At 41.9% G+C, this 64,714-nt stretch overlaps 3 protein-coding genes across 5 annotated transcripts in view; 1 reads left to right on the top strand and 2 right to left on the bottom strand.

The window, feature by feature from the left end:
* Nucleotides 1-9,602: 9,602 nt before the first annotated feature.
* LOC134226998 (uncharacterized) lies at nt 9,603-51,466 on the bottom strand. Of its 3 annotated transcripts, none has more exons than XM_062708172.1 (4): nt 51,193-51,466; nt 50,060-50,306; nt 49,838-50,001; nt 9,603-9,739 (listed from the first exon to the last, which is right to left on the bottom strand). In XM_062708172.1, exons 1-3 carry the CDS (start codon nt 51,329-51,331, stop codon nt 49,842-49,844), a joined length of 546 nt encoding a protein of 181 aa, XP_062564156.1. In that variant the 5' UTR covers nt 51,332-51,466; the 3' UTR covers nt 9,603-9,739; nt 49,838-49,841. The 3 variants fall into 3 exon arrangements, with proteins under 3 accessions (XP_062564156.1, XP_062564147.1, XP_062564166.1); XM_062708163.1 differs by lacking the exon at nt 9,603-9,739 and adding an exon at nt 49,450-49,588 and having other exon boundaries at nt 49,824-50,001; XM_062708182.1 differs by lacking the exon at nt 9,603-9,739 and adding an exon at nt 49,546-49,564.
* On the bottom strand, nt 13,675-15,800 carry LOC134206251 (importin-7-like; the record flags this gene model as incomplete). The annotated part of the gene is given in 2 exon segments (XM_062681948.1): nt 13,675-14,189; nt 14,192-15,800. Coding segments are annotated over 2 exon segments (2,109 nt in total), but the record flags the coding sequence as incomplete, so codon positions are not given.
* Nucleotides 51,467-63,022: 11,556 nt separating the features above from the next.
* LOC134226964 (transcription factor Ouib-like) overlaps nt 63,023-64,714 on the top strand; it is a 2,080-nt gene continuing 388 nt past the window's right edge. Inside the window, exons 1-3 of the mRNA XM_062708118.1 lie at nt 63,023-63,188; nt 63,245-64,216; nt 64,323-64,714. The exon at nt 64,323-64,714 is cut by the window's right edge and continues 388 nt beyond it. Coding sequence (XP_062564102.1) covers nt 63,171-63,188; nt 63,245-64,216; nt 64,323-64,714 — 1,382 coding nt within the window. The 5' untranslated portion in view covers nt 63,023-63,170. The remainder of the gene's footprint in view (nt 63,189-63,244; nt 64,217-64,322) is intronic.

The raw sequence follows: 64,714 nt of genomic DNA, 5'->3' as shown, positions 1-64,714 counted from the left end.
CTTTAATTGTTACTTATCCTACCTTCGTGGCGCTGACCGGATACGAGCAACCTTAGAGAAGATCGGATAACCGGTGGGAACTATGGTCGTAAGCTGACAGGGAAGGGGTGTCTACTCCGGAGGTGCAAATCTGATCGAGCATCTGTTCTCCATGTTAGAGCGGTCAACAGCGTCTGTTCCCCATGTTATGGGGGGCTGATCATCGTCCGAGTGCCAGCGAGGGTCTCTAAACAAACTGTGCACATCATGCTGCATCATGTCAGCATCGAGAAGGCAGCCCTTCAACGCGATGTAGGTAGGCAACCTGGTAAGGTAGCCTACCGAAGATTCTACAGCCAAGAAAGGAAAAGTAGAGCTAACGGATTGATTCAACGGCAAAGAATAAAGGACAACGATTGGAAAGTGGATATTGGAACGTGAGCTTTGAATAACCCGCACGTGTTGGGCTCCTGGCTCGTGAGCAGCAGAAGGTCAGTGGTAGCAATCCAGGAAATACGGTGGCCCACAACTGGAGAACGTGAATTTCAGGCGTTGAAGCGTTTTGCATGTTGAGAATAAAGGGCAAATTCTTCAACCATAGCCTGATCAGTCTATGCCCCAACGAACGATAAACCCTGATGACGTGAAGGATGAGTTCTATGAAAGCCTTGATGAGGCCAATGGAGAGTACCCAACACACGATGTAAAGATTGTCATCGATGGAATGCGCAGATCGAAGAGAAAGTTTCTTCGCTCTGTCATTGCACTATGGTCCAGCAGGATACAGATTTACGCGGAAAGATGCATTTTACGCCACAACTATATTTTTGAGTAGGACTTACGTCTCTTTACTATACGGGTGTCATTTTAAAATATTCAAATCGACCGCAGCGCTGTATTGAAAGATTTTAAACGTTAATATGTTCGTCTCAGTGGACGAATTTCTGCGGTAAGCCCTCAATCGACAGATTTCAAGTATGCCTTTCATGTCCATGCTTGATGAGACCCATAATAGGCATGAAACTGTTTTCAATGAAAACATTGAGATCAAGGGAACCTATAAATATGGTACCGCATAATTTTGCATCATTCCATTAGGGAAGATCCATTAATTACGTAACGCAAAATTGGCCATTTTCAACCCCCCCCTATGTCACACTTTTGTATGAATCATTGAAAATTTTTGTATAGATTGTCACACTTTGGGCAACCCTCCCCCTTGAGCGTTACGTAATTTATGGATGCTCCCTTACCACGTTCTGATTGGTGCAGAATCAACGAATGAGCAGCGCTGGGTCTGCGAGAAGCCATAAAATAGCGCAACGCGATTTTTTCCTTTCATTCTGACCGGGAAAAGGAAGCAACCACATCATCGATTGAACAGCACTCACACCTTTAGCAGGAATGAAGTCTGCACGACCGCTTTTCGCCTGACACCATCGAGCCACCATCATCAGCCGAAACCTAGCCAGTACAGCAGCAGTCCACCCACAGACCGACAAAGCAGCAATGCTGAGCAGATACCGGCAGCAGCAGCAGAGTCGAGCCGAGACCGGCCGGCATCGGTGATGAGCCGAGACAGGCTGAAGAAAAGGCACATGATGCAGCATGTATGTCCAAAAACAAACGGTTCTTCAGAGAGCCAATAATAGAGATCAACAAGCTTTCAAAACCTTCGGGATAGAAATTGCAGGGTTGTTACGGAGATCCTGAAATTTTCCGCGCCAAATCCGCGCAGACTAAAATCAAATCCACGCCATTTCGACATGGAAATCTAAGCAAATACACGTTAAATACCAAGTTGTTTACCAAATTTAGTGAACGTCCTTTTCGAGTCGTTTTTATAATATTGATTTTAAGTATAGTTTTAACTTCAACGTTACATACGTTTGTAAAAATTGAAAGGATTAAGGAAATAGCAGTTGATATAACAACTCATCTAGATGGTCCTTTTGAATTTCTGAAGAAGTCGCTCCAAAATTGTCTGCGGTTGTTGTTCCGAGAACATCTGTGGAAATTTCTCCATTCTTGCAAAAATTTCCGGAAAGCGAATTTAATTTTTCATTTTTGTGAATTCCTCAAAACAACATGCTGGAAATTCTCGGAAACTGTATGTGGACAATCCAATTAATTCCTATGAAATCGCGAAATTCTAACAGAAATTGGTTGGTGACTTCCTGCTGAATCTTCCGGAAAATTTTGTTAAATTGATTTTTCACAGAAATTCCTGTGATCATAGCTAAATAAACATCGAGAAAATCGCAACGTGAATTCTTGAACTTCGGAATCTCTGCAAAAACTCTTCCGGACATCAAAAATTCTCCTTGAATACTTTTGAAATCGTTTTGGAAATATCTGCAGACGTATCGTTTTAAATATCTGCATTCTGTGGTGAATTATTTTGGATAATCTTTCGAAATTCTTTTGTAAATTCAAGGCGGCATTCCTGAGATTTTTTTTACAGTAATCTCTTTGTCAGCCCAAGAATTTCCGTGGAAATTCCTCAAAATATTTCAAAAGTGCAAAAGTGCTTCTGAAATATTTTGGTTTTTCAGAAACACCTTTAAAAATCACATTTCAATGTTTGAACAAATTTCGAAGCACTTTAAAGAGGTGTTCATGTCCTTCAACAGATCGTTTTGAATGCGCATGCTTCAGAATGGTTTAAAAAGTGGCGCCTCTCCTCATACATATGTTTAATCAATGCTCAAGAGTGTAACCATGGAATTCAAACAGGGTTTGTTAATATCCGAAAATTGATGTTAGTAAAACTACAAGCGTTAATTTTGTTTTCGAAAACATCTTAACGAGAATTTTCAAATAAACGTTCTTAGATAGAATTTCATTTGTTTAAATAATCCTAAACTAAACTGCAAAGTCTCAAATCGTTATGTAATCCGCCGAATCCCGAAAACGCAAAATCAGCGAAAATCGCGAAACCCGCTTAGTCGTAACAACCCTGAAATTGTACTTGGGTGCCAAATCCAATATTCTAGAGATAAAATGTTATGCGTGATTTTAATAAATAGCGCCAAAACTAACAGTGGATAATTTTCTGACTTAACCGCGAAGTGGCGAGGACTTACTTGACCATGCTTTCAAAGATTCATAAGATCCAAATATTTCACATAATCTTGTTTGGATGAAAAACCACCGATAAAGCTCAAACATTAATAAACTATCAATCGATTTTTTATCAAATGCTGGATTTTTGGCATTGGATTTTTGATTGGCAGTTACCAATTCTAAATCTTTACACCGAAATCCCATGTCCGAGTGTTTCCTTCTACTACTAACAATGTTGTCTCAGAAGAAGAACACGTACTTCCCACCTGAACTGCAATTCTAAGCTCGCTTGCCCGGCTTATTGGCCTGTATCTAGCGAAAATTCCGTTAGGAAATAGACGCCAGCAGCGAGCAAGCGTAAAGGTTCCCCAAACACGCGATACGACAATCGCGACGCGATTTTATCGCTTGGCGACTGCGATTCTGTCGCCGTTAGTATAGAATCGTAAATGAAATTGCCTGCAAACGATAAATCGCGGCGACCAGTTGTCGCCGTCGCGGCGATGGAATCGCTTAGGTCTGGGGCCTAAAAAGAAGAAGCCCTTCTCGAACGCGTTGATGATGATGACGCTTTGGCTGAAAAAAGCGGGATAAGACACTAGCTGATTGGTCCACCAATGGGAAGCAGAGAAGATTCAAATAAGTAGGTATAAAAGAAAAGTGCATCGTTTCAGAGCATTCAGTCTTTTATACCATCACTAGAAATTCGCGGTTATTTGAAAGATCGTTTTCTTACTTTTTGCACTTAGCGAAGCAAACAGCCTTTTCAAGGCTCTAGAGTTATAAAATGTTCTCCTTCAGTCGCTATCGCACGGATTAGGAGGCCTTTCAGTAGGGTTGAGAATACGTCCCTGCTGAGCCAACTTGTGTTATTTCAGCAGTCCTTCAGTGGGAAGGTATCCACTGTCGAGGCAAATATTCCGTGACCGGACAGATATTCATTTATTTCATTTATTTAGACATCAAACAGATAACACTGAATCAACAATTTGACGCCAAATGCACGGTTCGAGGCCGATCTCTCCATCCTCGGATACGCCCCACGCTCGCCAAGTCGTTTGCACCTGGCTGCCATCTGCCTGCTGCGCTCCACGCCGTCTCGTACCTGCCAGATCGAGCGAACACCATCTTTGCAGGGTTGCTGTCCGGCATTCTTGCAACATGTCCCCATCGTACCCTTCCGCTTTCCTTACTACTTCTGCCGTAGAGCTGGGCGAGTCTGTGGTTCATTCTTCGACGCCACACACCTCTTCTTGCACACGCCAAAGATGGTCCTAAGCACCCGTCTCGAATACTCCGAGTGCTTGCAAGTCCTCCTCGAGCATTGTCATGTTTCATGTCCGTAGAGGACAACCGGTCTTATTAACGTCTTGTACATGACACATTTGGCGGTGGCGAATCTTTTCACCGCAGTTTCTGGAGCCTGTAGGCTGACTTCCACAGATGATGCGCCTTCGTATTTCACGACTAACGTGGTCACGTTAAAGGATCCGAGGTAGACGAACTTCGACCACCCCGAAGGTATCCCGTCTATCGTAACACTGCTTCCCAGGCGGGCCCTGTCGCGCCCGGTTCCCCCACAAGCATGCTACTGTCTTTGACGCATTCACCACCGCCAACTTTTGTTGCTTCACGTTTCAGGCGGTGTACAGTTCGCCACCTTTGCAAATGTTCGGCGACAATGTCCATGTCATCCGCGAAGCAAATAAATTGACTGGATCTGTTGAAAATCGTACCCCGGCTGTTACACCCGGCTCTCCGCATACACCTTCTAGCGCAATGTTGAACAACAGGCACGAAAGTCCATCACCTTGTCTTAGTCCCGGCGCGCTGAACGAACTGGAGTGTTCGCCGAAATCTTCACACAGTTTTGCACACCATCCACCGTTGTTTGATCAGTCTGAAGCTTCTCAGGAAGCTGTTCTCGTATCGGACAGATACTTCCTGGATTTTTTGATGATTCTTGTTCGAGGTAGATTTGATTTCTGTGTCGGTTTGATGAGAAGATTTTGCCAGAATGGTAATAACGCGATTATTTATCCAAAATAGTTGATGTGATAAATTTGGACATATTATGTATCTTAAAGGCATGGTCAAGTCAAGTCCTACGCCCACTTAGCGGTTATGTCACACATTACCCACTGTTCGTTTTTAGAAAAGATTTTTGTTCTACAAAATTGCTCGAAATAGTAAGGCCATCATATGGTGCTACCAAAATAGGGTGGTCGATGATATAAAAAATTAGAAAATATTTTTTATTTCGGAATATTGACATGTTATGTTCTACAAAGTTGTAAGCAGCTTATTCCAATCAATTTTGCTAGAAAACTTTTCTGTAGGTTGATTTAAATTTTACCTAATTGGATATAATCTCAAAAAAATATAGTATTTTAATCTACTTTTTTGTTTTAGATTTCTCGAAAAGTCGTCTTCAGGTGACTTTTATAGCTAAAAAAAGGCAACTTTGATGTCTGTAGCTCATAAGTCAGACTTATCTGGATATGGCGTCCATATACAGATAAGCCCGACTTGCGTTAGCGTAAAATGCTCAATAGCTTTTCCGATCAAAAGTTAGAATCGTTTTTCTGTCAAAATTATTTTTTCATAAGTTGATATCTCCGGTTAGGGCAGATCAAAATATATTCACACGGCAGAGAAATTCATATTCTATTATGTCAAAAATTGGGGATATGTTTTTTTATCTCAAGTTTTATAATTTTACAAAATCATGTTTTTCAAATACATTGATATAACGCAAAACGGAAGAAGATACAGACGATATTCTTATAGAAAACACGCGTTTGACCATTGGTACGGAAAGCGTTCCGCTAATGGTCTACGACTTATGACCTTTGCTGCTGCTGGATGGATGAATCAGCAGTACTACTTCGCACGTAAGAATATCCGCAAACACGCATGGCAACATCCAGTGGAGACACTTGTTCACAGATACACGTGCTGGTCGACGGCCGATATTTCTCGTATCTTATAGATGTAAGGTCCTCAGAGGTCCGAACATTGACTCGGATCACTACCTTGTAGATGCAAAAATTCGGGCGCGACTTTCCAGCGTCACGAATTCACGAAACAACAGAATGATGCGTTCACATTGGAAGCTACTGGTGAATTTAGAATCCTCTAGTGCTTTTCCTATATGAAGAGATGTAGATGAGCAATACATTCACCGCTGTGCTCCCCATATATGTACCTATGTTTGTTGCTCAGATATCTGCCCAACCTCTCCATAATGTATTCAAAATAATTAAAATTCATCACTATGTTAAATTTATTTCACTCACTTTGGTGAAGTTTTATGCATACATTATACGAGATATGCTGAGAATGGCTGTTTGTTGCGTTCGCCCACTACCCATTTTCCAATCTCGCTCACCTTCTACCGGCAGTCAGTGGCGGTCTTGAAATTCTACAACACCGCCTCGTTTCGCCCACATTTACAATCCACATCAACGCCGTTTGTCGTCCGTATAGGACTTTGGGAGGGCGCCAATGTTACAAAAACTCAACTTGGTATCTTAGGGCGAACTTGTCATGTACAGTTTCCTGGGAGTACAAAGTTCATTACATCGGTATATGCGGACTGATAAAGACATAGGCGTACGCGTCGGGTTAAAATATTCAAATAAGAAGCCGTCACAAGCTAAATATGCAAAACTTTGTCACCAAAGTCTCCGAAAGAGTGGTTCATTAGTGATTCAACAGCTGATTTGTACCGCGTGGTGGACTTTCGTACTCGATGGTACGCGCGTGCAAGCCTACGGGGTGTTGAAAGTTTCCAACGCATGGGATTAACCAAGCCACCATCCCGAAGCTGAACAACGCAGAGGAGAGAGGGTGCAAATCAGTTATATTGGCGAAAAGTTGATCCTTTCGTTATCAAGGGAAGGATACATAGCCGCATGTAAAATCTGGTAATCGGTATTGTAGTTTGAGGGATAAACCATCTTCATTAGGACAGACTTCCGCATCGTTATATTCTGACCTGACCGGTCGTGATAGAAGTTGCCAGTTTTAGCGAACCAATGAATAATGTTAATTTAACTGGAAAATTACTTCCGTGAATACATATGCATATTTTTGGAGAGGATAATTTCTTCTTCTTCCATATGGAACATGGTTTGCTTTTTCTTAGAGGTTTTGGCATTTCCCAGTATTAATCAAAGTTTTCATGCCGCCAATTGCAAGATATGTATTTTGTAATAGTACAATGGATTCATTAGCTCATGGATGAAGAATGTCCTCCCCCCGAAATCATCTATGACCAGAAGGAGAATCAAATGGCATGATAGGGAGTTGTTAGACAATAATACGTAACTGAACGAAGCATACTGATAATTTCTGAAATGATGGCATTTCTTAAAAAAGTTCGAAGGAATTCCTAAACCAATTTCCACAGGAATTTCTAGAGCAATTTCCAAATGTAGGTTTCTCTGATGCAAATTCCGTAGGTATTGCTGAAGAATTTCCTGAAGGAATTCCGACCCAAAAATTCTTTAAATAATTCGGTAAACACATTTCGCAGAAGTTGTCAAAACGCAAGTATTCCTTAAGAATTTTTTTAAGGTTATCCTAGAAGAGCTTTTGAAAGAATATCCTGATGCGTTTCCAAAAAAGTTTCTGAATCTGTCTCCTAAGAATTTGAATCCCTGGAAATTCGAATTTGAATTCGGAAATTCAGTAAGAAATTCGATCAAATATTCCTGAAAGAAATTCCAACTAAATTACGGGAGCCGAGGGAATGGAACACCTGGAAGAAAGTCTGATTTTTTTTTAAATTGAAAATTTGCTAAAGAAATTCCAAAGGAGTTTCCTAAAGAATTTTTAGACATTTTTTTAAAGAAATTTTCGAAAGAATTCCTAAAGAAATTCCTGGATGTATTTCTAGATTTATTTGCGGAGGGCTTTTGGAGACATTTCCTTAAGGATTTAAGTAATGAATCACTGGAAGACTTTGAGAAGTTTACGATGGAGCTCCCGGAGGAATTTTTAAGGGAAAGTCCGAAAGAACTTCTGGATGACTAACCAAATTATTTCCCGTGTGTATTTTTCACGAAAAAAAAAGACTTTCCGAGCGAACTTTTGGATAAATTCTTGAAATAACACCTGGATGAACACTGGGGAAAATTACTGAAGCAACGTCAATTCCTTAGGAATTCTTGAGAATATCCGAAGAAGTATGATGATGGATCGAACGCAATTCCGATATCAGGATTTTCAAAGAAACTCCCGATAAAAAAATTACTAGAAGAATTCCAGAAAAGATTCCTTCAGAAATTCTTATCGAAAACCTATTGATCGTTCTTTGGAAATTGACCCCACCCCCATCCCCCCCCGGGTTAGTGCACTCTAATGTATGAAATGAGTGTATTACTTCGACATGAAGTTGTATAAAACATTCTTCATGCCTGCCGTATCCTAAGTATGAGCATGTCCATATCATAGTCAATTATTTCATTTTTTTTCTTGTCAAACATTTTTTTCCAGTAATTCCTCAAGAAATCTTCTTCCTGGAATTCCTTTGAAATTTCACTTGTTGAAAAGCAGGCCAATTGGAATGAACAGCAAAAAAAAAAATCTTAGGTAAAGTTGTGAAGCAAATTACTCAAATTAGGTCAAAATTCGCGTTAATAAATTAACAAACAACATTAACCTTAAAAATCGGAATACTGCGGTGGGCCGAGCACGTAACTAGTATAATTTGAAAAAGTTGAAAACCACTGGAGTAGCTTATTCTCAACAAAAGTTATGTCCTATAGAAATATTTCAAGACTCTTAGAGACAACTCCTAAAAGCCTAGTTAAAATCTGCTGCAGAACCCCTGCTTTTCAAAGTTAAAGTTGGACGGCATAATTACCTTCCACCGGGGCGGTGTTGTGTGGTGCATGAAGCCAACGCCATAGAATCAAACCGGACAAGTTTTGGCAAATTTTTAATTGATTTTATGCGCATCCAGTATGCATACCGACACATGGGATTTTGCAAGTCAATTTTCACTCATGTTCGGCACATCCGCCGGATACTTGAAGCCAGTCGATCGATCGGGAAGCGTAGTTTGCCCCCTCAATCGAAGCGAATGGGATCGGATTATTTCCATTGAAATCGAAATTTTCACAAAAGGACGCGCAATGCTGTTTTGCTATAAATTAAAAAAAACCAAAGCATTTATTGTACGTAGTTAAGTTGTTAAAGCTTTATTTATTAGATGAACATGGTTGAGGTTTGTTTAATAAAATCGATGGTACTCTTATTTGCACTTGATGTTACTCAGTTTTGTCGATTGGTACCTATTTAAAATATGAAAATCTTCTCTAAATATATACGATATATTAGATTAAAACACGACTTTTCTCGAAAATAATAGTACGCTAAATATCGATATGTTTTTCACTTAAAATAATGATTTGCCTTCCATCATGTTTTTCGCACAGAAATGGGCAAACTGCGCCCCGAGGAGAAGAAAGTCTGATACAACCTAAAAAAACGTAAACATGAAAGTAAAAATGCACAAAAGATCAGCTCAATTGAACTTACCGAAACGTCTGGTATGCAAACAGTCAGCGGGTAGATCAAGACGTACCAACCGGCGCAGAAGAAGGCCACCCAGAAGCCGACGATGATCAATACGATCAGCCAGATGATGGACCACAGGATGTTAGCCATGGTTGGATGTGGGGACCTTAAATGAGAAACGAAAGAAGATAATGCTGAACTAATTATGATGGGTTTTTATTATCTATTTAAATCGATTGTAAATTCTGTATAATACCTAAGTAGTACATTACCAACTTTTTGTTTTAAATCAACATTTTACATTCAAGCGCTTCCCTTACTTTTCTATACCACCCTAATGCACGCATGGCTTTGAGTACCAGTTGCTCAAATGCTTATACTACAAACGAACGAACTCACCACAAGATTTCGGTTGTGTTCGTGTGTAAATTGGCTTCGTGTTGTGAGTGACTAAATTATTAATCGGTTCTTCTGTTGAATGGAATTGATGCCTTTCACGTCTTCGTCTAATGCTTCCGATGTTCTGTTACCGAACCCAAATTCTTAATCCGGTGATAAATAACTTTGTTTTCATACTGATCTGTGACATATTCCTTATCTTGCGCACAGATAAGAGAAGCGAATAACTGACAAATTCTACAACATATTTTTGGGTTGTTGAATTCGAGTCAAACTGAAAGAACTAGAATATAGTCGAATCGTCTTGAACATGCACAGCCTTCGGCGAATGCAAAACAAAGCTACAAAACTTGTTTATTGCTGCACTTGGGTGGATGGAGCAACGACGGGGGATAGTCTCTGCGGTCAGTGGGCGAATCGCCCTACTCGACTCGATAGTCGATGACGTTATAAATATGTTTCACACCACCAATATCCAGCGTATGGATAGATCGCGATGACCCTCTCGTGAGGTTAGCGCGCGCTGCTGCTGTTGCCCGTCCATGCTGATGATGATGCTGGAGAATAGTTTTTGATTCGAAGTTGGACGAAAGTGATGTCAACGATGATCTAACTGGTTCTGGTATTTATGGTAATTTCGATGCGCCAAGGATGCCAGGTGTTCGGCTATTGGCGCTCATAGATTCGGGATGATAGTCCGCGGACTATTTACATTCATCGCAATTCCACCGTGTGACTTAATGTTTGTACGCATGGCTCGCGTTCGCAAGGTACTAAATAATTCTCGGGTACTTTTTCAAAACGGCGTATGTCGCAAATTGTAAACAAACCCGTTTTCAACAGCATATGGTATAAAATTCATCTAAAAATGTGTATATCTTCAAAGCTACATGAAAATGTGTTATTAAAAATGTAAATCAATTTTTTGCAAAACGGTGTAACATCATTGTTGAAAATATTGCACATACACCGCTGAGCAGAAAATGTACTTTAAAAAGTTTTTTCAAGCAACTAAATAGTTTAAAACGTGCGTCTGATTGTACTTTTTCATCACTGATTTCAAAATTAAGCATGTTGCTTGAATATTCTGATTTTCGTTAAGAAAAACATTTTACGTTGTTTTTCTGCAGCAAATGTTGTTACGTCGTGTTGTAAGTGTTGCAATTTTTTGTCGCATGTGCGTGAAACGTTTCAACTTGACGCAACATTTCGACGTATCAACAATGCAGCGTACGGAGCAGCGTAACATTTCGACGAAAGTAGCATGACCTCGGTCATGCTGACGTATCAAAACGACGTATGTGATTTATCTGCTGCAGAACGTTGTAACATATATTTTTATCAAAATAACTGGAATGTTCACACGCAGTGCTGATTTCAGAGTCAGTGACGATGAACCTTTTCATAATGTATTGTTGAGGTGTATTCAATTGCAATAAAAATGATTAGTTTCTAAATAGGAATAAAAATGAAATCTGAAAACTTCCAAGCTCATTTTCTCAGCTTGATCAAAATGTTACATACGCCGATTTGAAAAAGTTCCCGAGAATTATGTACAAAAATAAGCACGTTTGATATAAACACTCTGTCCGATAGATTGTTTCCGTTTGTAGATTTTTTTCTTTCTTACGAGCAAATGTGTCTATTAATTATAGTCTGACAGATTTACCAATACCTCGATCATTACAGAAACTAAATTTTGAAATAAGAGGTGAGCCAGCCTAGGGCCGAAAGCCTCTAAAATAAAGACAATAATAATAAATTTTCAAATGGGTTGTGAGGAAGTAGCACTTTGCTTTTCAAAAAAAAATTCAACACTTCGTTGTTTAAATTCCATTATTCCATAAAGAAGTTAATTACCACGAATTAATCCGTTCAAATAATCGTTGTAACTAAATTTTCTATATCTCAGTGGTTTTCTTAAATTTTTCACCAACCTCTCTTCTAGCTTCTGGACATCACAAAACGTTGTATCTAGGGGTGTTCAATGTTCAATTTTTCACTGGAACTATGGGAGTAAAGAAACTGATTTCGAAAAAATGCGATTTTGGTGACTTATTTAAATGTTATCACCGAAAATGAAATCTATCTATCTAGTGATGGGTGGTAGAAGAATTTGTGTACTTGGGCTCACTGGTGACTGCCGAAAATGACACCAGCAGAGAAATTCGGAGACGAATAGTGGCTGGAAATCGTACGTACTTTGGACTCCGCAAGACGCTCCGATCGAATAGAGTTCGCCGCCGTACCAAACTGACAGTCTACAAAACGCTCATTAGACCGGTAGTCCTCTACGGACACGAGACCTGGACGATGCTCGTGGAGGACCAACGCGCATTTGGAGTTTTCGAAAGGAAAGTGCTGCGTACCATCTATGGTGGGGTGCAGATGGCGGACGGTACGTGGAGGAGGCGAATGAACCACGAATTGCATCAGCTGTTGGGAGAACCATCCATCGTTCACACCGCGAAAATCGGACGACTGCGATGGGCCGGGCACGTAGCCAGAATGTCGGACAGTAACCCGGTGAAAATGGTTCTCGACAACGATCCGACGGGCACAAGAAGGCGAGGTACACAGCGGGCAAGGTGGATCGATCAGGTGGAAGATGACTTGCGGGCCCTCCGTAGACTGCGTGGTTGGCGACGTGTAGCCATGGACCGAGCCGAATGGAGAAGACTCTTATATACCGCACAGGCCACTTCGGCCTTAGTCTGAATAAATAATAATAATTATGTTAAACTATAAAAAAAAACCTCATATTTTTCTCTGCTAAACAACCCAATTGACTCCTCCAAGCATGAGTCTATCATTTGCGTTTCGATTCCAGGCATATGAGAGGTTGTTACATCTCCAAATTGTTCTGGAGTGTGGGTCAAAAGGCCTACCGAATCAACCACAACTACCATAATCTCCCCAGCCGCGGAATCAACCCAATTATGTCTTCCGAGTTCGTGTCTTCAATTTGCGTATCAAATACAGACATATAAGATTTTGTCAAACCTCCAAAATGTCTTGGAGTTTGAGTCAAATGGTCTACCGAATCAACCATGACTTCCATGATGTACCTATTCGCGAAAACAATCCGATTCTTGAAGATTCAGGAATAATGAAATACTCGCGGTTCAATAACGAGAGAAATATAAAACGTGTATTTTGTAACGTTCGGTGGATATTTTGAAATAAATTTATTGAATTTGCTTAAAGCTTTAGACGTTTTTATTTTTTATGCAAAATTTGTAAATATATTCTGAAATTAGATTATTATTTTTAATTAATAAATAGCTTTGACGTTTTTATCCTTTCAAGTAAAATATTATTTAAATGAGTTGAAGCTTAATTATTAGTCATCAATTATTTTTGCTTGTTTTTTTGTTGTAATTATTAGATTATTTGAATTTAATTAGCTTTGGACGTTTTTCTCTTTTTAAGCAAAATAATGCTTCAATTTGCGAACTGCTTCGGGCCACCATCGACCCGAACCAGCGGCTGCAGGCGGAAGAACAACTGAATCAGGTTCACAAAATTATCGGTTTCCTACCGAGCCTACTGCAGGTGGTCATGCAGAACGATGTCGACAGTCCGGTCCGCCAGGCAGGAGCCATCTACCTTAAAAATCTGGTAACCAGCAGCTGGCAAGATAGAGTGGCAAGTTCCCTCTGAGTAAGCCCCATTGTGTTATGCGCGGAACTGGAGAAACTGTCGCAGATCAGTCTTTCAGGTCCGGGCACTCTCCACGAGAATTGAGCTAGAAAGAACCACTCTACCCTTGCACTGTAGGATGATTACTTCCAACAGTTTGGCTGCACTACATTCAGATTCTTCGGTGGTGTTGCCTGTCAGTATTGTTTTGCACATATTGAACATAGCCAAAACGTGGTTCTGGTTGGACAAAAATGCAGGCGTATCGACAGTTATGTAGTTATGGAGTGCCGGCATCATGTCGACAAAGTAATCGATGCCATCTTTTTGGAATAGCTGGTAAATAATTTCAAGCAACTTCCACATATCGGGCGAAATCGCCTTGGACGTCAGATCGTACACCAGTGAGAAGGCCTCTTCGTAGAATTCGTTGACATTATGTTGCAACACGTGGCCAACGACTTGCAGCACAATCGGATGCAGGGAAAGCATAACTTGAGGATGTGTCTCCATCACGCTCAGCAAGGTTTCCATCGTGTTCAGCAAACCCATAGCGGTGATGGCTCGTTCGTCGTGGCCTCAAGCACCTGGCTGAACGTGGTGGCCAAGTGTTGGCAAATATCAATGGCAATCGGGAGAAGCTGATCGGAATAGATACAAACAATTTTCTGCATGACGCTGGTTAGGTCTTCATTCTCTGTTTCGCGGATAATTTTCAGAAGTTCCATGGTGATTTCTTTGATCTGGTTTTCCAAGTACTTGGGTGCGTTCTCCTGCGAGATGAGAAACATTTGTAAGGCAACCGCAGCTTCCACCTTTACTGGAAGTTCTTTGTCGTTCAGCAGAGCGTGCGAAGTGAGACGCATAGTTTCTGCTAGCACCTGTTGATTTTTTAACTTGATTTCACTAAAGTAGTGCAGCACCTAACATGCGCGGGCACGTAAATGTCCATGAGGACTGTTGAATTCCGGAAATACGTATTGCATAATTAGATTCTCCACCTGATCTTTGAAGACTTTCTTTTTTAATAGCACATCCGCTAACGATCCGACCATGTGCAGTGCACCATCCTTCTGTTTGGCGTTCAGATTCGGTGCATTGATTATTTGCATAATGATCTGCATCACCTGCGGAAGGACCCCTTTTCGTGTTTTGCAACAGTTATGTAGCAGAGTTTCAGCAGCCGGAACGGGCGTGGTGTAATCGTCAAAGATGTCAAACTTCTGTCGGATGTACTCAATCGGGTCAGCTTCCCACAGCTCCTTGTCGGCTTCCGAGTAGGACATCAGTGGAAAGATGACATCTTGAATGATGGCGATAAAATGCGGTTTCAGCATTTTCCACGAATGGGCATGTGAAACTGCATGCTTAATATAGTTGAGCGTATCCGTCATGACCCTCGGAGAAACGTAGATTTTATTGCGATACTGATCCAGAACCTTGAGCAGCACGTTCAGTAAACCGCTTGTAAAAGTCGGCAAAAACCATTCGGCGAAATCGTTGTAATCTTTCGAAACCACGTTACCCGGGCTGCCATATCGCTCGAACATCCGCAGTACGATGTGAGAGGCCCATTTTTTCACTTTCCACCATGGCATTTCTGGGCGTTCATCTTCATCGATGTGAGAAGAATCGGGAGCCGCGCGATCAAGAATTTGGCGGCAGATTTCCATCCAGTTCGAGAATATTTCTCTAGTGATTACTTCTTGCGGCAAAGCGTATTGCGTAAGGGCGTAGAAGATCTTGAGGATGAGTTTCTGCATCAGAACGCTCTGTTCTGATGGATCATTTAAGACGTTCATCATAAGATTGTACATCTGTGGGAGCAGCAGATTTAATGCTTCGGTTAACGGAGCTCGATCGGCGGATTTTTTATATTCGTAATTCTTTACTAGTTGGTACATACACATCAGGGCTCCGTTCCATTCGTTCACATCCCGATTCTGCAGGTAAATATTAATTTTGTCTACCACCTGCGTCCACCGGCCGGGGAAATCGTTCTTAATGATGTTGTAGATACAGACACACAGCTGTAAGCGGGTTAAATCCGGAGCGAGAACGATCGCCTCTACAATCGTATCGCGGATCATGGCGCGATCTTGTTCATGGATGGAGAACGGAAGTGGAACGCCGGGTTCTGCCTCTCTCCGCTTTGTTACGCACAAGTTCGCTTTGTTACGTACAAGTCATCATTAAACGGAAATGCCAAAAATTATGGCGCACCCTGCGCAGTGGGGTCCGACGAAGTGGGAGCATAAACGAATGCAGTGGTTGCTATCTTAGCCCCGCTGCTCAAGACCAACATGCCTCCAGTCCCAATTTGGAGCGAAGAACCTTGAAAACGAATGCCGGTATACCTTTGGTCATCAGGTCCACCTGTTGCTCTGCAGAACGTACAAACCTGACATCTATCTTGCCTTGTTGCACAAAGTTCTCGGAGAAAATGGAACTTAACTTGTAACTTGTAATCACGGCCATCCTCAGCAATTCTAATTGTAGACTAGTTATCTTCGTATATTGGAACACCACCGTCCAATCACTTACCAAGATCATTCAATATGCGTACCATCCACAATGTTTGGCACGCAGCAGTGCACAACGCCGACAGCTCTGCTTTCGTAGACGATAGTCATACGGTCTATTGCTTTCTCGTAATCCAACCGACAGTACTCCCATACAACTTCACCACGTAACCAGAAACCGAACGACGTTCGGACAGATCGTTCGCCCAGTCCGCGTCACAGAATACTTGCAGCAATGCTACATTCTCCTCGATTTTATACACTAGACCGACGTCCAATGTTCCCTTGATAAACCGGAGAATTCGTTTCAGATGAGTCCAGTGCTCGTCATTCGGACACGACTGAAACTGACTGAAAAGTTTACAGCCGCAGTCAGATCAGGTCTCGTTGTGATTGATGCATACCAACACGCTCACAGTAAGGTTTCGATGTCCTCTGTTTCTCATCACCGTTCTGCAGGTTCAGCCGGTTCTCCATCGGTGTCGAAATTGGTTTGCAGTCCGTCATTCCGAAACGCCCATCAAAGTAGTCGTGCTTGACTGGCTTTCAAAACACCTGCGTTCCTGTCACGATTGATCCGCATACATACCTAGGAATTGTTTGATCTGGCCCTCGTCAGTCATTTTAAACTCCTCAGGTAATTCGCGAATACGAAGGTAATGTCTCTACTCACTCTTCTGGCAAAAACTCATTGCTATCTGTTGCTATTCTGTTGTTCCACGCCCGCGACCTTGTTTCAAGCCATAGCAACAACATCACCGATTTTTCCTCCTGCATGAGCTGAGATCCTATGATTACAATTTTGTCCTGGAGTTTGAATCAGTTAGAATCTACCGAATCAACCATGACTATGAATCCAATTATGTCCTTATGTTTTACCAAGAATCCCTCAGATGATGATCAGCCGCCCCTAACATGAGGAACAGACGCTGTTGTGAGCCTCTCCTTACACCGACTCTCGATCCGATTTGCACCTCCGGAGAGAAGCAAACCCTATTTTCCTGACAACATACATACAACCATAGTTCCCACCGGTTGGTTACCCGATCTTCCCTATTCCCTATTCCTATTCCCGGCAGGCATCACGGAATGGGATAGTTGCTGGGTAAGAGGCTTAGGATCATTTAATGGACCCAATTTTATTTCTTCAGGAATGCAAAGTACCACCGGCATTACCCAGCATTTGCCATGAAGGACATATTCGTGTATATTGTTGCATAAGACATCATGGAAATCATGGTATAGTTTTGAGAGACCATTTGATTTAAACTCCAGGACATTTTGACGTAAACTCACAGTATAAAAATGTTACAGCATATATGATGTAACAAAAAGGCTCTTCGATTCGACTCATTTTTCCATCCCATTTTAAAATTACATGTTGTCATTACTATGGGGCTTGTATTCAATATTGCGTACAAGAAAAAGTTGGATGTAAAATTAAAGGTTATTCAGCACAAAAATATGGGTTCAAATATTTCCATGACATGTAACTTTCAGAATTTTTAACTGTGTACGTCTAAGGGTGAGCCTCGGATACAGGGTGCAAAATGAAAATTTACAAATTGGGGACCGTCACGAAATCATGTTAGATTTCAAACGGTAATAGCGACTTTATCTTTTGACTATATATATAAACTATTCATTATCAACGGCAAACTATTAAAAATGTTATTTCTTTCCAAACCCGTTGAAAAATTCAGAAATAATCAATCCCGTTCATTCATCTCCAACACGGACATCAGATTGCAGTAAGGTACGGGCCTTTTGATCCACTGCTTCGTTTTTCCTGTGTATAAAAAGCCCTGTGTTTCGCGTGCGCGCGTCATTTTCATTCTGGATTTCATGGAAAGCGGACCAAGGCGTCCAGAAGCGGTCCTAGGGACAACGACTGTGGTGGTGCGGATGAAAATTTTTCGTTCGATGGTGGTGGCGGTCGTGGCAACATCAGTACATCTTTACATCCGTGTTTCAAGCAGCATTTTTGGATCTGGCCATTAACGGCGTGCGTAGAGCCAAATCATCAGATGGCTGTCGCGCAGTCTAGTAGTTGTTGTTGGTGAGGCACATAAGTGGGAATGAATCGGTTCTTTTCAGAACCACCATTATGTTTGGGAGGAAGGTTAAGTTGAAATAATTTGTCTATAGTGCAAACGCTAGGAACTAGAAAATTTTTTAGTGAAATATTCTAGCGTGATTCTGAGCTCAATTATATGATGTTTGTCTAGCACTTAACTACTTTTCATGCTGTGGACTTAATTTTGAACAAAGATTCAGTGATTGATAAGTGATTGAGAAAGTTCCATCTGATCCATCTTTTTTGATTATAAGAAAACTGATTTCCCCCGGCGCGAGGCATTTCATTTGAAATGTCGCGGAGAGCGGTCTTAGCATCGGCGGAGTTGCTGAGCAATTTATATTTGTGGAGTGGATCGTGTGGTCGTCGTCAACAGCTGTTAGTGATTCAAAATATGCATTATTTGGAATTAATCGGTTCTTCTCAGGGCCACCATTTTATACAAAGGAAGATTGAGGCGAGGCGAATATTATTCAAAGGGCAAATTAACCGCTTGGCGACGCCATAATGTATGGATCAGTGGCAGCCAAGTGAAATTTTATCAAGATTCTTAATTGGTTTTGTTGCAGTTTGTGATTGGGAAGGCAGATTATTAACAATCGATCGATAGATCACAATTTTGTGGAAGCGAAGGTTAAACCTAGACGATTTTTTTCTAAAGTGCAAATTATAATCGCTTGGCGACAGCAGAATGTTGCCGTCGGTAGTAGAATCACGAGCGCGTGTCAGAAGGAGAAGCTGCAAATATGTATTCGCATGGATGAAAATAAAACCTGAAGCAAGTAGCAGACTTAAATTATAATCTTGAGGGGAAATTTCACTTGACTACTACTGCTATCCACGCGAATAATTTTCGGCAGCGTCTTTCTCTGACGCGAGCTCGTGATTCTGCTACCGATGGAAAACAATCTGCCATCACCAAGCAATTAAGTTTTACTTTGGTAGCCAATCGTTAGTACTTCAGAGAAGAAAATTTTAATCTGAGCGCTGCTGATGTTGATGACGACGACCGCACGACCCACACCATCAGTGAGAATAAGATTTCCGGTAGGAGCTACGCCGATGCCGATTGTGGGACTACGATCTGCGACATCTCGAACGAAATGGCTCGCGCGCGTGGAGGAGCTGCTTTCTTGTAATCAATAAAGTTAAACCTGTAGTCACGCCCCTTTAGTGAGTGTGTGACGGGTACACAATATTTGCAGTCATACCGGACAACAAAGAGGGGGGACTAATGGGCCATCTTTATTGATTATAAGAAAACTGCTTTCCCCCGCGCGCGTGGCATTTCATTTGAAATATCGCGGAGAGCGGTCCCAGCATCGGTAGAGATGTCGTAAATTAATCAATTACTTCGATTAATCGATTATTAGTTGTGATAATCGATTAATTTTGAATCGATTAATCGATTCAATAATCGACAAGAATCGAGAGTAATCGATTAGTTACTAATCGATTAATCGGGATTTTACGACAACTTTTAGATGTCGATTACTTCGATTAATCGATTCATCGTTATGATAATCGATTAATTTTGATTCGATTACTACTCAACGAAGCATCGATTCAATAATCGTCAAGAATCGAGAGTAATCGATTAATTACTAATCGATGAATCGAGATTTTACGACATCTCTAAGCATCGGCGGAGTTGCTGAGCAAATTTTATTCCAAATACATATGGGATATTGGAAAAATCGGTTCTTCTCAGGGCCTCCATTCGATACAAAGGAAGATTGAGGCGAGGCGATTTTTTTTTTCAAAGTGCAAATTAACCGCTTGGAGACGCCATAAAGTTGCCTGGCGTCCATAGCAGAATTACGAGCGCGCGTCGGAGGGAGATGCTACAAATATAAAAACCATTGGTCCCAGCCGTCAATTTGACAACACAAACAAAAAAAATATAAAAACACAGATTTGAACCCCCACCCACCCCTCTGTGATTTGTTTGTAACATTTCCTTCATACCCACCCACCCCCATCTGTGACGCATAACGTCTTTTTAAAATTTCACGAAAAATGATAAATTGGTATTTTTAGTGAATTCTTAACTTTCTACATACTACATAATAATGCTGTCAAATTTTGATTTAATTGGTAGATTCGTTTTTTATATTATTTTATTATCATAAATGTTATCCGTAACAGAACTGAACAAACCCACCCACCCCCTAGACAAACCGTAACAATTTGTGACGCAATATTGTGTACCCACCCACCCCTTAAAGCGTTATGTAATTTGTGAATAAGCCCAGTCAAGTTTAATTCTTTCGAGATTCTTATTTGGTTTTATTATTCCAGCCTATGGCGTGTGTCGTGTGGTCGTTAGTGATTCGAAATATGCATTATTGGGAATTATTCGATTCTTCTCAGGGCCACCATTTTAAACATAGGAAGATTGAGGCGAGACGAATTTGTTCAAAGTACGACGTCGTAGCAGAATTACGTTGCCGTTCGTAGCAGAATAACGAGCACGTATTGTAGAGAGCTGCTGCAAATATGTATTCTTGCACTGGCACTAGATTCTTCATTTCACCAAACCGTCGGGCGGTCGTGTCTTGTACACAACCCTTATGATTTTTAAGATCTCAAAAGGCCTCATGTTCCGTGATATGGACTGCAAGTATACCATATATAGTAGACCTCTTCATGTTTTCAAAAAGTATCAAAAATTCAACCGGTCAGCCTAGAATCACAATTCTCATGCTAAAATAAGCCTCCTGTCAAATTTTCAGCTAATTCGGATAACATTTCGAGGTGGCTCAAGTCGATTTAGTGTTTTTGGGCTATTTTCAATTTTGGAAAAAATCTAACAAGAGATATAAACGTCAACTATTGCAACAACCTCTACACGGAAGCTCTTGGTGTGCTTTACAAGTCTTGTGAACATCACGATTCGTTCCGTTCACGTTTTGTCCATGTTAAAGTGATTTTCAAGCATTATCCCGTTACGCTGGGATATTTTTTTTTTTTTTTTTTTTTTTTTAACGAAGGTAATGGAAATCTGCAAACAGACACCTGGGGAGGCGAACCCAGGTAGTGTGGGGATGGGATCACCACTCCCGACCCACTAAAACCAACTCCTTCCTCTCCAGTCATTCCCCCGGCCCGCAATTAAGCAATACTTCGGGGGATGACTATTGGGCATTGCGCCCCTCCATGACGTACACAAGTGCACGTATGCGCCTCAACTCTTCGACACTCCCCATGCAACACAAGACACACTGGCACCACATGTGCCCCAACACTCACCTACCTATGTTGCTTGAATGACTGCAAGGGTACAACAGGTACCTTGCAGGGGTACCATGCCGCCATCTCACAACATAGGCAGTCCTCACTCAGTGTGGTGTTCACCCCATCCTGCAACAGGGTGGCACCACTTGTCTACCAAGCCGGAGGCGACCCTAGGTTGGTGGCTCCTATGCCGCTCCTACCTCAGTTACGAGGCAGACCCTTTCATGTCTCCTATTTCTGAGGTGCCGCAGAGGCATCAACCCCTGACACTCCTGCCAGTCATAGCGAGACTTTCGTGTCCCCTACTTCTGAGGTGCCGCAGAGGTATCTGCCCCCTGACACTCCTGCCAGGCCTAGCGAGACTTCACTCATTCCGTCCCTGACAGCCGGATCACACTACTGCCTAAGCAGCCACTCTGACCATACGTACCATGCGAGTCTAACTTGTGTGCTCGCTCATACATTCAGTCCCAATCGCTTGCACCACTTGTGCACCACTCTCTTTGACATTCAGTCACTCACTCAGTGGGGGTTGTAATACCCCCATCTCCCATTTTTATCCACTCTGTGCACCTCCTGTGCATCGTTTGGGCGTGGAACACCCGGCACGTCAAGCGTGCCTAACACTCACCTACCCGGGCTTTGATACTGTCAATAGGACTCCCTAAGGTACTATGCCGGTAGCACCCACCCATTGACGTTTCGAAGCCCAGGTAGTCCTCAGCCAATGTGGTGGTCTCCCCATCCTGGGACGGGGTCACACCACTACCTTACATGTCTCCGATTTCTGAGGTGCCGCAGAAGCATCAACCCTGACACTCCTGCCAGACGCAGCGAGACTTTCGTGTCCCCTACTTCTGAGATGCCGCAGAGGTATCTGCCCCGACACTCCTGCCAGGCCTCACCAGACTTCAGTCATTCTAACACTACCGACCATGCGTACCATGCGAGACTTACTTGTGTGCTCACCCATACACTCGGTCCCTCACTCTGTGGGACGAGTAATACCCCCAACTCCCATTCGCTTGCACCACATGTGCACCACTTGGGGGTGTGTGGGTACCACCCACTGCCACCCGCTTGCCGCCGAAGCAGCCCTCACTCTGTGGAACCTCCACAGGCTCCGTTAACGACCTGGCTAATTGTTTCACCCCCCAGGCCATTCATCCCTTCGGCACGGGTCGCCTGACACCTTGGGATTCGGGGTTAGGGGCTGGGATATGGATACACTGAAGTAGTGCGTAACGGTGTAAATCCGGTCATATCGCCAGGCTCGGTTAAACACTGAAACTGACAATATGACGTCCCTAACCCCGAATCCCAAGGTGTCAGGCGACCCGTGCCGAGGGAATGAATGGCCTAGGGGGTGAAACAATTAGCCAGGCAGACACCTGGATAGACACCTTTTTTCGTGGTGCATTACGGATAAAGATCTACCACACTGTGCTCTAGTTCTTACTATTCTTGTTAATACTTATGAGTGATGGTCGGAAGAGTATGGAACGACTATAATCTGCTTTTAGATGACCCACCTTTTGCCACTTTTGGATGGAGTCAATGAAGTAAATTATAAAAACGTAACTCAATCTTAGGCTGGTTTTTAAGCCGACGACAGATCTCTGTACAAAAACGAATCCGGAACTCATAAGAAGAAGCAAAAATATGTTTGAACTACAGTACCGATGGATGGTCAAAATCAGTATTATCCCACTTATTCTTAAGCCGAAACTGATTGAGGGGCATTTGAGAGTTGGTATAAGCCGTTTCTGGAAGGGTATAAATAGCGGTATCTTAATCTAAAGAGGCCTTACATTAAGCTTGAGAAATATCTAGATAAAAAACGACAACTTCATTTCTTCTCAATAGAAATGGAGCAGAAAGACATGTACTAAACAAATGACACGAGTATACTACAAAAGTTCAATGAAATGGACGCAGTGGTTCATCCCGAACAAAAAAAAACTATTATGGGAATAAGGGTACATATTGAAAACACTTTTACTGTGCTAAGAAAACCCTACACAGGACTGAAAAAAAGAAGAACAATAGTCAGTACCACGGGTCCCGCGATTCCCAGCAAAATATTCCACATTCCCATATGTCATTCATTTTCATTTATTTAGTTAACATCTAAACAGATAACACTGAATCAACAATTTGACGCCACAATGCACGGTTCGAGGCCGCATCTCTCCATCCTCGGATACGCCCCACGCTCGCCAAGTCGTTCTGCACCTGGTCTGCCCATCTCGCTCGCTGCGCTCCACGCCGTCTCGTACCTGCCGGATCGGAAGCGAACACCATCTTTGCAGGGTTGCTGTCCGGCATTCTTGCAACATGTCCTGCCCATCGTACCCTTCCGGCTTTAGCTACCTTCTGGATACTGGGTTCGCCGTAGAGTTGGGCGAGCTCATGGTTCATTCTTCGCCGCCACACACCGTCTTCTTGCACACCGCCAAAGATGGTCCTAAGCACCCGTCTCTCGAATACTCCGAGTGCTTGCAAGTCCTCCTCGAGCATTGTCCATGTTTCATGTCCGTAGAGGACTACCGGTCTTATTAACGTCTTGTACATGACACATTTGGTGCGGTGGCGAATCTTTTCGACCGCAGTTTCTTCTGGAGCCCGTAGTAGGCCCGACTTCCACAGATGATGCGCCTTCGTATTTCACGACTAACATTGTTATCAACCGTTAGCAAGGATACAAGGTAGACGAATTCCTCGACCACCTCGAAGGTATCCCGTCTATCGTAACACTGCTTCCCAGGCGGGCCCTGTCGCGCTCGGTTCCGCCCACAAGCATGTACTTTGTCTTTGACGCATTCACCACCAGTCCAACTTTTGTTGCTTCACGTTTCAGGCGGGTGTACAGTTCTGCCACCTTTGCAAATGTTCGGCCGACAATGTCCATGTCATCCGCGAAGCAAATAAATTGACTGGATCTGTTGAAAATCGTACCCCGGCTGTTACACCCGGCTCTCCGCATGACACCTTCTAGCGCAATGTTGAACAACAGGCACGAAAGTCCATCACCTTGTCTTAGTCCCCGGCGCGATTCGAACGAACTGGAGTGTTCGCCCGAAATCTTCACACAGTTTTGCACACCATCCACCGTTGCTTTGATCAGTCTGGTAAGCTTCCCAGGGAAGCTGTTCTCGTCCATAATTTTCCATAGCTCTACGCGGTCTATACTGTCGTATGCCGCCTTGAAATCAACGAACAGATGGTGCGTTGGGACCTGGTATTCACGGCATTTTTGAAGGATTTGCCGTACAGTAAAGATCTGGTCCGTTGTCGAGCGGCCGTCAACGAAGCCGGCTTGATAACTTCCCACGAACTCGTTCACTAATGGTGACAGACGACGGAAGATGATCTGGGATATCACTTTGTAGGCGGCATTAAGGATGGTGATCGCTCGAAAGTTCTCACACTCCAGTTTGTCGCCTTTCTTGTAGATGGGGCATATAACCCCTTCCTTCCACTCCTCCGGTAGCTGTTCGGTTTCCCAGATTCTGACTATCAGTTTGTGCAGGCAAGTGGCCAGCTTTTCCGGGCCCATCTTGATGAGCTCAGCTCCGATACCATCCTTACCAGCTGCTTTATTGGTCTTTAGCTGTTGAATGGCATCCTTAACTTCTCTCAAGGTGGGGCTGGTTGGCTTCCATCGTCCGCTGAACTGACGTAGTCATCTCCTCCGCTGCCTTGACTTTCACTGCCTGTACTCTCAGCGCCATTCAGATGTTCCTCGTAGTGCTGCTTCCACCTTTCGATCACCACACGTTCGTCCGTCAAGATGCTCCCATCCTTATCCCGGCACATTTCGGCTCGCGGCAAGAAGCCTTTGCGGGATGCGTTGAGCTTCTGATAGAACTTGCGTGTATCTTGAGAACGGCACAGCTGTTCCATCTCCTCGCACTCCGCTTCTTCCAGGCGGCGTTTCTTCTCCTGAAAAAGGCGGGTCTGCTGTCTCCGCTTCCGTCTATAACGTTCCACGTTCTGCCGGGTACCTTGCTGCAGCGCGACCGCCCGCGCTGCGTCCTTCTCCTCCAGAATCTGTCTGCACTCTTCGTCGAACCAATCGTTCCGTCGACTTCGACCCATATACCCGACGTTATTCTCCGCTGCGTCGTTAATGGCTGCTTTGACTGTACTCCAGCAGTCTTCAAGAGGGGCCCTATCGAGCTCACCCTCTTCCGGCAACGCTGCCTCGAGATGCTGCGCGTATGCAGTGGCGACATCAGGTTGCTTCAGTCGCTCTAGGTCGTACCGCGGCGGTCGTCGGTACCGAACATTGTTGATGACGGATAGTTTTGGGCGCAGTTTAACCATCACCAGATAGTGGTCAGAGTCGATGTTAGCGCCACGATATGTCCTGACGTCGATAATGTCGGAGAAGTGCCGTCCATCAATCAGAACGTGGTCGATTTGTGATTCTGTCTGCAGTGGTGATCTCCAGGTGTACCGATACGGGAGGCTGTGTTGGAAGTAGGTGCTGCGAATGGCCATATTCTTGGAGGCGGCGAAATCAATTAGTCGTAGGCCGTTTTCGTTCGTCAGCCGGTGAGCGCTGAACTTTCCAATAGTCGGTCTAAACTCCTCCTCTTGGCCAACCTGAGCGTTCAAATCTCCTATGATGATTTTGACGTCGTGTCTTGGGCAGCTGTCGTACTCACGTTCCAGCTGCGCGTAGAATGCGTCCTTATCATCATCAGTGCTTCCGGAGTGTGGGCTATGGACGTTATGCTGAAGTTGAAGAACCGGCCTTTGATCTTCAACCTGCACATTCTTTCATTGATCGGCCACCACCCGATCACGCGCCTTTGCATATCGCCCATCACTATGAAAGCTGTTCCCAGCTCGTGTGTGTTGCCGCAGCTCTGGTAGATGGTATGATTACCTCTAAACGTTCGCACCATTGATCCCTTCCAACAAACCTCCTGCAGCGCTACGATGCCGAATCCACGGTCCTTGAGCACATCGGCGAGTATGCGTGTGCTCCCGATGAAGTTGAGAGATTTGCAGTTCCACGAACCGAGTTTCCAATCGCTAGTCCCTTTTCGTCGCAGTGGTCTTCGCCGATGGTTCCGGTCCGTACTCTCTTGTTGATTGTTCGTTGCTTATGATTTTTAAAGGCTGGCTTGCAGGGCCTGACACCAAACCCCTAAATTTCCGGAGGACCATTCCTCCTTATTTCCGGTGGACCATGGTGCACAGTTTCACTTTAGAGTCCCTCGCTGGCACTCGGACGATGATCAGCCGCCCCTAACATGGAGAACAGACGCTGTTGTGAGCCGATCCTGACATGGAGAACAGACGCTCAATAAGATTTGCACCTCCGGAGAGGAGCAAACCCCCCCTTCCCTGTCAGCATACGACCATAGTTCCCACCGGGGTTGGTTACCCGATCTTCCCTAAGGTTGCTCGTATCCCGGCCAGCACCGCGGGGAGGTAGGGATAGGAGTTGCTGGGTAAGAGGCTAAGGACCGCGAGATGGGGTCTATTTTATTCCTTCAGGTACGCGAAGTACCAATGGTACGCTTTACCCAGCATTTGCCGTGCCAAATGTCCCATATGTTAACACTGCGAATCCCAAGACGAATCGATCAGTGAGAAAACCGCACAAATCGGTCAACACGGAAATGCACACTCATTCTTAATATAGAAAGAGAAGATAACAAATAAATCCAATTTTGATTTGGTTTCGATAAAACATCATTGGGCTTCCGAAATCAATACAAAATATTTGAAGGCTATCCCTCTGGTACACCTTGATATAATGTAAGAGAAAGGAAAACATATGCTTCAAGATGTAAATATTACTCAATATGAAAAAAAAACATCAGATTTTACAAAATTCAATTATTTGTTTATATCAAATTCCGATGAAGATCTAAAAACTTATTTATCTGTGCCTTTCACGTTTTACAGAAAACAACGCACAACTCTGATACTGATACCAGGTATATAAATAGAAAATAAATAAAATCTTTTCCTAGAACCGTTTGAACCGTGAAAATCATAGCAGCAGGATCATTCCAACGATCGTAAATGATTTCGGCCTAGCTAACAATAAAAGTATTTTAGAATCATCATCCAAGCCGTGAGCGGAAAGTGTGTTTGATATATACAACCATCAGAAAAGAAAAACATGCTCCCGCGAGCTCATGTTCGATCAATATGGCTTCACTCATAATCATAGTCGGCGGCGTTTCGGCAAGAATGTTCAGCTAGACCGCCCGCAAACCGGTCGCTACAATAAACACAACTTGGTCTACTACACAACCAGTCTACTTTGCGATTTGGGCGTGGAGCGTAAACAAGCGCTTAAGAAGTGAATTCCTGCTAAAACAAGCACTTTTCGGAAAAATCACGGTTTGCATCTGACAAAATAAGCTTTCCCCCTATTAGACAGAGGAATTAGATTTGGAGAAAGTCGGCAGCATAGGCAACGAAACAGATTGAACATGGGGTAACAAAATCATGTACGGCCAAATCGCCTTGTGGCCCCGAATTGTACGTGGAAGCGTGGCATCTAGCCCGAATCAGTGCAGGTCTACGTCATGCTACTATACAACATAGGCGCAAGAATCCATTCACAAACAGTGTAGCAACCCACGCGCACATGCGCGTTGCCGTTGTTGCACCGCAATTCCTAAAGGGTATGCAATATATAATATTCAATGATTTAATCACTATACATATTAAGGGTATTTGAATCCTATAGATAGTGGAATGTATAGATGGGTGGAGATAAATCCTCTGTCTCCAAACGAGCATGACGTCACGATTTCGATGGAAATATAAGGAGGTGTGATGTCATATGCGCCTAGTAGACGGTCAATAAAAGGAACCCAACCCATTGCTTACGCTCATCTATAGATTCTACTAACTGTAGTGAAACCTAATTCTATTTAATTGGGATTTAATTACGCATCAGCAAAATCCGGATAAGCACGTCTTCGATAATTTTACGAAAGCCGAGTGCTCGTTACGCTACTACAATCAATTTTGTACACTTCTGCATTTTGAAACGCCAATTGACAAACCGAGTGGAAGCCAACAGATTTTTTTTACGAAAAACAGAATTCCTTGTCACTATAGATTTCGCACATTTTCACATTTGTTTTATTCGTGGCTAGATCCACGCAAATTTAATACAGCAGTTCTTAATAAAGTTCCTTTTTCCTGAAATCTTCAAGAGGTTTCTTTTGGAAAATCTCCAGGAGCTGCTCTTGGAAATCCTTCAAGACTCAGGAATTCCTCCTAGAATTTCCCCGGAAAAAAATCTTCAAACAGTCCTCTTGGAGTTCTTTCAAAAGTTGGGTTCCTCCGAGTTAATATTCTCCGAGTTAAAAATCTTCCAGAAGTCCAACCAGGAAATCCTCCAGAAGTTCATTTTGGAAATACCTCCAGTTCCACTTTTAATTTCTCCGAGAATTCCTCCAAAAATTTCTACAGAAATGCTGCAAATTCCTTCTGAAATCACTCCAGCAGTTTTTTTAGAGAAACATCCACAAGTTCCTTATATAGAATTCCTTCAGAAATGACTTCTGAGTCCCTCCAAGAATTTCTTCAGTAATGCCTCCGAAATTTTCATCAAAATTCCAACAAGCATTTTTTTAATACATCCCAATCGTAATGTAGCACACCCTTAAGAATCACTGTTTATATTCCACAACGCCCTTCTGATCAAGCCTCATCATGATCGCTAACGCCACCACCACGTCTTAAACGTGTTTCTCGTTTAGAATGACTAAAGTACTATAAATAAACACTAGTTGCCACCACGCGATGATCTACGCCCAGAGCGCGAGGATCGAGTTTTAAACTCGACAAAAACAAAACCGAAAAAATCATCACCAATTGCCACCATCAATGAATGTGGCACCGTACTCGTACATTCCGAAGCGTAAACAAACACCTGTATGAATAGGCCAGACGAGAATGCAACTAGTTTGAGTGCAATTTTGCGCACGCAACTACTCTCCAGTCGAAATTTTCGATGCCACTTTCAACAATGTAGGTTCGTAGACCAAATATGAGGCGTGAAGCTTTCAACTTGTCTAATTGATATTGATATACCTAGCGGGATGTAAGCAACCCATAAGTGTGGAATTTCGTTCGGGTGATATCGATTTCAATAACGGTGACATCGATTTCCAAATGCGTTTTTGACGCGAGTCTGGCTTATGTTTCATCAAGTGTGAATAACATTCGTGGGAGTTACCGCCATTAAAGCAAATGTTTAGTAATCTATTGTTCCAAGTAAATTTGCCACACGCCTAGACAGTCACGAGTAATGATAAGATGATAAGTAAAGTAACAAATCAGTTCCAGGAAAAAAATGATTCAAAAATCTAAGGCCTTATCGATCGCATGTTTATTACTTCCCGAGAGGATAGTGCGCCTCTTATTGCATAATGATCTCAAAAGTATTAATTATCGAAACGATGACGTTATTGTTAGCTTTACTTTTGTGTTATCTTCACATATCCAAAACACCGTGCCCTAGATTACGTCCTCCCAGGTGCCGTTCCATTTCGGGGATTTTGACTCTAATCAAAGCTTATTACCCTTCCGCTATCACCAACAGACACTTCACTGTTCTGCGTTGTGTTTCTATATTTGTTTAGTAATTTTATCGTAACCAAATTAACTCTACACTCCCCGGGTAATTCGGAATCGGAAACCTCACCGCTTATTTACCTACCTCACGTACCTGGGAGAACAAAACAGTAGATGCCGCAAAACTTGACCGAGCCCGAACGACTTAACTCTTTGACTGACGGAATGTTACGGCTGAACGACGACGTTGAAGATTGGAGTGACTGACGCAAACGCGGATGGCATACCACTAACATCGACAAGCGCGGACTAGCGTACACAGGCGCTCGTATGCTTGCGCTGTGCGTCTTGGATAGTTGCTCAAAATCTCGAGTTATCGATGCCGTGAATCGTGAGATCCTTAGATTTGCGCAGACGTTTTAGAATAGAAGAAGCGGGACTGCAACGAATTTTCGATTCAATCCCAAACTTCTCACACTGGCTGGTCGATAGCGTGCGCGCACGTGCGGCTTCATGCGCAATCCCGGGAGCTTCCAAATAGGGGGAAAGACGGCTTTGGCAGGTTTTGTTCTATTATTGGCAGGGGGGTTTTTGTTGACCAAATTTTATGAAATTTGGCCACAATATTCTTTGATATGCAAAGAATGTTTAGGCCAAATTTGAGCATAATCAGTCGTAAATAACCCCCTGCCAATAATAGAACAAAACCTGCCAAAGCCGTCATTCCCCCTACCTTGTTTTTTTTTTTTTAATTCACTTAATGAATAAAATGTTATTAACTTATTTACCATTCTTACTTATTCTGCAGGACCAAGGTGTTGATCGAAGCAATCAGAAGTCAGTAACTATGACCAAGGCAACCGTAGATGAAGTGACGTCGTCTTTTCCTTTCATTATCAATAGCACTGCCTACTGGCCCAAGTACAATTATCTTTCCACGGAAAGAAGAATTTACGGTCAAGTTTTTGACAGGGAAGAAGAAAAGAAATGGATATTTGACGGAAGAAACTACGATCAGTGGGCGTACCGAATGCGCGTGTTGTTGGAGGAAAAAGGTCTTGTCAATTGTATTGAGGAATCCATTAACAAGCAAGATAATGCTGAACTTCCTGGAGACACCGCTGAAGTGAAGGCGAGGAAGAAGCAACAGCTTGAGGAAAAATGGATGCTTGATCGGAAATGCAAGAGTATAATAGTACGCGGTGTAGCTGATAGCCACTTGGAATTCGTGATGGAAAGGAAAACTGCGAAGGAATGCTGGGATAGCTTACAAGGGACATTCCAACGTCGAGGTCTTGCTAACAAATTGTATTAGCGACGAAGGTTTGCTGAAGCTGAAAAGTGGAACGAGTATGCAGATACATTTGCTCGAGTTCGATAAGCTTATGCGAGGACTCAAAATGACCGGTGCTAAGGTTGAAGAAGATGATGCTATAACACAACTTCTGCTGACTCTACCAAAACAATATAACGTCTTGTGCACGGCACTGGAGACAATGGCGTTCGAAAAACTTTCCATGGAATTTGTCAAGAATCGTGAAGAATGTGAACTGTGCTGCGGACATTGCATTTGTTGCCACCTGTGAACCGGAGCTAGCAGCCGTTGTTATGGATGCGAGCAACGACTCATTCCAGTGGTTCTTAGCATCCGACCACATGGTAGGAGCATCCGACCACATGGTGCTCGACAAAAATTACTTTGAAGAATTACATCGTTTGCCAAGGGAAATTACAATAGCTGTCGCCAAAAGTGGTCAATCACTCATAGCTAAATATGCTGGGACAATAAGAACTTATGCGGAAGTAGAAGGGCGAAAATTAACATCCGTTGTTGAAGAAGTTCTGTATGTACCGGGGTTACACTTGAATCTATTCTCTATGAGTCATCTGGAAGATAAAGGTATGACTATTACATTTGCTGATGGAAAAGTCAAAATGGCGAAAAATATTCAAACTATTGGACGGAAATGTGGAAGGCTGTACCAACTAAACTTCACACTACATAATCAAATTGCGGCGTTATTGACCAAAGAAATGGAACAAGCTGTGAGGCATAGACAATATGGACATCTTGGTGAAGCAAATCTCCAAAAGTTGTGGAATAACAGAAAGGTAACGAAGTCAACATTATCCGAAGCAGTGAAATGGAACCCAACCTTTTGGAAGTACTGATAAACAGCGTTCGTCAAGAGTACTGGAGTTGATTCATAGTGATGTCCTGGAACGTATGATTGCATGAAATATTTTGTCACATTCAATGACGATTTCAGTCATTTCACGTGAGACCGAAAGACGAAGGTTTGGAATTTTTTAATTACTTATGTATACTGTACACCTCCGGTGGTTCAAAAGGCCTACTTGAAAGATCTCCATCCTGAACGTTGTCCAGCTATCGCTTTAAACTGTTGCCAGGTTAGATTTCGGTCGATTTCTTTTATTTCTTTATTGAGGCTTCGCCGCCATGAGGCTCCCCAAGTAACCAAAAGTTCCTTTAAGAGTACGTTTTTCGCGTAAGCAGCTCTGCTGAGCTGATTAGCTTGAGCTTGAGCTTGAGCTTGATTGACTGCTCGTAATTGCTACTCCATTATGACCAGATCAGCTGTTCTTGCACAGGGAACCAACAGATGTTTGCTTGGGACTAGCACACATCTTCAATGTACAAGTGCTGGTGATCTCATTTGTTAGGTCATACTGGCGCCTGCCACGTCAGAATGCAAGTCAATGTAGGGAAGGGGGAGGAAATGATGATGCAATCACTCGCCCATTGCAAGCCGAATATACCTCTGCACTTGCCACGAGTTCATGCGGAATTTTTTGGAATTTCTGGGTTAGGTTGGAGAGGCAGGGGTCCGTCTTGGTTAACGAGCTGCCAATGTGATAGATAGGAGAAGGTAACTGATGGAATTTCTAATTGGATGTAGGAAACGAGCTCTATAGTTCATTTCCAATTCCAGCAGATTACTGTTAGAATACTCAAGTTGAAGGTATAGGAATAGTAATGGAAACGGTATGGAAGTTCATTTCCAGTTCTAGCGATTGCTAGAACATGAGAAATAAAGAGAAAGATAAAAAGTAGGAGAATGGAACGGACCTGCGATTGAACCCACGACCTCCTGCGTATGAGGCAGAAGCAGTAGCCATATGACTACCAAGCCCGCTTCGAAATAAGAGAGATCACGCACTGAACTGATTAATTTTATTACCGGCCGCGCAATGCAGAACACAATAATTCGGCCGGTCACGCGATTGTTCTGCTGTCCGAAACATGAGAGATCACGCACTGAACTGATTAATTTTATTACCGACCGCGCAATGCAGAACACAATAATTCGGCCGACCACGCGATCGTTCTGCTGTCCGAAACATGAGAGATCACGCACTGAACTGATTAATTTTATTACCGGCCGCGCAATGCAGAACACAATAATTCGGCCGACCGCGCGATCGTTCTGCTGTCCGAAACATGAGAGATCACGCACTGAACTGATTAATTTTATTACCGGCCGCGCAATGCAGAACACAATAATTCGGCCGACCGCGCGATCGTTCTGCTGTCCGAAACATGAGAGATCACGCACTGAACTGATTAATTTTATTACCGGCCGCGCAATGCAGAACACAATAATTCGGCCGACCGCGCGATCGTTCTGCTGTCCGAAACATGAGAGATCACGCACTGAACTGATTAATTTTATTACCGGCCGCGCAATGCAGAACACAATAATTCGGCCGACCGCGCGATCGTTCTGCTGTCCGAAACATGAGAGATCACGCACTGAACTGATTAATTTTATTACCGGCCGCGCAATGCAGAACACAATAATTCGGCCGGTCACGCGATTGTTCTGCTGTCCGAAACATGAGAGATCACGCACTGAACTGATTAATTTTATTACCGGCCGCGCAATGCAGAACACAATAATTCGGCCGGTCACGCGATTGTTCTGCTGTCCGAAACATGAGAGATCACGCACTGAACTCATTTCGCTTAAGCAGCTCTGTTGAGCTGATTAAGCGAAAAACGTACTTTTAAAGGAACTTTTGGATACTTGGGTCTGGGTCTGCCTCTGCTGCGATGTTCCGCTGGGTTCCAGTCTAATGCTTGTTTACAGATTTCGTTTCCGCCCCTACGTAGAGTGTGGCCGACCCAGCCCCACTTCCGATCCCGAATTTCTGTTGCTATCGGCCTCTGGTGACAACGACGATGGAGCTCGATGTTTGAGATCCAGTTGTGAGGCCACCAGGCCCGAATTTTATACCGCAGGCATCTGTTGATGAACACCTGCAGCCGTTGAGTGTTCTCCACTGATACATACCATGTCTCGCTAGCGTATAACAGCACAGATTTCACGATAGAGTTGAAAATTCGTATTTTGGTGCGTTTACTGATCTGCCTGTTTTTCCAGATATTTCTTAAACTCGTGAAGGCTGTCCTTGCTTTCTTGATCCGTGCGCCTATGTCGATCTTGGTACCGCCGTCTGACGCCATTTGGCTACCAAGATATTGGAAGCTTTCAACATTCTCCACTGGTTGCCCGGCTACTGTGAAACTGGAAGGAGTCACCGTGTTTACATCCAACGATTTGGTTTCGTTGACGTTGATGACTAAACCTGCCGAGGACGAGGGCAAGGTCGTTGAGCTTACTCTGCATATCAGAGTACCGTTACGCGAGGAGTGCTGATGACGTTCAGCCAATTCGAAGTCGTTTAGGTGCTCCATGGTTATAGGCTGCCATAACAGCCCGCGGTTTGGTTCACAGTTAATCGCATCTACCAGAATCTCGTCGATTACGATGAGGAACAGTAACGGTGATAGAATACATCCAGCTACGACCCGGATAGGGTCGGACAAGACCCCATTGTGCAGCACTCTACACGAGAAGGCCTCGTACTGTGCCTCGATGAGGCCGATGATTTTCTCAGGAACCCCCTTGCGTCTTAGGGCGCCCCACATATTCTCGTGATTGAGACGGTCGAAAGCTTTTTCGTAGTCAATTAATACCAAGTAAAGGGACTCTTGGAATTCGTTGACGTTGACGTTGACGGAGTTGATGCGGAGCGTAACAATATGTTCCATTAGGGTGGTTCAAAAAATTGATTTTGCTCCACAGCGCTCATCCGATTCTTTACCATGTTCTGAGCGTCCTCTGAAAATTTGAGCTCATTTGGATTAAAACTGATTTAGCACAAGCCGTTTCAAGTTTGCATGCAACTTAGTATGGGGAAATTATTTTTTTCAGTATACTGTTAATGACGCTTCCCTATCAAGGGCAGGTTAAAAGAAAACCTACATAGCAAAAAGGAATACTCAACAGCTTTCACTCAGTGAAAACCGCATCTCAATTAATCGTTTCAATAATTAGTAATCGAATTTAATCTATACCGTGGTTTTCTGGAGCAAATCGTATAACTCATCAACAGGCAACATTGCTGCTCGTGGCGCGAAAAATAGCACACACAAATTCAGGCTACTATGTTGCACTGCACATTTCAGTGATGCCCTCAAAGAAGTTTAACGATCATGACTAAAGTTTTGCAACCTGTCTTAAAATCGATTACTAATTATTGGGGCGATTAATCAACATGCGGTTTTCGTTGGGTGAAAGCTGTTGAGTATTCCTTTTAGCTATGTAGGTTTCCTTTTAACCTGCGCTTGATAGGGAAGCGTCATTAACAGTATGCATGCAAACTTGGAACGGCTTGTGCTAAATCAGTTTTAATCCAAATGAGCTCAAATTTTCAGAGGACACTCAGAACATGGTAAAGAATCAGATGAGCACTGTGGAGCAAAATCGATTTTTTGAACCACCCTAATGTTCCATACTGGGTCTTCCGGCACGGAATCCGGCGTGCTTTTCGGCATCGATCTTCTCCTGAATCCGGGCTAGGATAACTTTGCATAGAACTTTGACAACGGTACACAGCAACATAATGCCTCGCCAGTTATCACATATAGTCAGGTCACCTTTTTTGGGTACCATCACTAAGATACCTTGCATCTCGTCGACCGGGAAAGTTGCGGTGTCCCAGATATTACGAAATAAACGATGCAGTAGTTGAGCGGATGTCATGGGGTCAGCTTTGAGCATCTCGGCTGATATGCGATCGACCCCTGGGTCTTTATTCGATTTCGGCTGTATGAATCTCTAGCAGTGATGGAGCTTCGGTATTGACATGCAGGGTTGTTACGACTACGCGGATTTCGCGCGGATTTACATAACGATTTGAAGACTTCGCGCGGATTTGGCGCGGATTTAATTTTAGGTGAAAATTAACTAAAAAAATCTGGATATAATGCATGGAGCTTCCTTTATATAGTAAAATAATGTTGAGAATAAACTTCCATACTTCCGCAACTTTTCGGACATTTCCAAGTCCTTATTGCATGTCATGCATTACACTTTTATTCAATCGTTCAACAAGTATTATATGCTACACAGCTTCTGTGTTGAACTTAATCCTAGAGTCGAGTAAAGTACGAGACACTGAAGACGACCTTACTGTTGAGGTCGAAATACGTATCTGTCAAGGTACAATTAAGTGGTGGAATTAAATGGGATTGTACAAACTCGTCTTATGACAAGTTAATCCTAGAATTAAAAATACACATAAATAAAGCGATAACAACAGATAAAATTTAAAAGTTTCACCTTGAATTAGGAAAAGAATTGAATTTTTAGTAGGAATTGATCAAAAAATGTCTTCAGGAATTCCCAAAGCGATTCATTAAGAAATTATCACATGCATTTCCAAAGGAATTTGTGCAGGGACTTCTGGAGCAGTTTTCTCATGAATTCACGTGGCAATTTCTCCGAAAACTCATGAAGCTATGACAGCAGGAATGCCTGTAAGAAATCCGCATGAATTCCGCTTTGAATTTACGGGAGAATTCCCGGAAGTTCTTGTGTTTTTACCAACGTATTTAAAAAAAATCCAAAGCAATTTCAACAGGTAGGATGGATTGATTCTCGCATTTACTGCTGTGAAAACTCCTGCGGATTATTCTGGATAAATTCCTTCAGATTGAATTTATGAAAAAGTATTCGAATGAATCTTATTATATATATAAAACAAAGTTGGCATTTGTACGACCGCGCACCACACAGGAATTTTTGCTAATTTATATTCGCTTTCTTCTTCTTTTTACGAGGAAAAATGTTATGATAAAATTGGAATGCTTTTAAAATCAAAACTCAATCTTTTCATTGAAATGGTTTTCGTACAATTTGCATCTATAAATATAAAACAAAGGTGGCATTTGCACGACCGACAAGAATAGACAAGAATAGGTAGACAGCCCATTTTTTTCTAATTTATATTCGTTTTATTCTTCCCTTTACGAGGAAAAACGTTATTATGAAATAGGAATGCTTTGAAAATCAAAACTCAATCTTTTAGATGAAATAGCATGGAATTTTAAAATTTTGATCATCTATATATATATTAAACAAAGTTGTAAAAAAATGAGAGATCATTCTGAAGAACCGATTTGTTTTCTAGATAAATTGTGGACGCAAAAAATTGTATCAGAAAATTTACCAATTTTTAGCGAGACAAAGTTCGCCGGGTCAGCTAGTTTTTGCATAGGAGGATCTACCGCTGCAATTTCCAGACAAATTTCCACAGGAATCCCGGAGAAAATTTGTGCAGATACCCTTGGAGATTTCCAATGAAATTCAAGTAATACTACAGGAGTTCCTGTTACATTTTTCAGTAGAATTTACTGTAAATAACCCTTAAAGAAATTTCTGCAAAAAATCTTGTTAGACTTTCCGCAAGGCAACTTTCTTCTGGAGAGTTTTATGTTTTAGAAAATAGAACATTCAACGAAACCTGATCAAGTATGCAAGTATGTTAGATTTTAAATTATTTCTATTTGGATATGAGATCAAATAATTTTTACTCAGAAGTTTTGTTCAAAAACGAATTTAAATGATCTTTCTACCTAACCACTATGCAAGTTTGTGTTATGAACAAAAATTACAACAAAATTCCAACCATCCTGCTTCTATAAAATGATGAATATAGAAATTGTTTAACTGCTCATTTTGGTTTACTTGTTATTTCTATTGGTGAATAAGACCATCTAGAAGGGTTGTAATACTAACTGCGATTTTATTTTTTCAATTTGATACAAACATACATGAAGTAGCTTCAAATCATATTAGAAAATGAATTCTTACCGCACGGCTAAGGAGGGCCCAGCGCGCGTATTATAGACCAGAATTTAGCTCTGAGTCGCGCGGATTTGGCGCGGATTGAATTTCATGCCGCGCGGAAATGGCGCGGATTTGATTTTGGTCGGCGCGGAAAATATTTCAGGATCCCCGGAACAACCCTGGACGTGTGTTATACGTCGGATCCTAGGCAGATCATGCCGAAGTGGTGGTGGCCCGCCTGGCACTTGTTGTTCGCAGTTCATCAGCTAACACGCGTCCACACGTAATAACTGACTTCACAGTTATAAGACAAACACTTTGCCTTGGGACGTGATCATTAATTAGATATCAAGAGACGACGCACTCCGTTGATGGTTAGAATCAATCTGATTTTATTTTCCATATGCTAATGCTACGTCCCTACTCATACATGGTATGCGGGGTGGATACGTGACCTTTTCTGCAATGGTCAGCATAAATACGGTCGTCGCCCGAGTGGCATGATCGCGGTTATGCTGATCATAATGTTTATGTTATTGGATTGTAATGTGCGCTCTTTCAGAAGGCTCGTATCCACCACACGCCCTATCTAATTATTTAAAAATTTTAAGTTTTACTTATAATTTTTATGAAGATTTCTATCATTGAGTTTTCATATAATTCGTAAAGCATTTTTAACATAAATGATTTTAGAAGGAAATTATTGATAATTATATAGATATTGATTGATAATGTAAATAAGCGTACAAATGGGTGATACCTCTGCACACCCACTAGAATACATAAATGATGTGTTCGAATACATTAATGATTTCCTATTAATTGAATATTGATTATAATTCGTAATAAAAGTAAGTTATTGATAATGTAATTGATAGAATGGATTATGCCTCTGCATATCCACCACACGCACCTACTCTAGGCTTTTTGTGTAAGATGTTTGTATTTGATCTCCTAACATATTACCTCGTCATTCTAATCCCTTAATATCTAATCTATCATAACTCTTTGTACAAAGTCGTTCTATTTTTATGAACTGCCTCAATTTTGTCCTTTTTCTTGATTAAAATGTTTGGTCCTAAGTCTTGAATGACTTCGTAAGGACCTTCATTTATCATATCTAGTTTAGTTGTGTCGTGCTTTCTGAGAAACACTTTTTGTCCTTTCTCGAAAATTATTACCTTACCCTTTTCTACAGACTTGTTGCTTAAGGTCGTCTTATTTCGTAGAAGCTTTTCGTTCACATCTCTATGTGCAACTTGCATTCTATATTTCTGCTCCTTCGCATAGTCTGAGAAATTGTATATTGTATAGTTCGGGCGTCGTTTGAATTGTTGACGGAAGATTACATTTTCTACCATACATCAATTCAAACGGAGAGGAGATCGAAGTAAGCATTAGTACAAAGTGGACGCAATTTTTACAAGCTGCTGTCATTCTTTTTGTTTTTCAAATTTTGCTTCTATAGTTCTCAGCTGTAAGACTAAGGACATGTAGTTCATAATTTAGTGAGAGCAGAGATGTTTAGCCATGTACAAGAGGTTCAGAATAATGTAAGTGTCGGATGCCTCAAAACCTTGCTCAAAATTCCCTGGAACACACGAAGATGGCCAAAACACTCATTGCTATGCGAAGTTTTGCAAATTCCGTTTGATGGCTATGGCAGTAATATTAACTTGGTGAGATCCATACTACTTAAAGTTTTGTTATTATGCAACATATTAAGGTAATGTGTTCCTATTGTATATCCTGTCGCAAGCATTTCAATTCTGCATTTAGGAAATCTTAATTAACTAGAATTTGTCGTTCAATCACATTATTAACCGAGGCGAATAGTGCCATAATAATGTTCCCAATTTTTAACAATGACTAATGAAAGCTAATGCCGTTTTGACTCAGATTCCGAGCGTGACTTATATTCCGAACACTCGCTTTAAAATATCAATTTTGGCTTTATTCGCGTAATTTTCCTCATTGGAGCTTAAATTCGTTTATAACCGATGGAAATTTTAGTTTTCGGGCTCTAAAATGCCAGTGTTTGGAGTGTGAGTCATGTTCGCCAAAACGCCAAAACGGTAGTTAATATTTTTCGACAGTTTCAACGGCACTTTTTTAGACATTGGCAACAAAAATATTCATATTAGATTATTGGTCGGGGCTCTGTCAAAACGCACCAAACTGCTTAATGATTAACTTGTGATATTTTGATCGTAAAAGTTAAACGAAAATCATTTCATATCAATTTATCCACACATTTTCTGTAGGATATGCGCTTAGTTGTAGGGCCGACCAATTGTTGTAGTACACTCTTTGATTTAAAATTTGTGCATCTTTGCATTTCCTCAGCTGATTACCACCTTGGTATTGGTATCAGTTTTTTTTTTATTTCAACAAAGCTCACTGTCGCACTCACTTATTTACAAGCTCTACATCTCGCAGTTACGTCAAATCCCTCGCTAGATTGCCCTTATTTTACATTAATGCATTGTACGTACGCATTTTTTCACACAGTTTTTGTCCTTCGAGATTTGCTATTACACACTCCTTTATATGTAATCTATTACGCACGTCGCACACATACGTATTCCAGAGTCGTTTTGCATCATTACCATTATGTAATAAGATTGCAAAAGTGCATTATGACAATGCTAAAAGTTCAACTGGAACATAATAAAATTATACGGATTGAACAATACTCTATACCATAACATATATATAGATTAGTTTCTTTCCTAAAGTTGTGATGGATCCCTTAGTATATTGTATTTTTGAATTATATGTACTTGTTTTCGGAATGCACGGAAAAATTTCGCGGAATATTCCATGCAGTTTTGCTATGTTTTGCCCCATGCAGTCGGTTAGAAAACAAAATAATTAATGCGCGTTCAATCGTGTTTTCATGAGGCGCGCAGAATGTTCGCGAAGTCCGAATCTTTCTGTTTATCTTCATATAGTCGGTCGGAAAACAAAGTAATAGGTGCGCGTTTGATAGTGTTCAAGCTCAGTTTCGATTTACACGATACACCCGGCATACCGTGTACCAAAACGAACCCTGCTACACTCCCAGACCCATATATCCATCATTTTAGTGATTTCTAGTGGAAGGAGTGCGCATCCGATCATGTTTCGTGTTTTCTCGATCTCGAACATGCAGAACGATCGCACGATATTCGAAATATTTTGCTCTGCGTAGTGCAAGTTAGTAAAATAATTAGCGATTAAAACAGTAGTGCGCGTCCAATCGGGTTTCTTCTAACACGCAGAACGATCGTGCGATTACCGAAATATGTTGTTCTGCGTTGTGCGGTCGGTAACTCAATTAACTAATGCGCGTTCGAATGAGTTTTTTGTTTAATTTCGATCAAACTACACGCAACACCCCGCATATCGTTTACCAAAACGAACCCTGCTACACTCCCTACCCCATATATCCAAAATCCCAGTGATTTCTCGTGGAAGTGCAGATGACTCGTCGGCTTCCATCAAAGCGAGTATCACGTCAACATTTCCTACCCATTCCCTAATTGACCTGCATTCGGACACGGCCGGCGCTGGTATTGCTTAATTTTGGGTCACCAGTTCTTACACATTGAGGATGATGTTAGTCCCAAACACCATCTGTTGGTTCTCTGTGTAATTACAGCTGACCTGGCAATAACAGAGTAGCAACCGTGGGCGGTCAATCATGCTCATGCTCATGCTCATACATCAATTCAAACGGAGTATAATTGTGACTAGAATGAACTGTCGTGTTGTACACAAATGTCCAAAACGGTATCCATTCTGACCACGTGAAAGGTTTGTCATTAATGCTTACTCTCAGGAAATTTCCTAGTGTCTTATGAGCATTTTCCAGTGCTCCAATGGACTCATAATGATACGCTGTGCTAGTAAGTTTTTCAATTCCTAGCAATCCAGCTACATCTTTCATGACTTGTGCTATAAATTCAGTACCTCTATCAGTGGCAATGGTCATTGGTACTCCATGTTTTAAAATTACATTTTCAATAAATGCTTTAGCCACTGTATCTGCTCTTTTATTCGATATTGGTTCTGCAATTATGTACTTGCTTAGTTCACATTGCACTGTTAAAATATATTCCCTTCCATGATGGTCTGTTGGTAATGGACCAACAAGGTCCAAGAATAACTTTTCCATCACATGATTTGCAGTTGTAGTTACTGTTAAGGGTTGTTTGACGGGGTTGTGATGTTTCGCTTTCTTGCACAAAATGCATTTATTCACGAAACATTCCACGTCAGCTTTCATTCCTTTCCAGTAATGATATTTCCTAATTGTATTGAACATACGATTTATGCCTACATGACCTGCTGTTTTTCCAATGTGGAAATCATTCAAAATTTTATTCTTTTCTTTCTCATTTGTTACCAAGATAGCGCTTTGTATAATAATGATGTATAATAATGATGGGATCCCTTATTTTCTTTTTCTTGATATATTCCACGTAAAGCTTTGCTATTGGGTTATCTTCACTAAGAACGATAACCACTGAATTTTGCTTTATATCTCCACATAGCGATCTCAAGTCTGCTGACAATTGCCTGAACATATAATCTAGCTTAAATTTGAGATCTCTTGTGTTTACTTTCTTTTTCAAATATTGTTCGCAGTTGAATATTATTTTCCCACTTTTAGGTATGTAATAGCATAAATCTGTTCCAATACAGTCTTCTGTTCTCTGTTCATTAGATTTTGGCTTTTTCCTAAATTCCAATTCTGCAATATCTTGTAACTTTTTCAATAATTCAACTATCGATGGGTGATCAGTCCTATCGATAGGAATATCTATTTTCGAATCGTGTTGAATTTTTCCTCGAGATTGTGCCCTCGTGGTTATTAAACATTCGTCTTCATGAATTTTACTGATGTTTTTCAATTCTTCTGATCAGAGCATTAGTGAATAATCATAGATTTAATCATGATTAATGAATAATGGGTTATTTAATCATTATTCATTAATCATAATCATACAAAAAATACGATTTAATCATTAATCACTAATCGTTAATCATAGAATTTTACATTTAATCATCAATCACTAATCATATTCATAATTGTTTTGATTTTATTCATTATTCATCAATTGTAATCATTGGATACATCGCTTTTATTCATTAATCTTTAATCATAATCATATAATTTTTATACCCAACTAGTCGACCCGGCAGACGTTGTCCTGCATAGTAGGCGAGAATGTGCGTTCCGAACTGCCCATGCAAAATTCGCATAGGAATCACAATTTAAGTTTTTCACGATTTGCTCCACTTTACTCGTAATTTTTGCATTAGGAAATATCATATAAACCCGTCGGAAACTATAACGAATGTTTTTGCTGAAGAAATTAAAAAAATCCATCCAGTCGTTTTCGAGTTATGCGGATACGAACACAGACCATTTCATTTTTATATATAAGATTTGGAAGAAAGGTTACTTGCTTTTTGATCACTATGCAAATCATTCAATTTGATTATACATAATCATTAATCATTAATCATATCGATCGTTAATCATAAATCATACACATATTGTGTCAACATTTAATCATGATTGGTAATCGTTAATCACACTCCAAACATTTTATTCATTAATCATAATCGTTAACCATTGTCAAAAATTAATTTAATCGTTAATCATAATCATTAATCATTGTCAAAAACAAATAAATCATTATTCATAATCTTTAATCCTAGAGTTGAATGATTTAATCATAATAAATTTAATCATTCGTTGGAAGCTTTATTCATTAACGCTCTGCTTCTGATGTTATTGTTGCCCTTTCCGGTTCATAAGAAATTCTAGACAATGCGTCTGCAGCTGCGTTATCTGATCCTTTCTTATAATAAACGTCGAATGAAAAATTTTCTAGCATTAATCGAAATTTGATTAGTCGGCTAGAAGGGTCAGTCATACTAAATAAGTAGACTAAGGGTCTATGATCGGTGTAGATTTTGAACTTTTTGTCATTCAAGTAAGGCCTAAAATGACGAACTGCCCATACTATGGCTAATAGTTCCTTTTCAATTGTCGAGTAGTTCTGTTCAGCAGGATTGAGCATTCTGCTCGCATACGCTACAGGTCGTCCCGTTCCATTATGTAGTACTGCACCTAATCCATATTTCGATGCATCAGTGTGCATTTCAAATGTATTGTTCTCAGAAAAATCAGGATACTCTAACACTTCTGAACTAATTAATTTTTCCCTGAGCGTTAGAAACGCATTTTCTTCCTCTTCACCCCATCTGAAGTGTACTCCTTTTCTGGTTAATTTGTTCAATGGTTGTGCTATTATTGAGAAATTTTTCACATGTCTTCTGTAATAATTGGCAAATGCTACAAATCGTTTGCATTCGTCAGCTGTTTTTGGTATCAGAAAATTTTTTACCACCTCAATTTTAGCTGGGTCTGGAGATATTCCTTTGTCTGAAACAATAAATCCTAAATATAACATTTGGGTTTTCAAAAATTCACATTTCTTGGCATTCAATTTCAAATTTTATTCTCTCAATTTTTGAAATACATCATGAAGGTTTTTACAATGATCTTCAATATTCTTACCAAATACAATGAGATCATCCAAATAAATAAAACATTGACTATAATTAAGACCTGACATAGCTACGGTCATCAATCGCGAGAATGCTGCCGGACTGATCTTCAATCCCATTGGCAATCTCTTCATTCGATATTGTCCCGTATTAGTAGAAAATGCCGTGCAATCTCTATCTTTAGGATCAATAAGCATTTGATAATAACCTTGATTCAAATCAAGATGTGTGAAATAAATTGCACCTGACAATGCATCAAGAATGTCAGTGATATTAGGTAATGGAAATTTGTCGTCTTTCAAACTATCATCGATAGCTCTATAGTCTATAACCAATCTCCATTTCTTTTGACCGTTTTCATGAGCTCTTTTTGGTACTAAAAGAACTGGTGATGACCAAGGCGAAGATGCTTCTTCAATTATATCATTTTTCAACATCTTTTCAATTTCTTCTTCTACTATCTGTTTCTGACTATGTGGTATTCGGTATGGTTTTTTATAAATAGGGTTAACATTTGATTTTAACGGTATACTTTGTTTGAAAACATTGGAGTAAGTTAATTTATCTCCTGGTAGCAAAAATATGTCGGAAAACTTTTTGCAAATCTGCTCAATTCGAATTTTATCTTCTCCTTTTAAATGATCTAAATTCACATTCTCAAGAAGTAGTTTTTCTCGATCTTTGGTTTGTGATTCTGTTTTTTCTAACATGTAAAATTCTGAAAGTGGTTTCATAAATGGTTCAAATTCAGTAATGGTAACGGTCGTTTCTCGGGTATTGAGAATCCTCACAGGTATCTTACCATTTTTCGGTCGGACTATTGTTGACGCTACAAAAATATCCTTAGCAATCTCGTTTGGAAACACAACGTAATCATCTTTAATACTTGTGTTAATATAAGCAATAAATTCACTCCTTGGAGGTACTGAGATTACCTCTCTGGAATTATTTTTCAAGTACGTGGATGTTATCCCATACACATTGTTCAAAGTAAGTGTATTGGTTTCAAAATTAATATGAGCTCCGTACTTTATTAGAAAATCGTTCCCTAGAATGCCTTCAAAATTACTTACTTCATTGGCATTGACTACATGAAACTTGTATAAAAATTTCAAATTATTCAACATTATTATTAAGAATGTTGTTCCAATAGTTCGGATTCCTCCTCCTATACCAGTAATGGGTAGTGTTTCAGTTACATTCAGTTTTGCATTATTAGGTAATAAGTCTTTTCTTATGATACAACAGGATGCACCTGTGTCAATGATAAATTGAATTTGCTGGTTATTGTTGTTAAGTGTAAAATTTGCTCTTGACGCTACAACAGAGTTATTCACGAAATAACTCCTGAATAACGTTCACCTCTTCTCGTGCGGGATTCTCATTGCGAGTGCTAGGTTCTCTTTCTTGTTCATTACCACCATGAACACAATTACAAGTGTGCTGGGTATTTCCGTTCCTTCTATGGTTGGTACTGTTGCCATGCGACGGTCCTTGATAACTGTTTTGGAAGTGGCCTCTACCACCTCGTCCACGTCCATATCCCCGCTGGGAATGGTGATTAAAGTTATTTTCCGGACCATGATGGTAACCTCTACCACGATAATTTCCACGTCTGTTGAAATTACCGTTTCCCGGACGCATTCCTCTTGAATGTCTGTAACTTCCTCCTGCCTTGTAGGATTGGTACCAGTTAATCTCTTCATTTTTAACTGGCACTACCTCCAAAGCATCAGAAATTGCCCTATTCAAGGTAGGCGGATTCCTAGCTTTGACGAAAAAGGCTGTTTGTGGATTCCCCAATCCAGTAATAAAAGCATTAATCGCAACAGGTTGTACAATAGCATCTGCTGCTGCTTCATTTGCAAATGTTTTGATAGACACATGAGCTGTGGCAAGTTTTGCTGCCAGCTGCTCTACCGATTTCCCAAATTCGGTAATTGTCTGCTTATGCTGTCTAATCTGTTTTAATTCTGCTTCACAAGCCATTGGAGTCAATTTGACTGCAAATTTAGTTGTGAGCAACTGCTTAGCTTCATCAATTGTGGTTGCTCCCTCAATTGCACCATGGGCCGAACTAACCAATCTTGTTTTAATAAAAGTGATTAGATTGGCCTCTGGTACATTTGCAGAGTATGCTTTCAACAAGTCGACAGTTTCTAGGAAATGTCCAAGTTCCAAACTGTCACCATTGAATTTATCAATGATCTTCAAGGCAACTCCTAAATCGAGTGCAGCCATTGTAAAATTTTCAACTTCGCAAAAGGGTTCAGACTCTTCCTCTTCTTCTTCTTCTCCTATCTCTTCTTCTACTTTTCCTTCCTCAAATAAATCTTGTAAATTTGATTCCTCTAATTGTTGTTCCTTCAACATTCATTGATAGTTCTGCTTAAAGTTTTATATCGTTGGAATAGAACTAATTGTACACTTTCATCAAGACTTTTACTTCTTAGAATTCTTTTAGCATTATCTTTAAGAATCTTAAGTTCAACAATTTTTATCTGTTTAGTCTCTGGTCTAAATCTACAATATTTTTTTTAAACTGTTGTGAAATTTATTTACTTTGTCTGCAATTTGTAAAAATTCGTCCATTTACAGGCAGAGCAAATAAATTCCGGAATAAAATTGGAAATTTTTTACCTGAATCTCTTTTTGTCCATCTTACGCCCCTACACGTCGTCGATATTCTTCGATTGTGTCCGTTAACTCTTTGTAGTGGAACTCTAGGTCTCCCATCCACATAGTGTTTCCCGTTTCCATGACAGCGACGGCTGCTACCTGATACACTGCTTGCACTAAGATCCTTTTTGCTTCGAATTCCTCCGGCGTGACGGGAATTCGTTTTGCCATCAATCGGCACCAATGGTTTATTTCACGCGCGAAAAAGTCTTTGCACTGTTTCAGTTTTTCTTCCGGCAGTGTTCTACGTTCTGCCATTTTTACTTTAGGAAATTGTCACTCAACACATTTTTTTTTTTCAAATTTACACTTTGTTCACATCAATGAAGGAAACAGCGGCCTTCAAATGACGCTTTTTCATTTTCTTCGCGTGTATTTTATACAGAGTCACCATCAGCTGTGCAGTTGTGACGATGAGGATCGCCCAATTTCCACTCGTGACTCTCATGGTATTCACTGTGCTGCATCTGCACAACGGTCACCTGTGAATCCCCATTGTGGTTTTCTTCTTTGGACGATGATTTCCCCATTTTTAGCAATTATGACGCATTAAATTATCAATTTTCCGTTTTCACTACGCATAGGGGAGTTTGTGATAGTTAATCGGTTCTTGTTCGCCACTTTTATCTCACTACTGGGAATCTTTCCTTCACTTGCGACGAGTAGGAGCGCTATCACTCCAACCGATGGCACACTCACTACATTTCATTATCATCTTCATATTTTACGGCTGGGTTTTGTTGTCGCTTTGTCCACATTCAAGGCACACTCCTCGCACCGGTGTCTAAGTTCTAGGCCGAAGCCTGTTAGTCACACTAACAGATCACCATTGGCAATTTCCTATGCTTGCCGTTTTCTTACTAAAACTTAACACTTTTATGTCCCGGATTTTTCAAACTGGCAAGATCGCCATGTAATAACTGACTTCACAGATCATTAATTAGATATCAAGAGACGACGCACTCCGTTGATGGTTAGAATCAATCTGATTTTATTTTCCATATGCTAATGCTACGTCCCTACTCATACATGGTATGCGGGGTGGATACGTGACCTTTTCTGCAATGGTCAGCATAAATACGGTCGTCGCCCGAGTGGCATGATCGCGGTTATGCTGATCATAATGTTTATGTTATTGGATTGTAATGTGCGCTCTTTCAGAAGGCTCGTATCCACCACACACCACACACTATAACTACAACACTAATGTCGAATTCGTTTTTAAAAAGTTCTAACCTAGGTTAAATAATCTATAAATTCATTACATTTGTTTAAAACATTACCCACTGCTCGTTTTTATCAAAGGTAACATGGGACAGTTATGTGTAGAACAGCAGTAGAAATACATCTCTGCAGTGTTGTCCTACACTCAGCGCAAAAAATTCTGCTCTTTGATTTTACTCCATCTAAACGATTTTATAGTCTTAACTAAGTAAGTTCAATTAATAGAAGGATATTTGAATTTTCTAAATGCCATGTCAAACTGTCAACACTCAGTCAGTGAAAACACTCCAAAATACACTGGAGTCAGAGTGTATGTAATTAAGAGTGGCGACATGTGCCGCATTTGACAGGTCTCCTGCTCGTTTGGAACACGATTTTGTATGGGAATGACAGATGAATTTTGTTCCAATTCTGACAGTGTCGTCACTCTTAATTACATACACTCTGACTGGAGTGTTTTCACTGACTGAGTGTTGACAGTTTTCCATGACATTTAGAAAATTCAAATATCCTTTTATTAGTTGAACTTACTTAGTTGAGACTATGAAATCGTTTAGATGGAGTAAAATCAAAGAGCAGAATTTTTTTCCCTGAGTGTAGGACAACACTGCATCTCTGGTCATTAGGTATAACTAGTTGAATGTCTATGGCATAATATGTTAAGTCCATTTAACATACCTAATTAGGTATTGGAAAATAGTGTCAAATAGAAGAAGGTTTTTGCCAAGATTAAGCCAAAATAGCCCACCTTTTCAAGTACTCATTTGCACTGAGAAAGCGGTACCATCTTTACAAGAACACATTTGCCCGGAATAAAAATTCTCCTTCTTTTATCGTATACATTTGCCGGAAAGCCTTCCTGTGGCTTAATATTGACAAAATAGTAGTCAGGATTTCTCTCGAATTCAACAAATCACAATCTAGTGGAAACAAATAATAAATCAAGACAAAATTTTCAAAACGACTTATCTGCTTTTGTAAGCAAAGATTTAAACGTCGATTTGACGAATATGATAGAACCCCCAAGCAAACCAACACCACCAACAGGTAGCAGAGACCTTCAGCTATCTATTGATGGTGTTGGTTTGCGTGGGAGAGCTATCAGATTCGTCAAATCGACGTTTGAATCTTTGTTTACAAAAGCAGATAAGTCGTTTTGAAAATTTTGTCTTGAAATCATGTTTATAAATCACCTCGTCATTCTTCAAGTATTTCATCCCACGAGCTCACACCACTCGCTGCAGTAAGTACCATTCGTTCAAGCTGATCCTTTTGCATTACAGCTGGTAGTAAATCCGCAACGTTATCCTTGTTGATGTCATGGTTGATGATCCTCTTAAGGTACGCCAGTTTTCTCCTAAAACATAAATCTCATTTAATACCGAACGGTTCCATGCATAATGTTCGCCACTTACTGCTCCTTTTTCAATGCTGCCACCTGCTCCTCGGTTAGTAACGGCCCTTCACCGGTCGCGCTCGGTTGCTGAAGTTCCGCCACCCTCTCATTGAGCAGTGCATTCTCTTCGTTCAGTTTCGACAGTCTGCCTTCCATTTCGGCGAGGCAGTCCCGAACTGCCTGTTCCGCCTTTTGTTGTTCCACTATTTCCTGTTCCAACTGTTTGGATGCCTGTTTTGCTTCATGGATACGATGTGCCAGTGATTCTGCGGGAAACGGGTAATCGTAATTGTTGTGTTTATGTTTTTTTTTTTTTTTTTTTTCCTGTTCGGGTGTGCCACTGCGACCAGTTATTAGATCTATTGTAGCGTTACCCGTATCCTTAGTGTTTAAGTGCATGTCGAATTACTCCATTACTATTGATAAGCAATGCAGTATCGGTTTCGATACAGTTGTTGTTTTGTTTTCTCAAGAGCACCATGACAAGGTCCCGCTATTTAGACCCTTCACAGAGAGCAATCCCATTGAAGGCACGCCCTTATCAATAGGAAATCAATCCTTTCTTGAGAAAACAGAACAGTAATACTGTTTTTGGCCATGCATCGGAGCCCTAGCCACATCCTTGTCTTGCTTCTAGGATATCACCAGTAAAGCTACAAACCCGAAATTTAGCTCTGTCTACAAGACCATTTCAAGCAACAGAATTTGTTCAGTAATAAGAACTTCTGTGTGTTCCTCTCACTACCATTGTTCACCAGTTCGAGAAGAGTTAGTACGTATTTAAACCCCTAACTCGATTTTTCCAGCAATCAGTTCAGCCTAGGGACGGGTACCGAGGGTTTTTAACTAATTGCTTGAAAAGTTGTTTCCGCTGCATACAGTTTAGCCTCAAACAAGAGGAATTCGAGTCTTTCAACTGTCTGCAAGGTAACATTAATTATGTTTTATTTCTGAGACTGCTGTTGGTAGCGGGGACTAAATACGATGAATCCTTAATTACCACAACTCATTGCCCTAGCTAGAAAATGGATTAAGCTAGGGCTCTGTTTGGTAGATCTTACACCGCAACACACTACGTCAAAGTGATCTACCGTGTTACGGGAATGTATTTATGTTAGTTCAGCATCTAAAATAACCGCTTGCAAAACTTACCGTTGGTTTTGTGAATTTTTCTCGCCCTTGTCGTTAGCTGTTCTGATGATCGGGAAATCATCGCGGATTCCGCGCATATCAGCTGCAACCAGCTACTGAACTCAGCCAAAGTTAATGGACGATTTAGAAACAAAGCCATAGCGTGTATAGAAAATTTATTTTCACTACTCGGAACAATAAAAAGAGCTTCCAAAAATGTTGAATATTGCTCAACAAAATTTAATTTCAGCCCCTTCAACTTCAACGGTTCCTCTCGGAGTTGTTTACTTTTATGAGTTTCATGTTCGAATTTTGACATCACGCACAATATTCGAAATTCGAACGAAGGTTTATTTCCCACACTGAAGAAATAAACTACCCAATAGTGAGTTAAATTCACCCAACCTCGAACATTAGTACGGGAGCCAAAATTGAGTAAATGGGGTCGAAGTAGTATGCCTTTACTCCCATGAACGAAACAATCCAACGACGCCAGTTCAATACGGGAAGCCAACTTTGAGTTTATTGCCTGAACTCAAAATTGAGTGAATTAAACCTCCAGTTGGGTAAATAAATTTTCCTTTGGGGACTTTTTTAACATGCATGTTAAAAAAGTACCCAAAGGGAAATTTATTTACCCAACTGGAGGTTTAATTCACTCAATAATTATGAGTTCAGGCAATAAACGCAAAGTTGGCTTCCCGTATTGAACTGGCGTCGTTGGATTGTTTCGCTATTTTGTTTTTGACAACAAAAGAAAGAGTGGATGAAAGAGAAGAGAAAATATAACTCAAAAGTAAGTAAAAAACTCAACGTTGGTTACTTTTTTTCTTCCGTACACGGTTAGAAAAATGTACCTAATCTTAGGTACTTTTCACTCAAATCGAAAGTTTAGTGTGGAAGCCCAAAATTAGGTTAAATTTTTCTGAAATTAAGTGAAATTTACTTAATATTAAGTAAAATACACTTAATTTTAAATTTTGTAAACATGAGATTAATTAACGTTGGGTTATCACACTTTACTGCCCTTGATGAGTATACTGTAAAGTTTTGCTCCTCATTTTATGACAACAAAGGAAAGTGGGAGGGAGATGCAAGAGAAAAAAAAGAACCTAAAATTACACGGTTAGCAAAAAGTACCTAATTCCTATATTCCGTGTTAAATTTCTATCATCGTCACTCATACTCTATAGAATACTTTTTCCAGATGTCGCATAGGAGCTCCCAGATTGCTTCCTCAAACGCAGATCTGAAGATGAAGGTCACACATACAAGTTCGCAGGAGGACACGCCGGTTTCGCGTTTGCAGTCTTTGAAGCAGTTTATTTACCAAGAAATTGCGTGTTATTGCACATTTGGGAGTGAATTTTGGATTGTTTGATCAATAAGTTTCTGTAGCAGTCGTTAAATTGAAATTAATTCTGAAGTTAACCGATAATTTGCTGCGAATAATAAATTTATAAGAGTGAAGCAAGGGCCATTACAAAATGGCGTCTATGCAGTGATAATTTAAGGACGGTATCCACCCAAAACTATATATAAGTGAACACAATATAGAATATAAGGGAAGAAAATATAGATTTAAGTGAAGAATAAGAGAAAATATAGTTTAAGTAAAACGAATATAAAGTGTTATTCAATTAATTTTATGTGATCAGTTAAAAAAAGCAAAAATGCACAACGCAAGGAGTACGCGATCGCAGACGGCTACGAGGTCACAAGGTCTTCAACCGTCACAGAAAAGTGGAACAACATCAACAGCGACCTCAAACATTATCCGAAGATCCTACACAGCCAGGAGTTCAACCCAGCAAACAACAAGTGCAACTCCAATCGCGGTGCTCTCCGAAGTCGCTTTTGTGGAGCCGATGGATTTCGAAAAGGATATCCCAAACCATGCAGCAGTTTTGGGTCGGATTTTGCACGAAGCAAATTTCAGAAAAGTGAAGGAGATCACGAAGATCGGAAAATTTCGGTTCCGAATCGACCTGGAGAAGAAGGAGGATTACCAGCTGCTCCAAAAGGTGGAGTTGGAGAAATTCAACATGAAAGTTTTTGTCCCAAGCTCGTTGAAAGAGACGGTTTGCTTCGTCGCGGGAGTGCCACTGGATTTTGGTGAGGAAGAACTTCTGCATAACACGGAGGCGGCTACGGGAGTCAAGGTCAGGAAGGTGGAACGAATGAAGCGCAAGGACGAGGAGGGAAATCTGGTGAGAACCAGGAACCTCAAAATAGTAGTAGAGGGAAGGGAGGTCCCAAGAGCGTTCAAGATCTATGGTGCCTTCTTCAAAGCGAGCCTTTATGTCTTCCCAGTCAAGCAGTGCCAGAAATGCTGGAAGTACGGGCACCAGACAGCAAAGTGCCGAAACCAAAAGCGGTGCGGAAACTGCGGGGATCTACACGATGAAGCATCAAATACGTGTCCCAACCAACCGAAATGCGTCAACTGCAAGAAAGACCATGGAGCTGCCAGCAAAGAATGCCAGGAAAGGGTGAGACGAGAAAAGAGAGTTAAGCAAATGAAGGAGAGAGGTGTCGACTTGGAAACATCAAGTAACAAGTAACAGATACGAAGCGTTGGAGGAAGATGATGGCGACGACCCGTTACAAAACTCGCGCGGTGACTGGTGGAAATCGAAAGCACACCACAGCGAGAAAAACGGCAACAGGAGACAGTTGAGCGAACCTAGAAGCATTCCGGTTAGGCCGGCTAGTTTTGCCAGAATCGTGCGGGAAGGTACGAATTCGGAATATGCAGGAAATCCCCATAAAACGACTGAACTGGAGGTTCTAATTGGGCAACTGAGGAAAGACCTATTGAGGGTTTTCTATGAAAAGTCATGGCTGCGTCAGGTCACTCAGCTCCGTGACAACATACAGCGCTGTCTAGGGACACAAGGAACAACCACCGACACAGACCATCTGCTGATCGAAGTCTACAATGAACTGGACAAAATCGTAAAAACCGAGACCGAGCATTTCCAATCGGGAAACAACAGAATAGAAGAAACAACTAGAAATGGCGACTAAAAAAATCAGAATCCTACAGCACAATATACAAAGTATAAGGCAGATGGAAACGCGAGAAGAATTATACGTAAGCATGATGGAAAACGACATACAGCTCGCAACACTCCAAGAAATTTGGTTGAAGCACAAAGAACCCTTCTCCATGAAGAATTTCGAACTGATTTCCAGTCGGAGAGATGAGGGGTACGGAGGTGTCGGCGTTTTATTACGGAAGGAGCTAGATTTCTCACAACTGAGAATCCCGGATATAGATCCAATCGAAATTGTCGGAGTACAGATCAAAAATTTCGCCGGTTTTAACAAATGCAACGTTATTTCCGCATACTGGCCACCAAATGGAAACTTGAACACCCACACACGAAACGCGCTAGAAGAGCTGTTTTCGTTTATCGACAATCTAGAAGGGGAAACAATTCTCTCAGCTGATTTAAATGCCCATCACATCAACTGGAGTCCCAATCCGATCATCTGTGCTAGAGGAAGGTTTATAAACACACTAATCGAAGATTCAGTTACAGTTCTACTAAACGACGGTTCAGGGACAAGGGTTGTCCCCCCTGGCGGGAACGACACTGCGGTGGATATAACTTTAGCGACTCCAGGAGCAGCGAGGAAAGCATCTTGGTCAGTGAGGGAGGAAGAGTTCGGGAGTACGCATTTCGGTATCTGGATCGAATTCGACGACAACTCTCCGATGTCGGCAAAAAAGTTTAAAAAAGTCAACAAGCTACAAGTGATAGATACATTAAATAACATCCGACCACAATTCATCTATTCCCCGGAGGAAATGGTGCAGATATTCCAAGAAACAGTCGATTCCGCCTCATACTCCTTCAAAAACAAGAAAACAAACTTTCTTAAGCCATGGTGGAACGCAGAAATCAACGCACTGTATCAATCGAAACGGAAAGTCCTAAAAAACTTCAACAAAAACAAATCCGAAATCAACTACAATACATTGCAGAAGGAAAGAGCAAAATTCAAGAAAGTAGTAAGAAGGCAGAAACGAAGATACAACAAGGAGCTAACGGAAAAGATCGATGAAGCCACCCCAACACGGCAGCTCTGGAACATCATAAAAGGAGTCGACACAGCAATCAGTGGAACGAAGAACGGGAAGAAAGACATCGATTTGGAGAAAGGTAAGGAGTTCATGGACTACTACTTTGGTGGAAAACTAAAAGCTGCCCAGCTCCCATCCGGAGGAACGGAGACGGGATTCGAGCCGTACGAGATGGCATTGCAACACGCAGAGTTGGAGACAGCTCTTAATACCAAAAACAACAAATCATCTCCAGGCGAAAACAGTATATCCTACGAAATACTCAAGAACCTAAACCCAGAAATGCAAGGCAAAATTTTTGAGATGCTCAACAGAGTCTTCGTGAATGAACGCATTCCCGACCGATGGCGCATTTCCACCATAAAACCCATTCCCAAGAAAGGAGTGGACCCAAGTTTGCCCAATTCAAGAAGGCCGATAGCACTCATGAACGTGGAAATTAAGCTCATAAACTCAGTTGTGAAAGGAAGAATAATGGAAATAGCAGCTTTAAAAAACATCATCCCTGACCTATCGTTCGGATTTCGAAAAAACGTATCAGCCACAACAGCCATCAACTATATAGTGAACGCGGTCAAAGAAGCCAAGGATCAGAGCAAAAACAGCGTAGTGGCCTTTCTAGATGTCAAAATGGCTTTCGACTCGGTCGATTTGGAGATTCTCCTCAAACAACTGATGACACTTGGAATACCAGAAAAATTGATATCCTGGCTCCATGAATATCTCAGGAAAAGGATAGTTTCATTGGAGACGGACGGTGGTGAGATTAAATCGGAAATTAGCGAAGGGCTACCGCAAGGATGCCCTCTTTCGCCGGTCCTTTTCAACCTGTACACGGCAGCGATACACCGATTAACCAACGAAAAGTGTATTCTAGTACAATTCGCGGACGATTTCTCAGCGATAGCCCTTGGAGATACCATAGAGGAGGCATGCGACAACCTGAACGAATTTCTGCCTCGACTGACCGAAAAATTGTCCAACTTGAACCTGAAAATAAACACACAAAAATCAGCTGTTATACCTTTCGTATCAAGTAACATCAACCACCTCCGAATTAAACTCCAAGGTGAGAACATCGATATTGTAAATTGCCACCAGTATCTAGGACTAACGACTAGGACTAACAGGGGCAGCAGGGACTATGTCCAAGGGCTTGACGATCCCTCCCCAGGCCATCTGCGAGTTGTGGCGCCTGCCTAGGATGTGGTGGGGTTTGACAGTGGGCCCTGTTAAACCTCTATAAAAAGCTGCATGTATCCGCAAGTAGGCTCCGCCAAAGCGACCGTGTGCCGCTCAAAGCGCACAAGCCCAAGTCCTGGTGTTAGGTGGGACGCTAAACAGCCCTGACACGACGGCCCTCCGACGAGACAGGAGGTTTGCGCAGGCCCAATAAGCCGCCTTTAAAAACAACTATTACGAACGACATAGAAGATAATACGACTCGATACAATCGGCAACGACCTGGGCGACGAATAAAGGATCACGATTGGAAGCTTGGAACATGGAACTGCAAGTCGCTAGGCTTCGCAGGTTGCGATAGGATAATCTACGATGAATTACATCCCCGCAACTTCGATGTCGTAGCGCTGCAGGAAGTCTGCTGGACAGGACAGAAAGTGTGGAAAAGCGGGCATCGAGCGGCTACCTTCTACCAAAGCTGTGGCACCACCAACGAGCTGGGAACCGGCTTCATAGTGCTGGGAAAGATGCGCCAACGCGTGATTGGGTGGCAGCCAATCAACGCAAGGATGTGCAAGCTGAGGATAAAAGGCCGTTTCTTCAACTATAGCATCATCAACGTGCACTGCCCACACGAAGGGAGATCCGACGACGAGAAAGAAGCGTTCTATGCGCAGCTGGAGCAGACATACGATGGATGCCCACTGCGGGACGTCAAAATCGTCATCGGTGACATGAACGCTCAGGTAGGAAGGGAGGAAATGTATAGACCGGTCATCGGACCGGATAGTCTGCATACCGTATCGAACGACAACGGCCAACGATGCATAAACTTTGCAGCCTCCCGCGGAATGGTAGTCCGAAGCAATTTCCCCGTAAGAATATCCACAAGGCCACATGGAAATCACCTAATCAAATAACGGAAAACCAAATCGACCACGTTCTAATCGACGGTAAATTCTTCTCCGACATCACGAACGTACGCACTTACCGCAGTGCGAATATTGAATCCGACCACTACCTCGTCGCAGTATGTCTGCGCTCAAAACTCTCGACGGTGATCAACACGCGTCGGAGTCGTCCGCCGCGGCTTAACATTGGGCGGCTACAAGACGGTAGACTAGCCCAAGACTACGCGCAGCAGCTGGAAGTGGCACTCCCAACGGAAGAGCAGCTAGGCGCAGCATCTCTTGAAGATGGCTGGAGAGATATTCGATCCGCCATTGGAAGCACCGCAACCGCTGCACTAGGCACGGTGGCTCCGGATCAGAGAAACGACTGGTATGACGGCGAATGTGAGCAGTTAGTCGAGGAGAAGAATGCAGCATGGGCGAGATTGCTGCAACACCGCACGAGGGCGAACGAGGCACGATACAAACGGGCGCGGAACAGACAAAACTCGATTTTCCGGAGGAAAAAGCGCCAGCAGGAAGATCGAGACCGTGAAGAGACGGAGGAACTGTACCGCGCTAATAACGCACGAAAGTTCTATGAGAAGTTGAACCGTTCACGTAAGGGCCACGTGCCACAGCCCGATATGTGTAAGGACATAAACGGGAACCTTCTTACGAACGAGCGTGAGGTGATCCAAAGGTGGCGGCAGCACTACGAAGAGCACCTAAATGGCGATATGGCAGACAACGGTGGCGGTATGGTAATGAACCTAGGAGCACGCGCGCAGGACATGCGACTTCCGGCTCCGAATCTCCAGGAAATCCAGGAGGAGATCGGCCGGCTGAAAAACAACAAAGCCCCTGGAGTTGACCAACTACCAGGAGAGCTGTTTAAACACGGTGGCAGTGTTGGTAAAATCACTCATAAATCTCAATGAAGAGCGCTCCCGTGCGAACGAAATCATCTGCGATTTTAAAGAAATACATCACGCTTGAATTTTTCATGCTAAAACGCATCATTTCACTCATTTGCCAAAAAATCATTTTGGTTCAAAAACGCATTTGAAATCAATTTGGGGGCAATTTATTGCTTATACATAAAAAAGTGTCTAATATTTTATGCAACAAACATCAATTCACTGTTTTTAACGAAGGAGAACAAAAGAAAACCTACGATGATTCAAATGGATGATTCAACTCATCCATGAGTTTTTAGGTACTGAGTTGAGTGCGTTTCAACTCACGCTTGATTTGAATCATCCATGAGTTTTGAGATTTTGATTTTTTACCAACACTGCACGGTGGTGAAGCACTGGCTAGAGCGCTGCACTGGGTGATTACCAAGGTTTGGGAGGATGAGGTTCTGCCGCAGGAGTGGATGGAAGGTGTCGTGTGTCCCATCTACAAAAAGGGCGATAAGCTGGATTGTAGCAACTACCGCGCAATCACATTGCTGAACGCCGCCTACAAGGTACTCTCCCAAATTTTATGCCGTCGACTAACACCAATTGCAAGAGAGTTCGTGGGGCAGTACCAGGCGGGATTTATGGGTGAACGCTCTACCACAGACCAGGTGTTCGCCATACGTCAGGTATTGCAGAAATGCCGCGAATACAACGTGCCCACACATCATCTATTTATCGACTTCAAAGCGGCATATGATACAATCGATCGGGACCAGCTATGGCAGCTAATGCACGAAAACGGATTTCCGGATAAACTGATACGGTTGATCAAGGCGACGATGGATCGGGTGATGTGCGTAGTTCGAGTTTCAGGGGCATTCTCGAGTCCCTTCGAAACCCGTAGAGGGTTACGGCAAGGTGATGGTCTTTCGTGTCTGCTATTCAACATCGCTTTGGAGGGAGTAATACGAAGGGCAGGGATTGACACGAGTGGTACGATTTTCACGAAGTCCGTCCAGTTATTTGGTTTCGCCGACGACATTGATATCATGGCACGTAACTTTGAGAGGATGGAGGAAGCCTACATCAGACTGAAAAGCGAAGCTAAACGGATTGGACTAGTCATCAACACGTCGAAGACGAAGTACATGATAGGAAGAGGCTCAAGAGAGGTCAATGTGAGCCACCCACCACGAGTTTGTATCGGTGGTGACGAAATCGAGGTGGTTGAAGAATTCGTGTACTTGGGCTCACTGGTGACCGCCGATAACGATACCAGCAGAGAAATTCGGAGACGCATAGTGGCTGGAAATCGTACGTACTTTGGACTCCGCAAGACGCTCCGATCGAATAGAGTTCGCCGCCGTACCAAACTGACTATCTACAAAACGCTTATAAGACCGGTAGTTCTCTACGGACACGAGACCTGGACGATGCTCGTGGAGGACCAACGCGCACTGGGAGTTTTCGAAAGGAAAGTGTTGCGTACCATCTATGGTGGGTTGCAGATGGCGGACGGTACGTGGAGGAGGCGAATGAACCACGAGTTGCATCAGCTGTTGGGAGAACCATCCATCGTTCACACCGCGAAAATCGGAAGACTGCGGTGGGCCGGGCACATGTAGCCAGAATGTCGGACAGTAATCCGGTGAAAATGGTTCTCGACAACGATCCGACGGGAACAAGAAGGCGAGGTGCACAGCGGGCAAGGTGGATCGATCAGGTGGAGGACGACTTGCGGACCCTCCGCAGACTGCGTGGTTGGCGAAGTGCAGCCATGAACCGAGCTGAATGGAGAAGTCTTTTATGTGCAGCACAGGCCACTCCGGCCTTAGTCTGATGATAAATAAATAAATAAATCTAGGACTAACGATTGACAGAAGCCTAACGTTTCGGAAGCACATTGAGGATGTGAGGAACAAGGCAGGAAAAAAACTCAACCTATTGAAGCTGCTCTCGAAAAGAACAAGTCGTGCAAATCCAGAAACGCTGATCAAAGTAGGAAATGCGGTCATCCGAAGTCGCTTGGAATACGGAGCTCCAGTATATGGTATTGCGGCAAAAACGAACATAGCCAAACTGCAAGTCGTCCAAAATGCCTATATCCGCTGCATCATGGGATACCTTAAAAGCACTCCGTGGCACGTCATGCTATGTGACTCTGGACAAATGCCAATGCAACAAAGGATCGAATCCTTGGGAAAACGAGAACTCTTAAGGGCAGTATACCACAGAACACCTCTTCTGAAATTCGTTAGTAGCACGCTGTCCAGGGAAATTCCAAACGGATCCTATCTCACGGAACTAGCAGACAAGCATGCCGACTTGGTGTACCAACTTCATCCATCCGACAGGGAATATCACCAGCGAAGGAGAATGAAGTACTTCGGTATGCTCGACTTTTCGTATATTGTCTCCACAACACTGGGAAAATCACAAGCAACCAAATCCAAACTTAGTCCCGAAATATGGCGGAAGCTCTTTCTTGAGACGGTCGACTCAAAGTACAAGGACTATCAACAATTTTTCACTGATGCATCTAAAATGACCACAGGCACTGCTATTGCAATCTACAACATCGGAAATAACCAAACAATAGCCGAAAACATAAACAACAACTTCTCAATAACCAATGCAGAACTTCTGGCAATCTTAAAAGCCACAGAAATCATCAAAGAGCATAAGATCACAAAAGCAGTCATCATGACAGACTCAAGAAGCGCATGTGAAATGCTTCTTGGCGACAAAACTTTTGGCGAAAATTATATCGCCTGGGAGATATACAAGGACATTCAAGACATACAAGAAGCCAGCTTTAGAAATAAGATCAAGATACAATGGATTCCAAGTCACATGGGTATAAAAGGAAACGAAATCGCAGATAGAGCAGCAGTAGCGAAGGCCCAAGAACAACAAACCCTCTTCAATTCCATCACCCTAGCAGACGCGAAGATCACAAGCTCCAAAGAAATATGGGACGATTGGACTAGATCATACGGCACAATTTCTACAGAAAAGGGTATGTGGCACTTCACGTTTGTGAAATACCCACACAAGAAAATATGGTCCAAAGGAATGTCATTAAATCCGAGCCAGCTCAAAGTTCTAAACCGAATCAGATCTGGACACACTCTCACAAAAGAAAGACGTGCTTTATGGAAACTTGAAGTGAACGACGACTGTGATTACTGCGGAGAACGTGAAGATTTACAACATGTCCTTTACGACTGTCCAAGATTCAACAACATACGTGTAAACTATCATGTCCTGGAGTATATGAAACCATTGCAAAACATATTCAAGGAAGAATGCGAAGAAAGTATGAAGCAAATAGTCGATTACATCCAAGAAGCAAAAATCCAGATATAAGAAGAACACAATATCCATAAATAAAAACGACAGACACCCGCACGGAAACCAAAAAGGCACCGGAACATCCGCACATCACCCTGCGTGCAACCCCACAGCCACACATGAATGACCACAGAGGCGAGTTGGACCAACCCTGGTCCTAGCCAGGTCCTGACGGACAAAACAAGTATTTAATAGACCAGTGCATGATGACGTAGGTTGACAGTTCACAGAGCTTTTTCTCCGGGACTTAGACTCCGGCGCAGCTTCCGATAAAATTGTTTCGTCATTTTATTCGCATGTAGATGTCCTTTGCGATTGATTTCATGCTGAATGCAAAGAATAACACTAAAATATTCGGATCACAGCAATTTTAAATTAAAAATATGAATTTTAATTTTCCCTTCATCGATTTTTCTTCTAACACCTTCTAAACAAGCTCTGTGAACTGTCAAAATAAGTGAGGTTAAGTTAGAGTTTGCATTGGTCTATACAAAAAAAAAACCAGATTAATCCACCTACAGTGAGATTTTGACCCTTCCTTAGTTATAAGGAAATTTTTCCAGACTCCAGTATTTAAATCGAGATTAAACTACTCAGTTTCCCACGGCGATTCACCGGGAAAATAACAAAATAATTGCCTACCCAAAGGCGGATGTCATGGGAATGATAACGCACTGTACGTCATGCTGCCTATCTCTAAGGCGCTCGTCGGATTGAATAGTTATTGTGATATGATTAGTAACTATCGTAACGCTTGTTGCATAGATATATTGTACTAGTAGTTTCCAGAGACCTCGATATTAATTAACCCAGAACTAACTAAATTAGTCATAGATCCGAGCGAAACTCAATAGCGTTCAATAATAACATATGTTTCGCCTTATGGATGCCTAATTTGGTAAAACTAAACTTGTTTAACACCTTAAAAATGAGTGAGATTTATATGGTAGTAAATTTCAAAATTTGCACACATACGCACGCATACATTGTATACAAGTAGTCTATATGTGTCTCAAAATATGCTCACAATTGCTATCTAGCTTCCACAGAAGAAATTTTTGAAATCCCTTTCAATTTTTACGTTTTTGCTTTTCTGAGAAGATTTTTTTGTACATGCTTCTATATGTTCCTCAATTAAAATCATTTGTTTTTTTGAAACAAATCAAAAAAATAGGCTTTTTTCCATATCATATCATTTGTTATAATTATATTTTCAATATTAAAGTGAATTTGTTTCAAATACCATACATTTTATTTAATAATTCACGAGATTTCTTGATAGATTAATACGTAAAACGCCTGCGTAACGCATACAGAGTGAAATTAAAGACACTTCCGAAGGAAGGGTCCAAAAGATGAAGGTCAATGAAAAAGCCCACGTACCCCGTCGTGCACTATTTATTAGACTGTTCGAAGTGTTCTCTCGGTTCGCTTTGTTTTTTTCCCTTATAACTTTCTCGTGTTTGTAAATAACGTAATGGACTCAATTGATTAAAAAGGAACATTTTGTTCATAATTTTCTATCATTTATCAGTTTTTTTGGCCAGAAAATTGTTTCAAAAATCTACTAGAATGGACAATATTCATCAGGTAATTCAAATCTAAAATCAGGTTGTTTGTTAGCACTAATTACAAATCTACCCCAGCCAATGAACATCACCGAATACAACAATCTCATTACCAACATCATCGAATCGGCCGTAGACGAGCTGATACAGAAGCGCGAAAGCGGCAAAGAATCTCTCCTGCTTCACATCTGCCGGTTGTGCGCCAAGGAGGAGCCTATATTGCTCGACCTATCCGAGCTGCACCTGGATCTGATCAACGAGCTGGGCATCAGCGGAATCGATGCCAGTGTCGGGTGCACCAAGATCTGTTCCACCTGCGCCGAGTTCCTCGGAAGGATTCGCGAATTCCGCTGCCGGTGTGAGGATGGACAGAAAAAGATCAGTTCGCTGCTAGCGGAAAGGAGCGTGATCCCGGACTTTTTGGGTTTGGACTTTATCAAGCCGGAGGAACATTATGGTGGATTCAGTCCACAGCCTGCAACGGCGGACAACGACGGGGGTCACTTGCTTGGAGTTGATGATTTTCCCGAAACTTCTTCAGAGACGACAGAAGAGGAGAAAGAAGAAGAGATTGTAAAGAAGCTAAAACCCGTGAAACAAGTGCGACAAAAGAATCAATCCAAAACGGCCTCAAAGAAGGCGACTACTGATTCCCGTCGGCGGGTCGTCAACGGCAAACTTCAGTGGGTTTGTCTGGATTGTGAGGGAACGTTTGAAAGTTGTACTAAGCTGAAGAAGCATCGACAAACTTGTGAGATGGTAGGGAACGAACATTCCAAGCGTAGGGGACCTTTTACCTGTGATATTTGCGGACAATCGCTGCCAACTCTGATGGGACTGAGGGTGCACGTGCACAAGCATAGTAAAAGTGGATCGAAAGGGGAGCAGGATATTGGAAAGGACGCGAATAAAACATCGACGAAGCTGGCCGTTTGCCATATCTGCGGGAAATCGTTCACCAACACGAGCACACTGCGATCCCATCTGGTGTTCCACCGACAGGAGAAGCGAATCGAGTGTCAGATTTGCAATAAAAAGTTTCACAAACTGGTGAGTGTTTTTTTTTTGTTACTAAATTAATACACAGAGGTCCAGATTCCATACCAAAATCGACATAGTGCAAATTCTAGATTAATTATTTGCAATTTCATTCCAGTACCGACTGAAGGATCACCTCAATTGTCATGCTAACGTCCGGCGATACAGCTGTGATATTTGTGGCAAAGCCTTTTTCACAAAGGCTATTCTGTACAAACACACCCGATCGCATGATCAAAATTTCCGAAAGCATCAGTGCCCCATGTGTCCAATACGATTCGCCCATCCCTACCAGCTACGGTCGCACATGATGGTTCACACTGCAGAATATCCACATGGATGTAAATTATGCTCCAGTAAATTCCGTTTTACGTGGGACCTGAAAAAGCACTATGCCAAAGCTCACCCTATCCTACCGGAAGAGGAAGACACCACCGTACATGATCCTCTGTTGGAGGAAATTGTACCGAAATCACTGCTTTCGCCATCAGAACCTCTCCTAACATCACT

The sequence above is a fragment of the Armigeres subalbatus genome, chromosome 1 (genome assembly GCF_024139115.2).
Source record: "Armigeres subalbatus isolate Guangzhou_Male chromosome 1, GZ_Asu_2, whole genome shotgun sequence".
In the NCBI taxonomy this organism is placed as follows: domain Eukaryota; kingdom Metazoa; phylum Arthropoda; class Insecta; order Diptera; family Culicidae; genus Armigeres; species Armigeres subalbatus.
The sequence above is the reverse complement of the archived record's forward strand: the minus strand, read 5'-3'. Positions and strand labels throughout refer to the sequence as shown.

What these genes read in the sequence shown, in the direction of transcription:
- LOC134226998 (XM_062708172.1), bottom strand. Translation starts at nt 51,331, where the DNA reads ATGGCTTTGTTTCTAAATCGTCCATTAACTTTGGCTGAGTTCAGTAGC. An exon ending in AAAAATTCACAAAACCAACG is followed by an intron (nt 50,307 to 51,192) that starts GTAAGTTTTGCA and finishes CGTTTCCCGCAG; the next exon opens with AATCACTGGCACATCGTATC. An exon ending in GCAGCATTGAAAAAGGAGCA is followed by an intron (nt 50,002 to 50,059) that starts GTAAGTGGCGAA and finishes TTTATGTTTTAG; the next exon opens with GAGAAAACTGGCGTACCTTA.